Below are 72,089 nucleotides of genomic sequence, written 5' to 3'. Positions count from 1 at the left end.
GAAGTTGTGGTGCAAAGTCCCAAAGAAGGGGAATCATCAAAAGAAGAAAGCTCAAAGAAAAATGAAGACAAAGCCAAAGAAAAGGAGCCCATTGTGATTAGACTTCCTTTTCCAAGTCGTCAAGCCAAGCCTAAATTTGATGATCAACTTGGAAAGTTCATGGAAATTGTGAAGAACTTAGAAGTCTCAATTCCTTTCACGGAATTAATCAATCACGTTCCGGCCTATGCGAAGTACATGAAAGATATCGTCACAAAGAAGAAGTCGATCCGGAAACTTGAGACTATCGCCTTCACTAAGGTGAGTAGTGCAATACTTCAAGGGAGTTCACCTCCAAAGTTAAAGGATCCGGGAAGCTTCTCAATACCGTGTACCATTGGCGACACAACGATCAACAAAGCCTTATGTGATCTAGGGGCTAGTGTGAGTGTCATGCCGTACTCGGTAAGTAAAAGGTTGGGAATGGGAGAGCTTAAATGTACCAATATCACTCTTCAAATGGCCGATAGATCGACGAAGACACCATTAGGGATATGGGAAGATGTCCCCGTGCGAATTGGGAAGTTTTTCATCCCGGTGGACTTTGTCATTGTTGATATGGAGGAAGATGCCAACATTCCAATCATCTTAGGAAGACCTTTCCTACACACCGCGGGTGCGGTGATTGATGTGAAACATGGAGAGCTCACTCTAGAAGTGGGAGATGAAAGCATAACTTTTAATCTTGACAAGACCATGAGAGCTCCTCGTTTGCATGAGCCATGTTTCATGATTGATCATTATAGCCGAAAAGATGAAAAGAAGAAATCGGAACTCCAATGGAGGAAGAAAGTTGAAGATGCTCCATTCAAAGAGCAAGTAAATTTTGACAAGGAGAGCTTGCAAAGCTCATCAAAATCAACCAAGGAAGAAGAAGATGGCCTCATTGGCCAAGAGAAGAAATTGGGAGAGTTCTCTCCATCCAAGCAAAAGATTTTCAATGATCAACTCAATGAAGTTTGTGGTCTTTGGGACAACGAATTTGAAGGGATCTTTAATCCCTACATTGGGCATGCCATCGATCATGATCAACAACAAGGGCCAAGGTCTATTGAGGACCTCTACCACAACAATGAACAAGCTTTTAATTACTTCTTCGAGGTGTTGAGCAACATCAACAACACCTTGAACATGCCCCCTTGACATCTCATCAAGAATGAGAGTTTGGTGGAGTCCTCCCTAAACCACCACTTGTAAATATTTCTAACTCCCTAACTTACATTTAATTTTTGTATTGCATTTTTTGTCATTTTTGGATTTATTTACTTTGATCAAAATAATTGTCATGAAAAGAGAGAAGTGAGGGAGGGACTAATGATTTTAATTGATGTGTAGTGCTTTACCTTAGTGTGGGGATGGCAATTGCCTAGGCTATTCATGCCTTAGTAGTGCCCCCGCAATGAAGAACACAAGATTTGAAAGAAAGAAAGAATGATAAGGGAATGCGTTGGTACACGGATGGACCTGAATCCGTGTGCACAAGGACCAATCCGAGCGGATTCCTGAGAATCCGCCCGTCTGCAGAGGATCCGAGCGTCCTGCTGAGAAGACGCCCGTCTTGGGCTGAGCTGAAAACTGCAAATTCTTGACTGTCAAAGAATCCGAACGGATTCCTGGAAAGACGCCCGTCTCTCAGAATCCGTCCGTCTTGTGATCAATCCGCCCGTCTTGCAGCTGAAGAAAAACAAAGAAAAATCTCTGGACAAGAATCCGTCCGTCTTGCACGAAATCCGCCCGTCTCATCTCAGCAGAATCCGAACGGATTTCCCAGAATCCGCCCGTCTCTAGGCGGGATTTTTGAAAATTTGAAGCTGAAGAATCCGAGCGGATTGCGCCTAATCCGCACGGATTGTCCCTGCAATTCGAAAATGTCGAGTTCTTTAAATACCCACCCCACCTTCATTCATTCATTCATTCACTCATAAACACTACCCATAACATCAAAACCCTCATCCTCTCCATCTCAAAAACAAAAACCCTCAACAAAACTCACCAAAATCAAATCAAACCATCTTTCAAATAACAAATCAATCACTCCATCTTCATTAACAATCAAAACCAAGCACAAAATCTTCACCTTTGAATTGATTTTTGTTCTCATAAAGGCAAAGCCTTTTACCTTCAAAATCGATTTGGGCATTCCACAAATTGAAGATTTTTGATCTTTTTCTTGGTTAACTCATCAAATGGCAAGAACAAAGGGAGCAACAAAAGCAAAGGCAAAGGCAACAAAGGCACCAAAGACTACAACTCTCTCTCAAAGGCAAAAAGCTCTACAAATGAAGAAAGCTTTGGCAATGGTGGTATCAACACCAAGCTTGGAAGTGCAACAACCTCAACAAATTTCTATGGAAGCATCACCCTCTACTCCGGTAATTAATCAACTCTTGCATTATCCGGAGGTAACATTCATTTCCGATTCCCATAGAAATACATTTGTCAAGTTTGCTATGAAACAAATTCAATCCACCAAATTCATATGCCAAGATACTTTAGAGAAGTTGGGTGTTCTTGAACAAACAAGAGTCTTTTTCAATGCCATGGGTTTAAAGAAATTGTTTGAAATGAAGGAAGTAACATACCCCTCCCTTGTCTTAGAATTCTTAAGTTCTTTAAAGGTGACAAAAGTTGAGAATAGGGAAAATATTGAGTTTCGTCTAGCTAACACTAGTAGACGCATTTCCTTTCCGGAATTGGGTAAAATTTTGGGTCTTAGTGATGAACATAAATTTTATAAGCAATATGGGAAGTATGATCCCGAGCCTCTTTGGGAGGCAATCTCCGGGAAGAAATTTGAGGATTTTAAAGCTTGTCGTGCTCTTTTGGTCCATCATCCGGGCATAAGAATATGGCACAAAGTTGTGGGAAATACCATCATTGCTAGGAAAGACACCAATCATTTCACGGGACTCGATTTTATCCTCCTTGAATCAACTTTGAATATTGGAAGAATTCACACCAAGCCTTACAATTCTTTGAGGCTATTGGTTGATAGATGGCTCCATGTAGATAGTGGGAAGAAGGGTCAAACCGTAATTGTTAATGGCGGCCTTGTCACGGTCCTAGCCAAGCACTTTGATCCTAATTTCAATAAGGATAGCAAGTACAAAGCTAAGGATGGTGGCCATCTTATTGATATGTCCACCTTGATCAACAAGTTTAAGTGGGTTGCTCACAATCCCCTTGATACCAAGTATGGGTGGCTTACAAGTGAGGCTCGATCATTCACTCTACCCGCAAAGATTTGCCGTCTTAGTGTCCACCGGACCAACTATTTACTCCCCTTATCCACGGAAGCCGAGTACATCATTCAACAACAAAAGGGCGATCATGAAACTCCCTCCTCTTCCATTGTTATACCACCTTACCCCTATGTTTATGAAGAGTTCAAACCGCAAGGAGTTGAAATTGGGAAAGACTATGTAACTCTTCTTATGCAAGCCATGCACAAGCAAGCTTATGAAGATCGGAAGAATGCTTATTTGGCTCAATATCCTCCCCTCCTACATCTAGCTAGGCAAGGACTCCTTGATCCATCTTGTCCTTTGCCTAGTTGGGCGGATAGAGAAGCCTTATTTCCGGGTGCATCAAGGGACGTGGTGGAAGGCAATGAGGTTGTTGGAAATGATGAGGAATTTGATGATAACATTGAGGAAGAAGCAAGTGGAGATGAAGAAGGAGATAGTGAAGATGGTGAAGATAGTGATGAGGAAAGCAAAGAAGAAAGTGCCAAGGAAAGTGGCAATGTGACCACTTCTCATGAGGGAAGTGATGGTGATAGTAGCATGATGGAAGACTAGCCTTGGAGATTCCTACTCTCCCACGGTTTGTCTATATCTCTTTGTATTCTATTTTCATTTTGATCATTGTTGGTTTAGTCCTAGCAACATCAAAGGACTCACACCTCGGTTCCTTTGAGGTGTTCTCTTATTGTTCCCATTTTTGAAAATCCAAAATGACAATCTCGTTTCATGCATAGCATAGCATGTGCATGAACTCCCCCATGCTTTGACATTAGCAATAGTGTCTTACTTGGTTTGGGGAAGTTAATGCATACGCAACGGGAGGTAATTTAAATTATCCTCTCCGTCATAACAAAAACCATGCATCATGTAGTATAGCTTAGTGTAGAATTGCATTTAGTATAGAAATCATGCATCATCTTTGCATAATTTCCATCATTTTGGCCATTGAGGACAATGCCCATATTAGTGTGGGGATGGGAATTCTAACACTTAACTTTTATTCAAAAACCATAAAAATTGAAAAAAATTCAAAAATCATAAAAATTTGAAAAATTGAAAAAATCCAAAAACAAGTTCATTTCCTTTGTATATATTGTCTTGTATATATTGTGTTTGTTTATCCTTGTTCACTTTGATTGACTACGCCACATCCGAGACATGAGGATATTGAAGACCGCATGGTATGATCTTTCCAATCTCCTTTTTCCTCTTTATGTTAATGACTATGTGGCTTTATTTTGATTGATGCGGTAAAACAATGTGAACTTAGGATTGCATCTAGTTTATTTGGCATATTAGTTGGTAGAATCATATGCATTAGGATGTTTATATGTTAGTTGCATCATGGCATGTAGTTTGCATGTTAGAAAAATTTTGCGAAACCGTCTACTTGGGAAGCTTGACAAGTGTATATAGGCCCTAGCAGATGCTTTTTATTCTTAAGACTTTGCTTGTTAGAATACTTGTAAAACACCCTAGGATGTGTCATGCTAGTATCCTTTGACCCATGGTTTAAGGCCTAGTCAAGAGTACCTTGTGGTGTGATAACTCCTTGGCTACCGTTTATTCCAAGGTGACCCTTGAAACCATGCATACTTCTATCATTCATCCATGTTCTACCACATTTTTGTCATCAAAGGGAATGGGCACAAAACAAAAAGAAATCAATTTGAGTTCAATGAAATGAAAAGTGAAAGAAAGTTTGCAAAATGCATCAAATGAAAAGAGGAGCAAAAATAGAACTCCTAAAGCTTCAAATACAAGGCACCCTCGTTACTAATTGGGGTGACTTTGAAAATGTTCAAAAGAAATGCAAAAAGTTGTCAAGTATTGAAATGCCAAAAATCAAAAAGAATGGCAAAGAAAGTGTTCTCAAATGTCAAATGCCACGAGAAATTGGGGGGAAAAACAAAAACAAAAGCAAACTCCCAAAATGAAACTCAATTACTATCGATCCCTTTATCCATCTTATCCATTTTTGTGCATGGTAGAGAGGGGACGACCCTTCTTCTTGTCTAGGCAAGAGGGGGAATTCCGCGATCCTCCAGTGTTTCTAACACCATAGGGAGTCTACTCTTGACAAAAGCATTTAACGATTGAGGACGAAGGTACCCTAGCTTGACACAACTTGGAGGTGATTTATTGGTATCCTTCTAGGCTTAGTAGTTTGAACAAATTGCATCTATGAAGGATTGTGTACCCTTGAATTGCTTCCCTTGTAGATAATTTCCGCCACTTAGATGAGGAAAGTGGCTATTCTTTTGTAGATGCATCCATTATGTGTTTTTGTGTGCTTTAAAGTTTGGATGTGTCGCCATTTTGGCAAGACCCACCTTGCCTTGCAAGAAGGCATCCTACCTCATGGTTGTCTTGTTGTGAGTTGAAGGGGCGGAGTGAGACCCGCTAATTGTCTCATATCGGCTATTATTATTAGGTTAGTTTAGTATTGGTCCTAGTCTTTGTCACCTCTTTGCTCGGGACGAGCAAAGGTTCGGTTTGGGGATATTTGATGCGACCATAATTGGCGCATATTTAGCCCCCGAATTACCATTGTTTCCATGCTTTTTAGTGCCTATTTGGGTCATTTCTTATCTTTAGTTCTTTGTTTTGCATATTCTTTGAGATTTTGATCCCTTGGTAGGAAAGGAGTAAGAATCTTGCGTTTTCATGGCAAAACAAGGCTAAATTGATCATATTCAATGACCAAGCATCAAGGAGAGACAAGACTAGAAGGCCTTTGTACATAGCATAGTAGAAGAGCATTGTTGAGAAAAGGACCCTTGAGTCCCCAAGGAAATCCCCAAGGAATTCACGAAGAAAAGGGAAGAAAAAGAAGAAGGAAAGCTGCTGAACTACAATCCGAACGGATTGTAGAGAATCCGTCCGTCCGTTCTCGCCAGTCCGAGCGTCCTTACCAGGAATCCGCTCGGATTCCCCATGCCCAGTCCGAGCGTCTTGTTCCTTGGTCCGCTCGGATCGTCCATCCCAGATCCGGCCGTCCCGACTCCCAGCCGCACGGATCACAGCACAGCACAGTTTCGTTCTTCAAGCTACGAAATGGAGAAGCCCTTCTCTCGGATAATCCCGGAGGCTCCTTGCTCAACTTAAAAAGTGTAATTACTAGTTTAGCCCTTAGTTAACCCTAATGCATCCTCCCTAATTTTCACTATAAATACCCCATTAGTCTAATTAGAGGAGCATGTTCTTCTTATCAATAATTAGTGTAGTTAATATCAATCAAATCTCTCTTCAATATTGTAATCAAATATTAATCAAGTTTTAATCCAAGTTCTAGTTCTTTAATCTCTCTCTTGTTCTTACTTTATTTTGGGTAATTGAAGATTATTTGGGTTTATTGGGAGATTGACAACCTCTCAATCTAGGATTCAAGTACTTCTATTATTCTTGCTTTATTATTGGAATCATTAGTAGGTATAATCTCTTAATCCCTTTTTAATTATTGCTAATTACTTTCATTTATTCATCATGTTTCATTATGTTAGTATGATTGACAACCTTTCTAGCATGATCAATATGATAATGAGTGAGTAGTCTCTTAGCTAGGGTTTAATGGGTGATTAGGGGAAACCAACATGGGGAATGATTCATGCTTAAATTAATATGCTTTCATATCTTATTTGCTTGCTTGTTTTGATCTTAATACATGCACATGTTATATTTGATGAAATGCTAAGCCTATGAATCCTTGCATTTACTATCATCTTCTATCCATTCAACTTGACTTGTAAGACATAACCCAACTCGAGTCTTGTTAGACCATGCATGTGTTAAGTAGGGAAGATTAAGTCGACTTGTAGGTGTTGTACAATCCAAGAGATTCGGCTCCGGGACCCAAACTTTCCTAGGATTGTAAGATATAACCCAACTCAATCCATCACAACAATAATTGCTTGCTTATAATTTGAGAACATGTTTGTATGATCATATCCCATGATTCCCCTATGAACCCATGACACCCTAGTGCTTTTAATCAATTGTTTACACCCCTTATTTCATTTATTTTGTTAATTTATTTTCATTGCTATTTTAGTTTAGTAACCTTCTACATCAACCCAATTTGTGACACCCCTAGACACCACTAGTTGCAATAGAATCTTCATTTCAATACCCGTCCCTTGGGATCCGACCTTTACTTGCCTCTTTACTAATTGTAGAGTTGTTTGTGAAGTATAAATTGTGTTTTGTATCGACCATTGACCAACGACCACATATGCTTAATTGTGAACACCAAATGGCTCCGATCAGGGTTGTACCAAAGCCTTTACACATGCAGACTTGCCTGAGTTCACTGGGTATTGAGGCGGCTAACATCTTCTGTTTGAATATGGCAACGTGATTTTGTGAATCAGAGGTCCCATCATAAGTTCTCATGGATGGGACGGTAAATTTCTTGGGGAGATCAATTTTTGCAATTTCGTCTGCAAAGGGTGAATCAGCAAAGCTGTCAACTTCTATTTCAGCCACAGGGTCTGGCACTCCAGGTATATTTTCTATTTTGTTATGGAGTTTTTGAATTTCCTGAAGCATTGTCATCATTATTGCTGCTTCAGTTTTGTTTGTTTCATCATTGGGAATGATTTGGGTGTCGGATAAGGTATCCTTCTCCGAAGTTCCAAAATTGGAAAAGTCAATATTCTTGATAATGGATGAGAATGGGGTTCCTGGTTCGAATCTGGTCTTGGAGCCTGAAGCCTGATTTTCCAATTTCTTTTTCAGGTTGGACTCAGATTCCTTCAGTCTGCTAATTCCAGCTTCTGCTTGGACTGCCTTTTCTTGAATTGTCTCCAACTCTTTGATCTTAGCCAAGGCAGCCGCCAATTGTTGTTCTGGGGTGAGTTCTACCATTTTTGTATGTGAATATTAAATGAAGAATGGCAAAAGGAATTTTTTGATTAATGAACTAGATGCCCCACGGTGGGCGCCAATTGTTTTAGCAGGATTTTCCCTGAAAGGGTCCGGCTTTATTATAGAGTAATTAGGGTATCTAGTTCTGTAAATTAGGGATAAAATTATAAAGAGTTATAGATGGAGATTGAATATAGATAGTGTTATTGTATTTATTTGATAAACCGATTACAAATCTTGTATGCAAGTATGAGTGTTCAGTAGAGAATAATGAGAAAAACGTATCTCCATTACAAATGTTAATTAGTGCTATTTATACTCTTCAAAAATTAACGTTGGATGCCACCCAACGTTCTTCTTGACCGTTTTCAGTTGTTAGCTAGAAAATAGGGCACATTTCCTATTTATCCGCTTGACCCAGTCTTCTTCAACAAACTTTGGTTTATATTCCTTTGCACGATCTGGTACGTGGAAATATACTATTCTTAGGGTTGGACTTGGTCTTCCGTGATAATAGGGCATATACACAACTGTCTTGCTTGTTTGCTGATCAGCCGTCTTGCTGGAGAGATCCACCAAGCTATCTTAATAACATTATCAGGCTTTTCTTCCTGGACCTTAGCAGCTTATTTATCCTCTGGTGTTCTTCTCCTGTCAAATAATAACTGTACTTGCCCGGACTCTGGTTGCCCCAATCAGCCTAATAAGGCCAGGCTAGGTTACAATCAGACCAGGCTAATTTGGGCCTAACACATATCATATTATTATATTTGTTAGCTTTTTAAATAATTTAGTTTCAGGTGACCTTTCATTATCTAAACCGGATCTTCTTTCAATAATTACAGACAAGGAAGCATTAGATAAACAGTTGTGTATTAAAGGCCACAGACTCATTACGCTCACGCATCTTAAATAAATACCTTATGCTTCCAACCTAAAAGACTACCTCAAGTTAAATTAAACAAAATTTAAGATAAACAAATATTCAAATATAATAATTGTTGACTGTCGATTTCATTCAATTAATAGATTGGAAGAGGACAAACAATTGTTCAAAGAAGAATATATCGCCAACAAGAAGCGCTCCATGCAAATGGATTTCGATGTTGACTATAGTGTTGAAAGAAACCGGGGAACGGGTTCACCTATTACCGAAGTCCTCGGCAATGTGGATATTATGAGTACTCATATATTCAATAGGTTACACTACTACAAATTCAGGTAACTATAACGGCCCTTTAACAACGATTATTCACGAAAATCACCATAACACGTTGTAGAATGGATGACGCTGATTTTACTAAACTTAATTACAACGGTTATGTGCTGTTAACCGTTGTTATAGGTTTTAACAACGGGTCAAACTTGCACAACCGTTGTTAATATAAAAACTAATAACAATAGTTTACTCTGTAATACATTATAACCGTTGTTAATAATTTGGCGCAAAATTAGTGAAAAGTAATTACAACGGTTATATTAGAACCCGTAGTTAATACTTTTTAACAACGGTTTTCTAAGGACCCGTTGTTAATATGTTCTCTAATGACAACGAGTTTATGTGTACAAACCGAAGTCAATACTTTCCATGATATATACCACACAAACACAGATCAGCTACAGCCACAAATACAAACACAAACATAAACACAAACAGAAACACAAAGACAAACATAAACACAAACACAAACACAAACACAAACACAAACACAAACACAAACACAAACACAAACACAAACACAAACACAAACACAAACACAAACACAAACACAAACACAAACACAAACACAAACACAAACACAAACACAAACACAAACACAAACACAAACACAAACACAAACACAAACACAAACACAAACACAAACACAAACACAAACACAAACACAAACACAAACACAAACACAAACACAAACACAAACACACTCTTTCTCATCGTCTCTTTCTCTCTTTCTCATCGTCGCTTTATCATCGCCGTCACTGTTGTTGTCATCGTCTCTTTCTTTCTCTAATTATCAGGTAAATATCTATCGCTTTATGGTTTTAGGGTTTGTCATCTCCGTCATTATTTTCTTTCTCAAATGATTTTATTTGCATGTGTTTTTCTCGATCATTATTGTTCTTTCTCTAAGTATTATTCGCTTAATTAGTTTTGTCACTGTTGTTTTTCTGCGTTTATTAGCTAGTAAAACAAATTAAATAAAATAAAACAAAGAATAAGATGATGGAGAGGAATGCATAAACTTAATTAATTAATATATAAATACATAAAAAACTTATTACATTGCTAAAAATGCAATTCTTAGATATGCATAGAAAGTTGCATTCTCTTCTATGATATTCATCCTCTCCTCCTTTGCTATTTGGAGGTTTTGTTCTGCAGATGCTATATCGTCATATAGCTGCATTATATGCGGCTCTACCAAGCCATTTTTTTTGGCGTTCTTGAGTGCGATCCAAACTTCCTCAAGATAGCTTTTGTACCTCCTCTCGATGTCCAGCAACCGGCGAATGAACTCTTGTTGTACTCGGTCATAATGCATGTATTATGAATGGTACCATTCATTTTTGTTGAAGGAAGTTTGGAGTTTATTATTAGGTTTAAAAGATTTAGAGCTTGGAGTTTAGGGTGGAGATAGTGGGATAATGGAATGGTTATTGAGATAATGCATGAATTTATACTTAGTAATGTGTCGTTTGAGTTGTTTTTTAATTAATATATATTTAGGAAGTTGTGACATCATATCCTGTTTCAAATCTTATAACCCTTCTCATTCCATATATTGTCCTTTCATATGCAGGGATTTGGCAGTAATAATGCATGCATCGGAATTATAACGAGACGTAATAATGCATGCATCTAGTAATATATAATTAATTTTTTTTTAAATCAACAACAACGGTTATTTAAAAAAAACCGTTGTCTTTAGTTATAACAACGTTTTTTTTCTATTGTAACCGTTGTTATAACTTTCCCACCAAAAATTAGTCACACTTTCCACAACGATGTCTCGTAACGACAACGGTTTTTAACCGTTGTTAATAGTTTTCACAACGGGTTTATTAGAAAAATCAACCGTGGTTAAAACCTTTAACAACGGACGTTTTAACAACGTCCGCTTTTTTATATAACAACGGTTTTTAACCGTCGTTACATCCTGTATCTGTAGTAGTGGTTGGCCACTGCTGATAAGAAGAATGTAGCAGAGGTATGCAAAGCTTGGGCTAAATGGTTTCTTCTTGGACACCATGAACCCACATTTATACGAGATTACCGTCTGTTCTCTTATGCCGAGAGGTGAAGTTTGGTATCCTTACTATAAGAAGAGGGAATAATTTAGTCAAGGAATATTGTCTATGCCAGGGGATAAGAGACCGAGTAACAAAAGATTTGTTTCATCTTGACCAAAGGCTTGCCATAATAGAGGATAGGGTTGCAAGAATTTTATCAAGGGTGGATCATAGAGTTTACTAAATAACTTTCATGAATCCTTTGAATTTCAAGTAGATTCATAGTCTCGTTTGGAATTTAGATGGTCGAATTTGTTATGTTCCTATTTTCAATTCAGTATTAAGTCTTATCTAGCAGTTCGATTTTACTTTTCAAATCCTTGTACTCTTTAATTTACCTTCAAATGTGCTAAATTTAAATACATCAATGGCACACCAACAGTCACCAACTTATTTTTTTATTTAATTAAGTAATGGTGAACCAACAGTAATTAAAAAGTAATTTTTAATTAAATTTAGATTAATTTAATTTAATTAATGAGAAAACTTAATGACTTGTTAATTGAATCGTTGCTATTTTTAGAAGAACAAGTTTCCAATCTTCGTGAACTCGAGTTCAAAGCAATGAAGGTGGTTGTCGGGGCGATTGAAACTCGTAACGATTGTTATTTAAGGGGCCTTAAGGAAACAGAAAAGGACGCGGATGATTTTATCAAATACGTGTTGGGTACTTATGAAAAATTTAACAATCTTAGAAAATGATTTGAAGAGGATACTGACGCTTTAAAGTTCATTATTAATAAGGATTAGGAAACCTTATTTTATTCATGTTTTATATTTAGTTATTTAATTATGTTGTAATTTTCTTTTTAAGTTCATCCTGATATTATTTCTAAATTAGTTAACATTGTTGGGTTTTCTCTTCTTCTACCTCTCTTATACTCCCTCCGTCCCGATAAAATGTTATCTACTTCCGTTTTTAGGTGTATCATTCATTTGGTTTCTATGCAAGTGGCCATTGTTTGCAAGGTAAATGCAATTGGCAATCACCAACAGTCATAATTTATGAACCATTTTATCAAAAATAAAAATAAAAATGCAAGTGACAATTGTTTTTAACTATTCAAGGCACGGTTCTCCAAAGGTCATAAATTCAATTATAAATATTTGGTGGTTAACATCATTCTAAAAGAAAACCTTTTAAAATAACAATAGTTCTCTCTGTATTCTCACTAAAAATACAAACGATTTCAAATGGCAAACCTAAGTGGTATGTCAATGGGTTTGATCGCCAATTTGGAAAAACACATTCAAACGGTACTTGAACAAGAGTTGAGAACGATGAAGATGATTGTTAGTGCGATTGAAGCTCAGAACTATTGTTATGTAGAGGGCGTTAAGGAGATTGAAAAGGAAGCGGATGATCTCATACAATCCTTGTTTGTTTTTTATGGAAAATGCATCGACCTTAGGAAAGAATTTGAGGAGGATCTAAAGGCTTTAAAATCCTTAAATTAGTAAGGATTAAAAGAAGTCTTTAATTATATATTAATGTATTTAATTTTCAATTAATATCTATGCATGTTTTATTTTTATAATATTATTATGTTGTACTTTTCTTATTTAAGTTTATCTTAATATTACTTCAGTTTAGTACTATCACGGTTGGGTTTTCTCTTCTACCCCTTTTATATTTTGTTCGAATTTGAATGTTAACTATGTGATGTCATTTTAATTTCGTACTTGAACAAGAGTACAGAAATAAATATCGGTTTTAAATAGAGTACACAGTATGATAAATAATATAATCACCTTCAAACAATATTTTAAAAAAAAACTTTTTAAGCAAAAATACTCGAAATTATATTAATTGCGTAAGATTTATTAAAATACAATTCATTGTACCGGAAGATTAAAGGACAAGTTGTCATTTCCTATAAACATATTAATTTTAAATCAACTTTCACTTGCTAATTTTAATTTATAATTAAAAAAACCTCCTATGTGGCATATGAAACGACACGACTCACACTTGTTATTTATATATATACTACATATATTCAGTAAATCCTAACCACATCCATTACCCAACCCATTATCTAATTTGATTTGTCTTTCAGTATTTCCAAACCCTGAACCTTTAAAACCTAAACTTAAAACTTCCTTCAAAATAATGGATCGGAACATTACTTCAACATTGATAACAATCGAGTACAACAAATGTTTCATAAATCGCTTAGAGGAAATCGAGAGGAAGAACAACCTATTCCTTGTTAATGTTCAGATCCCACTCAAAGTGGCCAAAGATCATGGCTTTATGCCGGATTTGGAGAAGATGCAGGCAGATATTGCATCTGCTTTACGAGACCTCAAACTAGCAAGGGAGGAGAAGATCAAAATCATGGAAGAGAATGCCTCCCTAAGAGCCTCTCTTTCTCGTTTAAATTCTATTTAATTTAGTGGGCATGCATGATGTCACTTATATTAAGTATGTAAATATCAAATGTGGGTTTTTAATATTTTCCATTTGAATCAGTTTTATTATCAAAAAATTTCTTTGGTTTCGATATAACATATGAATATCTATTAATAGTTAAAAATGTGGATTGATTTTCCTATTAGGTTCTCCGTATAAATTATTTTGATTTGACTAAACACAACACAAAAAGAATTACAATTGATTTGATTTGATTGTGTGTGTCGTGTAAGCAAGCAACGAAACGGCAGAAATCTAGCATGCATGCATGTTGATTTGATTTCCAATTGACATGATTTAAACACATCGTCACTAATTAGAAAAATAAAAAAATTGTCTTTCTCCCCATTATAAAAGGAAAATGACACTATTTTACATTCATCTACAAAAATAAAACTCCCTTTACAACACAAAGTCTAGATCTCATATATACTTGTAAGGAGGACTCCAAACTTGTTCACAACTCTTGTTACTAATTCATTCATCAAGGTATTTAACTATTCTTTCCTTTTTACTACTCATTTATTTCACGAAGGTATTTAACCATTCTTTCCTTTAAATGAAATCGTTTGTATAAGTTTAAAACAGTAAACGATTTTTGCATGTATGTGACATTCAATTTAATAACTCTTCAATCATAATTATTTTTTAATTGAATATAAACGGTTTATGTCCATACTGGCGATGGGATATGAATGGTTGTTATCCAATTTTCTTTTTACATAACGCTTTATTTTTAATTTAATTAACTAGTATAAATTTCAGACGGTTTTAAACTTATACAAATGATTTAAACACATCATCACTAATTAGAAAAATTTTAGGGTCCTGATTTTGGCAATACATATTTTACTCATGCAGTACATTATTGACAATTATACTCCTCTCATTTCTCCTCTTACTTTCTCTCTCTAACTTCTCTCTAACCTACTCACTCTAATTACACATACTCATCTCCTTTAATTTCACCCACCTTTATGGTTAATGAAGTTAATCATGTACTACCATGATAAATTATTTTCATCACAAAAATTTGTAATGCTTTAATAAATTATGTACTTTATTAATAAATTATTTTTACAAAACACATCTGCATAAATGTATCAATTACTGGTATCATCGTATGTAGTATGTACTACATTTGAAAAAAAAAATACAATCAATTACTAATTTACTATGTACAGTACTACATAGTACATACACTGGAAAAACAAGCATAACCCATCCAAATACTCCGTATGTACTACGCTGCTAGTGTCGGCCACCGGTGACGGCCTACACAACACCACCACCGTCAGCCACCCGCCAACACTAGACGGTTTACCTCTCCCATCCTGCACATCTCCCTCCCGCAAGTCGCCCTTCTCGCCGGCATGTCGAATAAAATCCGACGACACCTGCGTCCTTCTCGCCTCCAACCTGCCCATGTCGCCGACGATCCGACTACACCCATATCCCCACCATCCATCACGGCACCACTACTACCAAACTTCACCCACCGCGACCACAAAACTCCTTCTGCCATCACCAACATCATTCAACCCGGTGAGCCGCCCTCCCTCATTCTACACCTCCGATGCTCTTGCTAACGCCAGTTGTCCTCTCCAGGCCCACCATGCCACCGTCGCTCCTCGTGTTACCCTTCGACCAACATCGAACAACTAATACATAAATCAAACTGATATCAAACCCTAATAGAACAACTAGATTCTAACAGAAGGAAACATTAAATAAGTAATTTGATTAATAGATTGTAATTTATGAATTATATACATATTCTTCCATTAATTTAGTTAAGTAAATTTGATAGATTTGAGAGATGGCGAGGTTGTAGTTGGAGAGAATTAGGTTTGTTTTCTGTTTTGGTGTAAGGGCAGTTAAATGGAAAGGATTGGGTAAAAAGTACTATATTGAGTAAAATGCGTACTGCGAAAATAAATTCCGAAATTTTATACATGTCTTTCTCCCCATTATAAAAGGAAAATGACACTATTTTACATTCATCTACAAAAATAAAACTCCTTTTACAACACAAAGCCTAGATCTCATATATACTTGTCAGGAGGACTCAAACTTGTTCACAACTCTTGTTACTAATTCATTCATCATTCATCATTCATCAAGGTATTTTAACCATTCTTTCTTTTTTACTACTCATTTCATGAAGGTATTTAATCATTCTTTCTTTTAATTGAAATCGCTTGTATAAGTTTAAAACCGTAAACGATTTTTGCATGTATGTGACAATCAATTTAATAACTCGTCAATCATAGTTATTTTTTAATTGAATATAAACGGTTTATGTCCATATTGGCGATGGGATATGAATGGTTGTTATCCAATTTTCTTTTTACATAACGTTTTATTTTTAATTTAATTAACTCGTATGAATTTCAGATGGTTAGACAGTTCATTCCTATATTAGTACAATACACTATCGATCGCAGAAACAAACTCGCTCGGTTGCGAGAAATTAACACTCAGTTGGCCGATCTAATAGATCGAGCGGAGGTGATAAGACAGCGGGCAATAAATAGAGGGATGAAGGACGTGCAGGAAAATATGGACTCTCTTATAAATAAAGTGAAAGCTAATCGTAAACAAGGAGTGATTGAAATCCGGAAAATTGAGTTGGAGCTTGATCAACTTTAATTTCTTGGTTTTTGGTTAGGTTAAATATGGTTTATATAGTACGTATTTTGTAAGGATTAAAAGGTTGGTTTATATTTTCCAATGGATCTATGATTATCAACTACCCATTTTCCTTTTCAACTCATCACGAGTCCTGTTATTTTTTTTTTTTAATTACTATCTTACGTTCTTCGTTAAAAAAATACCCGTAATTTACCAATGTGTGACGACCAAATTTAATCCAAAAAAAACCGGCACATGAGTAGAACACGGCCAAGCGAGTAACAAACGCCACAACAAGATCTTATGTTGCTACAATTTATGATGCAATTTAACTTGGTAGGACTGACCATTATTCACTTGGGCCATTATTATTCATTTACCATGTTTCTATATTAAAAATCAGACCATTAGGAATGTGGCCCCAATAGGGGAAAAGCCCAATCAAAATATAGGTCTTATATAACAATTTGGGGTCATTTTATTTATCAACTGACTGACTTGGGCCTTCGGTAACTAGACCCATTATTACTCAGCTGAAAAATTGTGTTACGTATGTGATTTTCGTCCATTTTCGTCGACCCATTTACTTCCTCAATTGGGTCATTTTCATCGATTCATTTACTTGGGCCGTCAGTCAGTAGATGTCATTTGCAATTTGCAAAGTTAAGTTAACACATTACAAATTAAATTTTTTCCTTTTTGCAATTGATTCATTTTAAGTTTTTAACACCAAAATAATCAAGCATAACAAAACGAGACCGAAATTTTTTTTGATCGACAACGAATATTGGACAACTATCGTCACAATACAAATTTAGATCAACAATGAATAAGAAATTAAAGTTTCTTCTCTTATTTATGTAGTATTATCACAATACAAATTGATAGTAATAGTACAAATACAACCCATGAATAATACAATAACCGACGAGCTAACTTTTCTGATTTAGTAGCACGTAACTTCTGAGATTTCAATTTAATATTTTCCGATGTCAATTGGCATAACCTATCCTCCAGAGAGTTGTTTAGATCAACCAACCTGTTCATGTTCCGATCAACCTCCACGCATTCATCCCATACGAAGTAACCACAATCTTCATTCTAATGATGCATTAAAAATTAATTAGAGCAATAAACATAGATATTATACTAATTAAATTATTTTGAGCTATAAACATAAATATACCTTCCATAAGGGACAACGATAAAAAAAAACCTTCCTTTGTTGTCCATTTTTCTTCACGAGTTGACGGATTTGGAACCAAGTTATGATAACAATGTGAATCGCAAGAACAAGATTGTCTAAAACTCATATTTGAAAGATGATGGTGGTGTCGATACAATTGAAATATAGTATGAGATCTTAATAATTAAATATGATTATTAGATTTGGAAAAAAAATATACTGATTTTTTTTATGGATTATTAGATTTGGAAAAAAAATATACTGATTTTTTTAAATTGAGAGACGATTTTTTTTATGGATTATTAGATTTGGAAAAAAAAATATACTGATTTTTTTAAGTGAGAGAAACGATTTTTTTTAGTTAGAGAAAGGAATAATGGATGGTTAAAATAAATAAGAACATAAAATAAATATAAGAAACAAAAAATAATTAATATAGAAATTAGTAGGGGTGTTCAGAATAAACCGAACCGCAATAACCGAACTGTAAAACCGAAAAACCGTCCATTTTTAAGGTTCGATTAACCGAACCGTTTCAACAAAGCGGTTCTTTGAACCGAACCGTTAACTTTATTATGGAAAAGGTTCGGTTAATATTCGCAATTTTAGATAACCGGTTAACCGCGAACCGAACCGTTTCACAAAAAAGTAAGCAGAAAATTAAAATATTATATAAAAAACTGTTCGTTCGTTTAATTTTCTTAGTGTATCCAAATTTAAAAGTTCTTAAATTGATTAATACTAAAGTTTAGCTTATTAACTTTATTGTTGGGTATAATATATAATGAAAATTTAATTAAATTATTAGAAAAAATTAACGAAAACTGAAAAAAAAAAGTAATATAGAACGATTATCAGTTAACCGGTAACCGAACCGCTAATAACCGTTTAAAGTGGTTAACCGAACCGTTTATAACGGTGCGATTTAGGTTCGGAGTTTTGCCGAACCGAACCGTGTGCGAACCGAATTAAATTAGAGGTTCGGTAAACCGAACCGCGAATGAACACCCCTAAAAATTAGTATAAAAAAAACTAGATTAATATTGCTAATGATCTTTGGAAAGTGTAGCAATTAAGAAGTCTCTTTTTGAATTTGAAATTCAAAATTTTCAAATTTATCCCTCTAAAAACTTATTTGAAAAAAAATTCATATGGTCCCTACCAAACTCCACTTGGCGCGCGCTCACTGGCCTGTGTACCAAGGCCCTTGTACACCCCGTGTGGCCGTGTACATGTAACATTTTCGGATTAAGTGAAGCATCGAAATAACTTGGTTTCTTCCAACTAGAGAAAGCACAGCTGAAAGTTGAACCAAATTTGTCTAAACTAGAAGCGCTCTTATTTGAAACTGGACCTAACAAAGGAGGGAACAATAAAGACTTGTCGCGACAATATACACTACACAACCTGGCTGACCTACTGAATTTGGATACACCAAATCTATCAATGAAGAATTAATGCCTCCCTCAGCTAGAGATTCTTATAACAATGATGATAAATATACACAGCAAATTCATCCAAATTAACCTAGTTGCGTTCCATTTTTGCAGGTGGCGGCTTCCCTTTCTTCTGGCTTCTGCTGTCCATCCTAATACGATCAGCATACATTGGCAGTGTAATTATCTCATTTATCTCATTCAACAAAACGTCTTCTGTTATGTTGTCTGTTATGCTTTTCATAACCTGCATGATTCAGTAACATAACCCTCAAACAATTAGAGTATATTTTTCTGACCAAAAAAAAAAAAATCTAATAGTATTTTATGCGCAACATTGGCCACAAGTAAAAAATATTATGTTATGCTGAACCTTTCTGTAGGTGTTAAATTCATTTGGGGTTGACTTATCAACTCTCACTCGCATGCAGACCCATACATTCTCCTCTGAATCCCACGAGCACTCAATAATTTTTCCTGCATACGATGATGGAGAATCGAAACCATCTGCAAATATTCAAGTATCAGCATAAGATACCTGAATCAGTAATGTAGATAGAAAATAGATGCTCGTCACAAAAAAAAAAAAAAAAAACTACTACCGACCAATTCATAAGGAGGCTCAGATGGTTCTTTTTTACAACAAAATAAACAGCTCCGAAACCATAAACATTATTTGCAAGGCTAGAATTTCTGTTTTTGGTTCATGTTTTACTAAGGCGAATGCGTGCTGGCTAGGGAGTCCCATATTCATGTTCGACCACACAAACTAAGCTTAAAAAGGGGCTCTCATGAGGGAAGGGGGGGACAAAGGGAGAGTTGATTAATAATATTTTTTTTGTCTGGGAGAGGGCAACTGGAGGAGGGAAAGGAAAGATAGGAGACGAGTGGGATAGATCCCTTCTTATTACCAATAACAGATCAGTTGTCCCATTCGTTCTCCATCTCATGTCCCATGACCTGCTATTTTTTGACACACCTTGATATGATGTGTCAAAAGGAGAATATTGTGAACCCGAGAGGGGACACGAGTGGGATAAATGATCCACTCCCATTATTACCTTCATTTCCCCTCTGCAAACCATAATCCAGAAGAACAACTACTCTTTCTGAAGTCTTCTTCGCCTTATTTATAAATGTAATTAACAGTCACAAGTTACATGTGCTGCTAAATCACTTTAATCCAAAAAAGGGAACAGGCCAACTCAAAGAAAGCTAAAAGAAGGAAGAACAAGAAACAGGAAAGATGAACTTTAACCTCCAAAGGCAACCCTATTGTTGTCCATCAACCGCTTCTTCCCTCGATCATACAAATAAAGATATTCAGCACCGTCTTCTCCTACCTGGAGAGAGAAACGGATAACAAATCAGTCGAGGACTGCTTCACTTAAAAATCAAAATTTAGAAATGTAACCAAGAGCATAAATAGAATAAAGGACAGTTTCTAAACAATACCTCAAATAGAAAATCAACTGAATTCATTTCAGGGTATTTCCACTTTAAGAGTCCCTCGTGAGTCCTGGGAACATAGGGATCATCCCAACCCTAATGATGAAGTATACAGAAAAGGAAAGTTAAATCTTAACAGGAGACTTTCCAATTGTGTTGTGAAATCGCAAGGGATAGCCTCAACAGTCCTGATCCTCTCAAAGAATTATCATTCTTTTCTCTATGTTAAAATCTCTAAGAATAAAACAGATTCGATACTTGAACACATGTTTACCATTGGAATTCAACCCGTATTTCGGACGAGATAAAAAACGAAGTACCATTAAAAGAGCACATTCTAATCTTAATACATATCCCTTTTATTTAAAATTTTGGCCGTAGCTTATAGCTCAGCACTCAATTCTTTAACTCTCTAGTGCAACTTTTGAGTTTGATTTCTGAGTGATTTTGGAAAATCCTGAAAATAGTAGCTGAGAGCCTGAGATAATTTAATACTAAGCCTATTTCTGTATTGTATGTGAGACTTTGTAAATGAAGACCATTCCAGAGTAATTCCACATAGCAACTGCTATAAAAATTTACCTGAAATATAAGACCATCGGCATCATGAGAAAGTTTAGGGATGAATTCTTTCAAAACCTTTCCCACAGTTGAGAGCAACCAAAAGTCCTTCCTCCTAACCTGAGAAACATCATATAAGCTACTATTAGCCACAAAAAATGACCAAAAAGGGAAGCAAGAGAATAAAAGAGGGCGAGAAAGGTTTTCTGACAATGGATTAACTATAGTATGAATCGAACAGCATACCCTAAATGGTTCTAGATCATATCTATAAGGAGGTTTAGGGTGTTTGTCCATTGCCCGCCGCTCATTCTTTCGAGGATCAACCACCTCTTTCTCAATCAACTTCCAACGCTCACAAAAGGGTAGCTGCAAGGAAAGAATTTATCAGAACAATGGAATGAACTCAAACATTAAGTGGTCCTTTGCAAAGTACATTCACATCAGTGGCAGATATTTGGATATCAGAAGGATGCAACTTTGGATCAAAGCACAGAAAATGTTCACAAACTGTGGTCTGTGGATTAGCTTGGAGAGTTGCCAAACACAAACTCACATGTAGATCAATTTTTTTGGCAAAGACAACACTGTTATCCGCATTTCAGTAGATAAGAAATTACAGACAAGGAACAGAGCAGGCTTCATTAGATACTGTTCTCAAGAAAGAGAATCATGGGTGAAAAGAAAATTGAAGATTAAGTAGTAACTCAAGATTATTTTCGCAATCAATCTCTACCTATAGTGAATTCAAATAGATTGGCTACCTGGAAACCACCCTAGCATCCCCGCTTTAGGACACTGCCTTGAACAAGATCACCTAAAACTCCTATTCTTTACATCAGAACATAATATTCCCTCTGTTCTTTGATGAATCACGGATCACTACACCAAACGTTGACATTAAAAAACTAGCCAGTTTACCACATCGGTCACTTGCAATCAAAAATCAACTACGGGTTGCAATAGTCCCCTCCCTCCTCTTTCTAGCTTCCCCAGCCATTCAAATACGAAAAGGGATTTCTAACGTTGTTCCTTACACTAGCAACAAACTTAATAAAAGAGAATGAACCTAACAAAGGAAAAATACAGAAAGGAACTGGGAGCATATCAAAGGGACAAAGGGAGTAAAATGAAGTCATCAGTGATCTTTAGCTGATAAAACTAAATCCTAGCATGATTTCTATATTTGATAACAGACTTAGCAGCAAAAATAAAAAGGACTTACAAGAAAAATAGAGAACACAGCACCGACAATTGACAGTAATAAAAAAAAACAAATTTGAAATTTAGTTCAAAGGTAGAAATTGACAGCTATGCACGGAGAAAGTAGCGGGGCACAAGACACTCAATGGATGACTGCTATACACTCATCTACTACCCTAAAATACACCTCATATATTAATTCTTGATCTCAACTTTTAAGGACTTCAGCATCAAATATCTGATCGAGGCTAGCAAACCCTAGATTTCAGAAATGACAATTGTTACTCTAGAATCACTTCTGTGCATTTTATCGTCAAGCCAACCTGTATACTATGTCCAACATGGTCATGCTAGTATAGATGTTAAGTCCAATCATCCACTGATTGTTCTGTGATGCATCAGGTGGGATGACAAGGATATCCACAGCTCTTAATCTTCTAATAGTCATCTAAGAAATTCCCATATTACTCAAGTCTTAATGGTTGGTAGAGACACTAGAGAGAAAAGAGGAACCTTTTCTTGCTACCAATCTCATGCATTATAAAATTCAGTTACATACTATCCTGTGTTATGGAGCCTGTGCACGTATGTGCATCACTTGCACAGATAAAAACAAGCCAACATACAAAGATATTGTTATTTTGCTATTCCCCTCTTCGTCGCCAAACAAAACGGTCAATCAGAAGTTTATCTAAATTTAGATTCTACAAATGACATCAACACCCCAAGCTGAATCACTAAATGAAGGTTTGGATGGTGCTAAGCCACATTACAATCTTATGTACTCCGTATTTCTTTTAGTAGAGAAAGAGGAAAAATGTAGGGGAGAGAAAAGGATCACAAGTAGGGGTGTAATTGATCATGATTCTTTTTTTTTTTATCACTCTTAATAGTCATTAACCCTTTGTTTGGATGGATTAACTTTGAGGAAAACGGAGGAGACAATTTCAATAGTTTTGATAGAATTAGAGGCAAACGAAGATGGGAAAATGACGCCGCCATTTCCCTCCTACAAGATAACTTAGAATTTTTCGAACACAAAATATTTGGATAGAAAATGACATTACTCCTCCCCGCTCCCTCCCTTCCATTACCTACACTTCCTGCCTCCTTTTGTGTATCCAAACAAGGGAAAATGACACCAAGGGTAAAGAGATTAGAATCCACCCCACAAAGTAATGTAGTAATGATTCCTCTCCATTACTCATCACCAATCTTGTCATAGTTCTTGTTTTAAGAACTATTACTCCGGTAATAGTTTTACCTCCATCTAAAGAGGCTCGGCGAGCCATAAAGTTTTTCTCTTTAGCTTGCCCAAGCTAAAAAAAACGATTTTAGAAGAGCATTGTACTACAAAAGCTCACTAGGTGGGATGTAATAAGTTGCAGGTTCTTAAGATTGCGTAAGTTCTTAAGAGAGGAAGACCGGAATCTATCATCTTGTCATTCCCATGATACAACATTTTGAAGGAAAAAGTAACTTCAAAAACCTAATAAATTCGTGAAAATGTATTTTCAAAGAGAGACCCCGCATCTCATGTCATGACAAAATAACACTCTTGGTTCATTTTTTACCAAACCTTGAACCGGGAAAACTTTTCAACCTCCTTGCTCAGCGATCGTAGTTTATACATTCCATAAGACAAGGTGATGACGTGTGAAAATGGCTCATGTTCAGTGGCCCCTACACCATCAACTTACCTTCGACGCGACATTGACATTGCGGAGGAAAACAAACTTCATACCAATAGATCCAATGGAATACTTTAAGCAATTTTTCGCCACCCAAATATAAACCATCTGAATTGGAGGAGCTTTGAAGCTACACATTGTTTCGACGATAGTGAAAAGTGATGTAATACACACAAGTATTGAGCAATGTAATCTTTAAAAGAGCTAACGACCCCCTCTAAAGAGACGCTCGGCTTCCACAACCTCATGAAGATGGGATCCAAATTGATCTGCACTTAAAGAAAGAACAAAAAGAGAGACCCACGAACCCCAAACCACAACCAAAGATAGGACCAAAAGTCTTTTGAAGATCAATCGTAAATAAATTGGCTGTGCGTCAACAATTGTAACACCGAAGAGTTAATTCCTACATACAGAAAGACAATGGGTGACAACTATTTACAAAAGGCCAAAAAGACAATAAATGGGTAACACCCATTTACAAAAAGACACCAAGGGGTGAATGGTGATGCCCATATACAAAAGAAGACCGAAAAGATTAAGCTCACAAACTATCATGAATAATCTAATCTATAAAGAGCACTTGTGTCCAACTAGACAATAATCTCAAAAAGCAGAAATGGAATCGTTGGCACGTGGACGCAACCCCATAGAAAGATAGATGGTTCCATTCGAATCAAGATCACCACTAAATAGCCCAAAAAACCATCTTCAAGACTACGCTAACTCAAACCTTTATCATTCTTCTCTTCAAAGCCAAAAGAATATCATTCACCGCATGGGGGTGAACCCAAATGACGTTGAAAACAAACTAGGTCCCACAAAGACAATACTCAAGGGTAAAATACCCAAAAGATGATCAATGCATTTTTCATCATCACTGGCATACATATACCAGCCAAAATGAAGCTTTTACTCTTAACCATGTCTAATGTTAGAATTTTTTCCTTCTGCTATTGCCTACTATCAATGCAAAATAGAAAAACAAAGAAAAGAAAAAAACAAACTTTTGGTGCCAATTCGAAATCGAATTGGCTGGTACATTACGAAAGATAGGTCTTTCTTGAGCCCTCCTTTCCCTATATACACCTTCCTTACCTCTACTAAAAAGGATCTATTAAATCCAACAATAAACGCAACCCAAATGCACAAGCCATTCCATTTTCATTATTTTGTTTGTCATATCATCGTCTCTCAAGTCTCAACACACACAAAAAAGTCAAAGTGAAAATAACGATAATAACAATCCTACATCATATTGTACAAGTAATTAATCATGGTTATTACAAACCTCGGCTATGGACACTCGATTGATAGCAATCAGGTCATATATCAAGTATCTCCTCTCCTGTTTCTCAGGGCTTATGGTATCAATAATCATTTCTCCATCGAGCAATGTAAAATGGTGAAACTGTGAGAAAGATGAAATCAGCTAAAGAAGGTTGCTTCTCAGTTAACGATAATTCACAAAGGAAAGTCAACTTTCACGTACTTCGGACATATTTTTGCAAGGAAATCTCAACTGGACCCTCCGAAATTTAAAATTTCGATCGACTAAGAAACAGCCATCAGACGACAGCAGTAACATGTATCTTGTTCCATCAGCTTTCCAGGTAGCATAGTAATAACGCTGCCTAAGCAGTTGCAAGTTCTCTCTGTTTCAAGTCAAGACAACATGCTGTCAATTATCAAATTCAGACTAGCAGTACATAAATCATCTTATCATACTATTACAGAGCAATAATGTACAGCAAACTTCTCTGGACACAAGTCAGTATCACAGTAAATCCATCAAAAATCTGCCCGGATATGTATTACACTTTCACCACAATGTAGTTGGCGATCATTCACCATCAAAGCGAAAAAGAAAAATAATTATAAAAAGGGGGTTGGCAAGAAAATTTAAGGAAGGAACAAACTGAGAGACTAAACAAAGTAAAGTGAACGGGTGAGAATGTGAGACAAAGAAAGAACGAAGAAAAGGGAAAGAAGAGCAAGGAAAAGAGAGAATGATAGAAAAAGGAAAGGAGCAGAGAACAAGGGGAAGTGAATAGGTTAGAATGTTTTGAAATGCTCTACACTTCTAGAATACCACTAAAAATCGAACCAGAGTGACGACAGTGTCCCTACAATATCACAACTTTGGCAGGACAAGAAGCACCCATGACAACAAGCACCAGTTGAGCCACTAATAACAAACTAATCCTAAGACTTCACTCAGGCAGAACTCAGAAGTACAAAAACAAAATTCAAGACCACAGAACAACATATAACCTAGATCCCATAAAGGAAACATATCAATCTGCTACATACAAGAAGCCATAACAATAGTGGTGCATGCCCCAACCTGTCAAGTGACACTGGATGAGACCCTGGAAAATATGAATGCGCCCTTGTCTGCAACCAAAAATGTAGTAGTAAATACTAGAATTAAACAAATTGAACAAGCACAGCTATGGTGACCAAAATTTATAGAACAGGGACACCTCAAAAAGAAAGAAGGTATAAAGCCATAAGAGACAGCTGTACAAGTAATATTTGTACCAACAAATTGTATACACTCATCCTCATATGAGACAGTCTCATGAAATGGTTATTGTCAAACCTCTCACATAATAGGTAGTTGTTTTTTCAATTTCCCATCTTTCACTTTCTCTTTCCTTTACTGTTTGATTCTATTGTGTTATATATTACGTTACACATTATCTTAATGACTTAATGTGAAACGGTCTTGTACAAGACTTGCTTAAAGGTAGATTGTAATATAAGATACAATCCGGATCTTAAAAAAAATTCAAACATGAATATGACTGATAAAGTAAATAACCACCTAGTTAATTTAAATTATTTTATAGTGCAATATACTAATATGCATATCCCAGGCTCTTATCAACGAACCTTTTTTGTGAGTATTTACATAAGATTATGAAGTGGTCATATCCAACAACATGCCCTTGCTCTAACATTTACAGTTACAGTTGGTTCGGACATACGATTCTTCCTATTTAGCGGAGTTTTGTCTCCTTAGTCCCTTCCCTGTCTCCAACAGAAACAAAATCCTTCTTTTTGCGTTTTTTCATGATGTTCCACTTTAAGAAATAATGGAAAAAACTAGTCTCACTTACATAATTTAAACAAATATTTGCTGAAAGGGTTCGAGTTCAAATGTATTTGCGAGGAATTTGAGATGAGTGTGTGAAGGGGAGGTCATTTATGAGAAAGAAAAGCAGATATGCAAAGAGGGAACGCGGATTAAAATTTACAAGAGTATAAGTGAAACATATTCAGTATTTGGCAGTTCACAAGGGCACATCCAGAATCAAACAAGAGAATGAAACAGTTTATCGGAGTATATGGAAAGAGAAACTATTGGGTATGCCCGACCCTACAAAAGGGCATGCTAGAAATGAAACAAATATGATTGGGGAAAAGAATGCAAAAGAAGAAATATCACTCTCTTGACGGATACTCACTTTCAGTAGTACAGGGAGTGAAGATAAGGAAACAATTTGCATCAAACATCAGTAAGAAATTCTCAAAACAAAAAAACAGAAAAAAATGTCCGCTGGAAAAAATTGCAGCTTGAAAAGAAAGTACATACCGGAGGAGTCAGCTTGAGCATCTCCAAGCAGAATCTACGCAATTGAAATTCTTGTTCATCGGGTATTTTATCTCCTAGAACGTCGTCATTGGTTATCATTACGGTATCTTCCTGTTTCTCCTGTTGAAACAAGGAAAAAACAATATATTGAAATAATTACAGGGTTACCAAAGGAGAAATCGGAAACGTCCGAATAACATCTTTTTTTGTAAGTATTATAGTGTGCTGATTAAAAGGAAGCAAAGGGGATGATGCCGATGCAAAAAGAGACGCCAAGGAGGGGTCACCCATGCACAAAGAGACACCAAGCATTTTGTGAAGCTTTGCACTTCCAAATTGAAGAGTAAGGGACGTTAAACGGACAAGACTTGTCTAAAAGACAGCAGAAAATCTAAACAGCAAACGAGGAAAGCCCTCTTTATACAAAAACAAAATTATCTTGCCATTTCACTCAAAAGTAACTTTGATCTAGAAAATCATACATCCCAATTATGAGAATTGTTATTCCATATAACAATTTCCTTCATGGCGGTGTCTTTCAGAGAACCATGTCTGAAATAGGGTTTTAAGGAAATCCCCACATAAATGTCATGCCTGAGCAAAACTCCCACTCCATTTTCAACAAGTAAACATCTAGAGATAAATTCACCTCCTCTCCACTAACCTAATCTCTGGGCTCCGTATTTAAAAATATGGCATTCTTCCAAAGCACATCTTCTTCAATGACAATTATCCATAACGACTCGGCCTTGTGAAGGTAATACCACAAACCGTTTGTCTTTGGACAACATGCATCATGTCACTTAACCCAACGAAAACTCATAGAGCATGTTCAATGTTGAAGATATCTTTTGTTGAAAATTAATTCTCCAATACTCTCCCTCCTTGAATAGTAAAGACCTCACTCTACCCTCACAATGAAACTATTCCCATCAATTCTCCACTCACTATTTATGAACCCACTTCACTTTTTCAGCCATCCAATTAGTTTTTACTCTATTTTTCCAAAAGATATTTCAAAATATTTTTTTTACAGAATATTATTTTCAGCCAACAATAAAAAAATTCAGAAACAAACATCGATATGTTAAAAAATGGAAATACCATACTTTAAATTTTTATAATAATAGTAAATATATTGTTTTTACATTAGCTTTTATTTTCCTTTATTTAGGTAACAAGTAGATGAAACACCACAGAGGAAGTAAAAGAAAAAATGGATAGTTATCTTCTCTTTTACTTAAAATGGAGGATGTAAATGGAGAATCAATTCTCAATTGAGGAACACTTTCATCTTCTCTCTTCTCTGAAATAACTCTCCACTTCTGTAAAATAGATCATAGTACATACTTTTATGCAAATCTCTACCACCCCAGACAATATCACATTAAACTTTTTCCAACTTTAAGGCACCGGCAACCGGGATAGTGAAGAGAGATATAGACTATAAACTATAAAGTACGCTGGTAAACTAGGTAATGTGCTTTTTAGAAAAGTGAAATAGCCACTTCCACCGAGAAGGTTTTGATTTCCATACTGCAACTCTCTAACGAAACCTTGTAAGAACGGGATCCCACACAGATTTACACTTGAAAGAAGCACCAAGAGAAAGACTCGGGTACAAAGAAGGAAGAGAATCCACACCACAACCAAGTCAGCCAAACATCGAAATTCAGCACTTCACAATAGGGAAACATAACTTTCTGAGATTAATTTTAAGAGCTGCCATTGCTTCAAATAAGACCAAAACACATCTCACAAACCCAAAGTGTTTCTCACGTAATTTGCAAAAATTTAAAATGTCATCCGCAAAGAGGAAGTGCAAGATCGTAAGGTGTTCGATGCTGAGAATAACAATAACTTATTGATATATCAGAACAGGAAACCCTACTCCATAGGTCATAAGTATTATTATAAATACTTAAACCAATGAACAAAGTAACTAGTTGGGTCATGAAGTCATCAGTAAACCCACAGACAATGACAGACACACTAAGCCTTATATTTGAATCAGGAGAAAATTATCAGACCATGTAGTAACATAGCCAAATCAAAATCTCTACATCTTGCACCTAAAGTTATATAGCCTCCAGCAAAGAATGTCAAAACCAGGTAAGTTATTCATACATTGATAGGCGCATAAGGAACACCATCATCATCTTCAGGTAGTGCTTCACCATTTAGATCAAAGTCAGAAGATCTCTTCCACTCTGGGGTAGATGGGCAGGTAATCAAGTCTGGTTTACTTTCATGGTAAAAAGCATATAACGAATCAATGTAGTCCTGTTTGTAGATTCCGGGAGGGCGCACTTTGGCAAATTTTTGTATAGCCTGTCCACAAGAAGGAGGTCAATCAATAGACCTCCCAGTTTGGTTTGTACAAAAATTAAGGAACATAATAAGATGTGGATGGAATTATTAGTTGATGAAAATGTGGGGTTAGAAATCATAAAGACCACGAATAACATAGAAAAAAGAAGACTTTAAGTACGAAGTTTATTCATGGACACCAAATACATGGACATCAGGAGTACAAAGCTAAGCTAATCATTAACGAGGACCAATTATCCGAGACAAAATGAGAACAAACACTACTGACCTCAGTTACTGTACTAGCTTGCTGTGTTCGCATCAGATAATGAACTATCATGTAACCAGTACGATTGTGTCCATGAGTACAATGGAGGAACACACGCTTCTTGGGCTGTCTATCACTTTGATTGAATATATATTGTGCAACCTACAATTTGTTCCAAGTTACAGCTGTACAATTTTGCAAATACATAAACTATGTAACAGACATGAAAGAAAATGAGAAGGGTTCTATTGAGATCATAGGATACTCCCCATGATGAAAAGAGAAACTACCAACTGCCTGCTTTTATTAAAAAATACTAGAAATGAAACTTTTTGGTAATTAAAAACTAAAACGAAATAACGAGGTAATTTGTGGGTTATATCATTGTATAGAGTTACATCACGTAACATTGCCAAATATGCATTCAAACTAACTGAAACTGATCTTATTGAATAGACATGTGGCGAATATAAAGGAGAGAGAAAGAAGAGTGAAACAGAGTGTAAATCAGTACAACGCAAACATGCCTGCGTAGCTTGAACTTGAACTTGAGCAATTGTAGATAAAAAAAAAATACCACACTTCAGTTCCCTTCTTATGTCTACAATATTTAATCAGGGTATACTGTATCATGATTAAATACATGTTTGCAAACACAACCTAAGTAGTAAGAGCGAAAGAACCACCACCCCTATATCCTAATTAGTTCACATAGCCACTTTTTAGTTATTACTAATTACTAGTAATATTAATCCATTTTTTATGTCAAAATTCATTGTTTGGCTTAGGTTATAGCTAGGCTACCGGATTCACCTAAGTGCCTACAAATCAAATAACGATTCGTGCACATTGATTCGTGATTTGTTTGCTAAACTATTCACCCAAATTCACGGATTAGCGGGTTAGTTTTGAAGATATGTAGTGAATTTAAATGAAAGGAGTGCAAAATAATATAAAAATAGATTTTTTTTTATAAGATAAACAAAACTAAAATAGATTTGAAAAGGTAAAAAACACATAACACTGTAACAGAGTAAGGGAAAGCTTTAAAATGAGTGTGGATGAAAGCATCTATCTGCTCTAACTATTAGATCTTCACCCAAAAAAACCTACTAGACAAAATATCAGATAACAAGGCCATGTGATAGGAAAATAATTTCATGATTTTCCTTTTATTTAAGATATTTTTCTAAAAAGTATTCCCTTCAATTCTTTTTTTTTCTTCCCATTTCCCTTTTAGGGTCAAAGTTGAAAAACTTTGACCGCAAATAAATCGAAAAATAATCAATATTAATACATAATATTAAAATATTTATATTTATTATAAAAATCTGACTCACAAAATATAATTTTCGACAAAAACAAACAACATATACACTGCGAAAGATCCGGTCAAAATGGAACCTCAGAGACCGCTCAAAAGCAAATGGGAAGAAAATAATGAATGAGAGCGAGTATTTTATAAATAAATTTTAAAAATCAAGCCTATTAACATTCATATATTACATCTTCACCAAATAAGACATGAGCAACGGAGTAAGGGAAATCCTCAGGACAGAAAAAAAAAATTGAGTGAGTATGACATCTATCTGCTCTAACTATTAGATCTTCACCAAAAGAAAACCTACTACTCTACTAGACAAAATATCAGATTACACGGCTATGTGATAGGAATACAAGTTTATGATTTTTTTTATTTAAGATATTTTTCTAAATAATACTTTGTAAACTTCAAAATCAAGCCTCTTAACATCCATATATTATGTTCATTGTAATATTACATGTATTAAAAGCATTTCCCTTGTTCAAAACAAATAGAATAGAGACACCCTATCAAGAATTCAAGAGTGAAGCGCTTATTTGCAATACGTTCAATAAATTTGGCAACATGGGCTATAGCATTAAATCAGCGCTCTATGCCAGTTGTCCAGAAAAGCATTGCCAACTCTTTTATCTGTCTGCATTGATTAGAACGTCTTGTATACCACAAAACAAAAAAACACGACTTTCAAACCGACATAAAGAATACCTAAAATTGAGCAATGACGTCAATATGACAACTATATAACAGCTGATAAACTAGTAGCCCACATTGCTACGTCTGCATAGGAGCTGGACAGCACCAATATCGGTACAAATAACGTTCGTTCAGCCAAAAAGATCATAGCAACACCAAGAGAAGCTGGCACATGAGGGCTCAACCCCATAGAGTTGGGAACTAAATGATCTGAGGCAGAGTTCAATGTTTAATTGATCATAGCAACACCAAGAGAAGCAGGCTCATGAGGGCTCAACCCCATAGAATTGGGAATTAACTATCTAAGCCAATTAAAGATTGAACTCAAAGGCAGGTTTCTGAAGCTAAGACTTAACAAAGTAAGATCCGTTTTCCCACTTTCTATCCCATCCCATTGTCCTAATAGTAACATCACCTCTGGTCCCCTAATAAAATAAATAGTTGCATTGATTTATACTCTCTTGGCTATATGACAAAAGGAGACGGGGGTGAGACAAACAAATGGGACATGCAATCTCCTTGGGTTGTCACTGACAACAAGCTTAGTATTAAAAGAACATTTTTATAGAACTTGTGAAAATAAAACTAGAGGGGGTACCAACACCTAGATTTACATGTTCAACACTTGTTCACTATTGGAGACCTAGGATTTAGGAATATAGCATATCATCAAAAACACTACTCAAAATAGATGTTGAAGAATTATGATTTGAGAATAAAGCATATCATCAAAAAGGTCTTCAGAATAAACGAAGCCAATAGCCATGCATGAAATCACTCAGCGTACCTCGAAAACAAAAGTATTTACAGCTTCATTATCAGGTACAGAGTCACGCCCTTGGCATCGAATCTGTGGAAATCCACAAATTAGGTTTTATGCAGCTACAACAATACTGCAGATTACAATAAATAGAAGTTATAGTCTCCAAATATATACCTTCATATACTTAATACCTTCTTTCTTAAAGTCACTTGTTGAGTAATAACGGTCTGTATTCGTCAAGTCCACCACCATACCAATCTAGCAAAATAAGTTTAGTTACTATTAATTCATTATAAACTGATTAAATATTAACAATTAACATCACATGCGGATGTCAAAACAAACACACATAAATATGACTTATATGACCAAAACAAGATTACCATATGGCCGAGAAAGGGCATCAAAAATTGCATCAATTGATTGCTATCTCACAAAATACGACACCCACAGAATAAGAATTACTAAACCAATTTAATTGAATTGAATGTTACAAAAATATCCTTAAGATTTCCCTGTAACCATACGCCACAAAGAAGCTAAAAGAACAATGCTTCCCTAGATAATAATAATATAGAGTATGTCTGTTCCTGAAAAGGAGAAATCCACTATAACCATCGATATCAAAGGGATTTTTTTCATAAATAATCTCCAAAATAAAGAAAATATCAATTATCAATTTTGGTTGATTTTGAAAATATTTGACGATTTGAGGTCCACGTAGGCTCGTATCTGGAATCTGGATCGATGAAGAGTCGCCACACCGTAAAGTCGCAAAGTCACCAGTGTTACTATCAGACTATCAGTGTTTTTAGTTGGCACAGTTGGTAAATTTTGTTCTCTCATTGAGATGAGGCCAATGGCAAAAAGTCTTGATCTTGTGACCTTTAAGTAAGAAGAGGCCCATACATATCCCGAAAATGCCTCACCAATCTTGGGTCTTTTGCTCAATTTAAAACAACAATACACATACAAGCACAACACAGGAAATGATGACCAAAAAATTGGTTCAATTTGATTCTGGATAATTAACAAGCACAAAAATACATATATTACTTCAGCTCTACATTTTGCATAAAGTACCTATTAGGATACTCAAACATAGGTAAGATCATCTTCAAACTAAATGAGATTAAAATTAAGAGCAAAAACACGAATTATGTGTCAGGTGAAGGTGGAGCGTAATCACCCACTTAAACCGATTGCCTTCCCATTGACTGCAAGCAGACACAAGGGTCAACAACCATCACAAAAAGGAAAGGGGAACAGCAGTCAGCCAGATAAAGGTCACTGTAATGTACATTGCCACCTTTCATATCATCTTTCTAAGAGACAATCTCCTCCACACCTATGTTACTCGGACTCGGGTACGGGTGTCGGACACAGGTACGGATCCGAGTGTCGGGTACTCCGAGGTTAGAAATAACTGACACGGGGACACTGTCCAAAAATCAGACACGGGTACGGGGACACGTCGTTTTTTTTTTTTTTTTTTTGTTACTGATGGAAATAAAAGTGTTTGTAAGTGGTAATTATATTAAAATTTTGGTGAGAAGCAAGTCAAAAGTCTAAACAAAATTAGATAAAATGTCAAAACCCACAATCATTATTGCCCTACTTGCCATTCTCTCTCCAATCCTACTTAAAAAGGAAAGCATGCCACGTAAACATAAGGCCCACGTTATGTTTAGTTTAGATAAAAACCAGAAATCAAAGGCCCACTTGTAAAACAATTAAACCAAAGCCCAATGTAAATGTAAACCCTAACGATGAGACACCACCTGCCGCCTTACTGCACATTCCACCAACCACCACACCATCGCAGCATTCTAAAGGTAAGATATTTTCGTTCCGTCAACTACTTGACTAAAGTCGCCGTGTCGGCCTGTCAGTTGCCGGATCCGGTACGGATTCCGTGCCGGGATCAGTGTCGGGTCGGGTCAACACCGGTACTGCTCGGAATCTGCCGTGTCGAAGCTACATAGCTCCACACAGATAGAAACACCACTTATCCTCCACAGAAATGATCATGGATCAATAATACAGGCAAACTAATTAACCAAGTCATTTAATTATAAGCTACAGTATCTGCTTACCTCAAAAAAAAACACTAAAACCTATCTGTTCAGGTAACTACATTAACCACCAAAAGATGAAAAGGGAGCACATTTAAAATCACTTCTTCAAATAAGGCAGTAAGTCACTGAACAAAATCATCACAAAAAATATTAAATAATTGCTTACTTTGAAATTCTTCACTCTTGACATATGAAAAACTTGACGGAACGAATATCTTTTACCAGGAGCAATGCAATCATTAAAAGTTTCATCTAGTGGGACTTTAGATGGAACAATAGAAGCTATTTCCAGACCAAAGTTAGGACAATCCAGCCAGCCTGAAATAGACAATAAGTAGTTTCAACAAGAATCTGATTAAAAATGGGTGGGCATAAAGAAAAGTAGAACCAAACAGCAGCTACAAATCTACAATACAGTAAGTACAGAGCCACAGGAATGTTTCCATAAACTAGATAAAGCATGTGGGGGGCAAAATTTGTGCCAACAAAGGCAAAGGTGATACAAATACCATACTAAATATACAACACAGTATACCTCAGGCATAAATGCACGCAGCAAGGTGAATTCGAAACTGTTCATTTGAGCTCCAGGGTCTTAAAACGCAAAGGACATGGAAATAAGATAGATAAGACTTATAGCTACGAGTGAACAACCATAAAAACTCCTCACTTAAGCTCCAGGGTCTTAAAACGCAAAGGACATGGAAATAAGATAGATAAGACTTATAGCTACGTGTGAACAACCATAAAAACTCCTCACTTAACCTCAAGTAATTTAAAATCTTGATTTTAACTTTTAAAAGAACTCTTTAGCCTCTTTATGGGCAAAAGCACCATGGGTCTTGAAGTTGCCACTTACAAGGCATTGAGAGCTAAATGCAACAAGGTGAAGGTGAATGTACGCTCGTTAATCGTTATGCACATAAGAAGCACTGTTTGTGAAAACAGAATTTTCAAGTACATAAAAGAAATTTTGTGTAAAAGATCAACAAGACCTCTCTCTTTTTCTTGAAAAAAAATAAATAAATAAATAAAAAAAGACAAACATAAAAAGAGGTAAAAACTATGGAAACGAACAAAGGACAAGAAGTCACAAGATACAACAAAAGAAGTACTAAAAAAAATGGAGAATAAAAACTAGAGCTTCTTGCTACTTGTGACTTGGGCGGGATGAGCGTTGTATGAGCCTCGTGAACACAATGCCCACTTTTTATAAACGGGGATTTTCACCCAATGTTGCTTCAATTTCTAACATGTAAACATTTTATAAAAATCATCTAATATAAGCTAAACCCGAGGAATAGTTTAAGAATTACTCTAAGTACCATAATTTGTCTTTTTGAATAATTAAAGATTCGTAATGATATGATGTTTATTGAGTAAACAATGATTAAATTGATGGTTAACGAAATCAAGTATAAATAATCATAATCAATCTATTATATACATGCCATTTAAAAAAATGAAATTGAGAATTTATTTTATTTGCATAACATTCCAGCGAGTTTATGGGTGTATTACATGTTTTAAAATAACTCAGGATATATCTTAGATCTTGAAAAACATGGGAGGTATGCCTTAGATAATCCCTTATTTAAACTATGTTTAGACTGATGCATTTCAAGGATCATTTTTATCCTGAAAAGTAATATTTAATATTACCTAAGAGACAGCAAGGGGGCGACGTCAATGTACAAAAAGACATCATATATGTAACGCTTAACTACAAAAAAACACACCAAGACGGTAATGCTCATATAGAAAAAGAGGCGTTCTGGATTATAATTACGCTCTCAAATTACCGACGGTAATCTTATCTACCAAAAAGAAGAAAAGACAAATTCCAATGAAGGTGAAGCGTAACGCTCCAAATATATAATAGATTCAAATAATGGAACTTGAACTCTTCATTGGAAGAGTCAACATCATTAGAAATAAAAGGTTCCATTCAATCCGAGCAACATAGATTGACGCTAGGCCCGTTCAAAAAAAACCTCTTTCTTTATTTTTTGGCTCTCTCCAGCCAGTTATAAGAGGCTAGGATCGAAAACCATTATAGTTTTGGGTTAAATCTTCCAGTTCTATCATTTCTTTGCTTGGGTCAAGTTGCAAATATATAAATAATTCAAATAATAGAACTTGAACTCTTCATGGGAAGAGTCAAGTCAGTCAACATCATTAAAAATAAAAGGTTCCATTCAATCCGAGCAACATAGATTGACGCTGGGCCCGTCCAAAAAAAACCTCTTTCTTAATTATTTGGCTCTCTCCAGCCAGTTATAAGAAGCTAGGATCGAAAACCAGTATAGTTTTGGGTTAAATCTTCCAGTTCTATCATTTCTTTGCTTGGGTCAAGTAGCCATGTGCCCATGTCCAGTGGCCGACTGCTGGATATGGTACGAACTCCATAACAAGATCCAAGTCGCGTTGACTCAACACCAGCATGACCCGAAAGTACCATGTCTAGCTTTCCTCTGAAGAATTAAGAAAAGAAAATGCCTAGGGAAGACGTGTTCAGAGACCTCCAGTTGGTGCATTAAGCAACAGAAATTGCATACAGCATCAACATGGGGAAGAAATCTGTACCACAGCTAACTTGTACAAGTAACCATCTGAAACTCAGCAGTTACAAGTACTGGTGGTGGAGTTTGTAATTATGTCTCTCGTCCCTTACATTAGACTTGAGAGGTTCCCTTTAACCCCAACCCCCACCCCCACCCCCACCCCATCCAACGCACTCTCTCCCTAAAAGACCGCTTCAGATACCAATTTTACGCTTAACACTGCTATAGTCAAATAAAGGGATTTAGGCCTTAGGGTGTCCAATTGCAACAACTTGAATCCACGTGTTAATAGAACTAAGACCTTCACTAATACCACCTTCTGATTCATGTGGGAAAATTTCTAAATAACATCACATCATTGATGCAGTTTATCAGCCAACAATCAGAGGAGCATACCAGGAGGAAGCTTGTTCCTGTCATATTTAAGCTTCTTCATATGGGGCCCTTCGTCCCGCTGTGGCGGCCTACTTACTCTCATTGGTCTATCATCTACATGATCCCTTATGCGCTCTCGTCTTTCTTCACGCTCCTAAAAGTTACAAGATAACACTTGAGAACAGCATATGACAGAGACGTAATGGACGTGTATCATCATGTCAAGCAACTCAGCATAAAACATAAATATTGCTTCAATCATTGCTTTTGCAAATCGGCAAAACTGTCTGAAAGAAAGTCTTCAGACAACAATTATCACATATTTAATTACCCTAAACAAGAATAGAGAGAATAACTGTAATGTTTCACTTATTTAGATAATAAGACCTTAGTCCCTTCTGACATTGTAAGCCAATCCCAAAAGTATGTACACATCAACCCCAAAATAACTCAGAATGCCCGGGCAATGCAAACTACCACTATCAGTCCACCACCCAGCGAACACTTCACTTAAAACCATGTTACAACTAAATTACTGTATCAATTCATATGCAAAATTCATGTGAATTGATGTTTGTTTTGACTGCTACAAGACTCAAAACTAGGGAATAAGCACATATGCGCGAGTTCTAGGTCTATAATATACTACACAACCAAACAAGGTTCATAAGTCCTGGATTAGAGAACCAAAGCTCCACTTCCAAAGCAATCAAGATCCTCTCTAATTCGTTCATTCAGAGTCAGTAAGGGAAGCTTAAAGGGAAAATTGGAAAAATTACAGGATGGGTTTTTACCTTTAGGGCTTGCTTGGATTGAGGGTAAAAGGAGGGAATGAATAGGGGAGTGATATGTAAGGTGCGTTTTCCATGTTTGGGATGAGAGTAATTATTCAACTCCCGAATCTATTACCTTCATAGAGGTAATACATTGCCCACCCTCCCCCGGGTAATGATTAAGGCAGATAATGTTATTCTAGCGGGCTTCCTTAAATAGCTAATGCTTGAAGTGGGAATTGATGTCATCAAACTCAGACAACAGCGGCCACACAAACTTTTAGGTTTAACTCTTTTTTTTTTTCTTCTAATTTTGAAGCAATTACTCCCTAACTAATGGAATTAGCAGCATAAAATTAAAATAAAAAACGAAAAATAGCAAAGCATACCCGACGTAGAGTTTGAACAGAAGACTCATGATGATCAAGTGGGGTGAGATGTTCCCCTCCTCCTCCTCCTAAGTGTTGCTCCAAGTAATCCTCATCGTCTTCAGGCAACGGTGACGCATTCAAGTCCATCAAACTAACTCACTCAATCAGCATACAACATCAACAACACACCTCAATACCTTTAAACCTATCAGGATCCGCCCGACACGGATCCGGACACGACCCGACAGTGACAAATCGGACCCTTCTGAAGAATCAAACGAAGCGGTTGAGCTAGAAGATGAAGATTAGATATTTAAAGCGTTTAAGGGAAGGTGATGCAGAGAATCAATTGAAGGGAGCCAGTGAATAATAAAAGAAATACAGTAATTAATAATTTTGTTGAAAAGGAAGGAGATCGCAAGGTTAAAGAAAGATGAAGAAGATAGGTGTTGTCAGTTGTGGGTCAAACAAATTAATTGAGGGTTTATAGTCGGTCTAGCGGTGTTACTGGGCCGTGCCGTGCCAGCCCATGAACCGGCCCATCGTGCCTAAGCCCAAAAATACCACGGCCCAGGTACGGGCAATGACCTAGCCGTGTTGTGCCGTGCCCATCCTCCGTGTTCCACCCGCCTAGAGTTGGTAATTCGGGTCATGGGCTGGCGGGCGGCACGGCACGGCGAGTTCTTCGAGGGGGGCGGCACAGACCTGTCACGATCGTGCTTGAGGCGGGCTCCAACGCGATTTTCTTCAAATCCCCGTGCCTGGACACGGTATGGCCTAGGCACGAGTGGGTCCGACACGAATCCGGCGGGCCGGCCTAGCACGGCCCGGCCTGAAAATTAGCATGAAAGTACTAAAAATATAGCGATTATAATACAAAAGGTACTAAAAATATAGCAATTCATCATTTATTAAATAAAAAGTACTAAAAATATACTCTAATTATAAAACAATTTTTTAAAAAAAAAAAAAAAAAAAAAAAAAAAAAAAAAACTTAAGGCACATGGCCCGGCCCACGTGCCAAGCACGAACAACCGATGGACCAGGCACGACCCAATCACGAAACTGGGCGTGCAAGGAGCGGGCCGCTGCGGAGGTTGAGATGAGTGTGCCAGGCACGACACGGCACTGTCAGCCCAATATTCGTAATTGGCCCTGACCAATTTTGGAGGATAGCACGATGGGCCGACACGCGAGCTGGCCCAACACGGGCGATTGCCAACTCTACACCCGCTGCAGACCGCTCCCTGGCACGCCCAAAATCGGGCTCGTGTCGTGCCTGGCCCATGAGCCGACCCATAGCTTTATTAATTTTTTTTTTTTCTAAATACTTTTTGATTTATAATATAACTAGTTGGAAAGCCCGTGCGATGCACGGGCTCCTATTAGGATTATCTGTAAAAATATATATTCTTAAGTTAACAAAAAAAAGTCTAACTATGTTGAATCATGGATAAAAAAAACTTCATGGTTGGTATAGTTGATTGAAGAATTATTAGTGCTTTTACCGTAAAAATTTGACATTCAATAGTACTTATAAGTTATAACATCAAGTGATTTGTTTATAATATGTACTTTGCTTTTTCATTATTGTTGCAAACACAAATTGGTTTTTAATTCAATAAAAAACGCTTTCTTTGTTAATAGGTGCAGCTCACCAAAATAATCCTTAATAACGGAGACAGACTTTTATGAGTCTTGTAAATAAATTATTTTAACCTACAACAACTACGTAAAACTGAATGATATTACGTAAAACAACAATTATCATAATTATATATAGTGTGTTCAAAGAAAATGTTAGATCTCTTAAACATAATTTTACCTTGATTATATATCTACAATTAAGAGTATTTGCTCCTATAAACTTCTCGCAACATCAAATCCAAACTGAATTCTAACAGAATTATTGGTCTCTAAACAACAATCAAAAATACCTGTGATTCTATTGCATAGAATGCACGGGGCAACATCATTTTATTAGTTTTATGACATCATTTAAAATCGTTGAGTTACCAAGTTAATATTTTATAGCAACGCTGAAACGTTGGTTTACCTTACCATGGTCTGGTAATAGAAAACTATTAAATTTTTAACAAAAAGTTAAACCATACTGAAAATGAGAGCAAACAAAATTTCGGGAGTTGATTTAGATGAGAAGTGATTAATCATCAGTTCCCCTCACAAAACGCAACAAAAATGTTGGCATTTGGTATTGACTATATCAGTTGTATAACATTCACAGATATAATTGGGTTGTAGAGTTATTATTCTTATAATCTCACGTTTCATCGGTTTTTAACAGAAATAGCTATTTACAATTAAAACTACTTGTCCTTATCATATAGATTAGTGAAATGTTTTATGTATTGATAACTTGAATGTATATGGAGGCATTTATGTTTATGATTTCTATACGCACACTCCAATGATTATCTAGTGATTACATTTTTGATAAAATCGTAACTTATATTTCGTGTAACTACGTAAGATTACACTACATCATCTTAACATAACACTTTAATAAAACAAATTCATCTTTTATCCGCCAGCTTCTTGAATTTTGATGCTAGAATACAAAATAAAAATGTATGAGACTGTAAGTGGGGGAAAATAAATACGATAACTTGAACTAATATTATGAATTTCTATTATCTGTTTGATAATTTTATATTTATATTAGGATAATTTTATTAAAATATATTTGATCTACTTATATTAGGATAATTTTATTAAAATTTGTTTTAAATACTAAGAAATCTACTTTTATTAGGATAACTTTATTTATTTAATTTTTTTTCGAAATCTACTCTTGTTAGGAATTCTAAAAAAGTTGGACTCTCTAATATCGCTCGAAAAGTTTCTGCTTTATATATATGTACTAGTTGAAAAGCCCGTACGATGCACGGGACTCCCATTAGGATCATCTGTACAAATATATCCTATAGTTGATAAAAGAAGTTCAATTATGTTTAAATCATTGATAAACAAAAGTTCGTGGTTGATGTAGTTAATCATTAATGAACTAATGCTTTTAGCATAAAAGTTTTGTCATTTAGTAGTTATCATTTCAGTTGTGAAACATCAAGTAACATAGTAAGAGTATGTAATTAGTTTTTCCATTATTGTTATAGGTAGCACTGGTTTTAATTAAATACAATAGTTATCTCCATAAATATAGTGTAGCTCACCAAATGAACCGCTCTTAATAACTGAGACAAACCTTTATGAGTTTTGCAAATTATTTTAACCTATTACGTAAAGCCATAGGTATCATAATTATCTATATTTTGTGTTTTTACAAAAATGTTAGATCTCCTATAGCATAAATTTACCTTGACTATCTACAAATAAGAGAGTGTTTTGCTCTTTATATACTTCTTGTAAAAGCAAATCAATACTGAATTCCAATAAAAGTAATAGTCTCTAAACAACAGTATAAAAATACATGTGATTCTATTACATATAATGCATGAGGCTCCCATTAGGATCATCTTTGACAATATGCATGTTGAATGTTCTAAGAATTCAAACATTGATTTACGTTGTCATGGTTTGGTAGTAGAAGTCAACTAAGTTGATAAAAAAAAGTCCAACTATGTTGAAAATCGGAACACGGAAAACTTTTGGGTTGATTTAGTTGATTGTTGATGGATCATCAGTCCCTTTAACGTAAAAACTACTTTTTTTTGTATTAACTATATCAGTTGTATAGCATCCGAAGTTACAGTGGTATTATAAAATAACCTATTTTACTATCGCTTTTAGTTAATTTAAAACGTCATTCCCAAAAATTTGGTTTAATTCCATAAAATGAACACGTGATAAGTGAGACTGGTTTGATAAGATTTACAAATTAGATTAACTTACACATCTACTACTATTCCATTTTATAAGCATACGACAGTGTAAATATTGAATGGTGATACGCAAAACATGTATATCAATCATATATGTAGTCTGTTAGAGGATTTTTGTTAGATATCTAAACAATAAAAATTTGTTATTGACTATCTACCATTAAGACTGGTTGTTCCCTATGAATTTCATGTGAAATATATAATACGAAATCTATTTTTTAGATATGAGATATATTTTTGAGTGTATTAACGGTGAAACTTTTCAAAGTTGGACCTCCAAAAAACTAATCAGAAGTTTTGTGTGGATTGGAGGAGTAGGATATTAGGATACTATTCTTAAACTCGATTAGTTTTAGATTAATTCTATTAAAATTATAACTCATTTTTATTTATTTGAAATGTTATCTATTAATAAAATCAAGCATCATTATCTTACATTTTTATTTTACTCTTTATTTATAATAACAAAATGAACAAATTTTCAGAAAAGAGTTTCAATTTTAAGAAAATGGCTTCAAATTACTAAATATATATGTACAATCATTTCACTTCTTAACCAATATATATGAGTTTGACCTAATTTATTACACTAAGGAGTACTTTATATTCAACTAAACCCATATGGGATACCTCATAGATAACCATTAACAAAAAAAAAAGGACTATTTCCACTTTCTTTCGCCTTAGAGGTTTAGCCTAATTTCACTTTAGTGCCCTATGGTTTAAATAATTCCAATTTGGTGCTTTGAGGTTTTGACTACTTCCCACTTTAGTGACCTATACATAATATTCTTAGTATTTTATACTCCCTCCATTCATCTTTTATCTTCTCGTAGTTTAATATCTAATTTTGCACTTTATTTTACTGAAAATTTAATTGAGATAAAAGTTGACTATTAAATGTTTTAGGTCACCAAAATAAAATTTTATTCAAAACTCAGGTTACCAAAGTGGGAAGTAGTCGAAACCTCAGGACACCAAAGTGGAATTATGCAGACCTGAGGGCACTAAAGTGGAATTAACCCAAATCTCAGGGACCAAAAAAAAAACTATGAAAAGCTAGTGTAAAAACTATTGCACTTTTAAATATAGAATTAGTACCTGACAAAGTAATAACTCTAATAACCAGCCATACGCAAACCGCGGTAAATAATTAAGTGAATAAAAACACATAGTTGAATTGGAGTTTAGAAAGTAATAATGGATGTAACCGCGTAATTTTGTGTATTTGCCAGTTCAATACATTTTTAACGTCTATTATGGATTTGATATGAATTTGAAACCAGTTTGAAGAAAAAATTCAGTGATATAATAGTAGATTATATATAGTTCTCACAATTTTTCTATATAATCATCGTACACTGATTTATTCATAGTTAGCTGGTTCTTGGACTATTAGTCCCACATAAAATCGTAATTCTTGACTTTGTTCATTTGTATTTAATTCTTCGGCTCATTTGACAAAATCGATATGAGACTTATTTAATATTTTTAAATGGTAGCTCAATTTCGTTATAGAAGATCAGAGTTTTTGCCATCGTCGAAGTTGTTTATTTTTAATATTGTCATTGTAGAAATTTTTCTATGTCAAATGCTAAGTAATTTTTTCTCTTTACTTCTTTTTTCCTATTATGACATGTTACTTTTTCCTGAAATATTTTTTTAAAAATAAAAATCAGTTTTTTCCTAAGGTTTTTGTAAGACAATTACGGGTTTGGTTATAATTAACAACTCGAATCTTTTGTAAATCTTTTAAATATTCAAAAAAAAAAAATTATCTTTGTTACTACACGAGTTTTACTAAGTAGTTAAAATCAAACAACTTAGATTTTTGACAATATTTTATATTTGTAAGAAATTAGGATCTCTTTTTTTTTTCTTTTTCTCACAAAAATTAATTGTATGTTTATAAAATATACAGTTGTAACAATTTATACGTGCGTTTATTAAATAATTTTTTTTTTGCGTTATTAATATTTCTAAAATAAACATATTCTTTATAAAGTTATTTTTCTATTATTATTTTCTTAAAGAATAATCGATAAATTATTAGATCCACCTCTATTAGTATTATTTTTCTCATAAATTATTAGATTTACTTCTAGTAGGATTACTTTCTCATAAATTATTAGATCTACTTTGATTAGCATAATTTTCTCATAAATTATTAGAAGGAAAAAGCTAGATCTACACTTATTAGGATTTCTTTAATTTTTTTTCGAAATCTACTCTTGTTAGGAATTCTAAAAAAGTTGGACTCTCTAATATCGCTCGAAAAGTTTCTGCTTTATATATATGTATTGATGTATATATTTTACTCCCTCCTATTCACTCATTTCCTCCCTCTTTCCGTTTTCATGATAGTCGGATTTTCTTCCCTCTTTTCTTTTTTGGAAGGTTTTGTGTGGTCCAAATTCAATTGTAGGTGGGGCAGAGTGTTTTGTGTGGTCCAAAATCATTTTCTTATTTCTTGTGCAAAATAAAAGGGGAAGAAATGAGTGAATAAAAGGGAGTATTAAATATTAAAGGGTTTACGTGTCTAACCGTTCTCTATGGGGGCATCAAAGAGATTCGTGGGTGACACAAAGATAACGGCAGTCCCTATTGCATCCTCGCTAAAGTTTTAGCATTAAGCAATATTAAGGGGATAAAGATTCTACAATCCATAAAACTTTCATCCTAACAAAAGGACCAAGACATTCAGTTTAATACCAAATAAAATGTTACAAATTTCAAACGCGATCTGTATACTGGCAATTTGTTCATTTGAAACTTGTTTCTTTCCTTCGACACATTCCTCTAAGTAAACAGTGGATCCCCCCCTTCCCCCCCACCCCCAAAAAAAAAAAAAAAAAAAAAAAAAATGAGATATTCTGAAACTTGCCATTGGCTTCATGCAAATTACAAATTACAGCACTTCCTCACATACAAACAAACAAGACACTAGGGCCTAGGCTTCATTCACTGCATTTCCCTCGAAAGTCGAACCAACAATAAATAACAAGCTATATGTCATACATACACAACCCACCCTTCAAAATTTTAGGAACAGCTTCCATAAAATTTCTCTCTTCCTGCCTTTTTGTTATCCCCTCAGATTTGTGCAGAACTTTGTCAAAAATGAGAATGAATGACCAGAAGAAATCTTATATTAGTGTCCCGGGACAAAGCAAAGATACAAATGTAGTCCTCATGATGGTTGCTGAGCCTGCAGTAAGGCCGACAAAAAGTGTATCAACATATTGATTATCGATATAGAAATGAGCTTGTTTGCAAAAAAATATGGAACTTGCCTTTTTGAGAAACTTCTTGTGGATCTCCAGCGCCTCTTTACATGCTTTTCTAGCATCTAGATTTCCCGTCACATCACCAAGAATCTGTAGGAATGTGAGACGTTCTTAGCAAGTTCAAAATACACAGAAATTTCACCAAGTCAACAACAGTACACCAACATCAACCCAGAACTTTACAAGCTCCTGCCAATATAAGGGTAAGAGGGTTGGGTGTAAACAACTTTACCCCTTAATTGACAACTATGGGATTGATTTGATATGGCTCATGATGAAAATTGCGTCAAGAATTACATCGACCGATAGCTATTTCATTTTAAAGAAAGGAGTAACGAAGTTGGTTATCATTTAGCTTCTCTCTCATAAACCAAAACTTAATAATAAGAGGTCTTTGCTCCGCTGAAAAAGAGATGAAAATATAAAAGAAATGAAGTGCAAAACTGAAATGGGAAGGGAACCGCAAAAAGCAGTAACAAACACATTGAGGAAAGGAAAGAGAGACCTCGACAATGTCATCAAGACCTTTGGCTTCCTTGAGTATTCGCTTGTGCTTGTTTTCAAGGATGCTCGCAGCCAGAAAAACTGCTAATGCACTTTGGTAATCCTTGCACCCAATTCTAACATTGTTCCTCTCAAATTTCCCATAGCGTTTCAGCATCTTTTCAGTCACGTTAGCACTAGTTACATCGGCCGCACTAGTCTCATATAACAAGAATGTGTTTGGATTGTACTCCATCGCCCACATTAACTGAAACCAACAATAACAATTCAGTTAAGATTCAAGTCATATTATCAATAATACAATTACGAAGTTCTATTCCACCTGGACAAAACATTGATGTGTCTCCCAAAATTGCCTAGTCATGGGTCACGCCGTCATGGCCTATGTTACTTCAAGTCTTCATATTATCTCACGTATGACATGGTTATGACCTATGTTAATTCAACTCTTCAAATTATCTCATGGAGCCGTGTCAGATACTCGACATTTGGACATGGTAATGACCGCAAACATTAGTATTTTTCCATATAACAGAGTCCAACAATAGACAGACACCTACATCAAATCCAAATCCTTCCAACAAAGTCTGAGTAACATGGTTACGTGGGTCATGGAATAAATATCCGCCACTACATAAATAAAAAGTTCAGCCTGCTGTGTCGATATTTCGCGACATGTAACGGGCCATGAAAAATAGACGAGGTTTGGTCGATATTCGATGATGCTGACACTTGACTGACACATGGTCGACAGTCGCTACAGTCTATGTCAGACGAATGGAGGTGATAAAACTAACGCAAAAAAGAACTGTAAGATCAACTGATCAAGATTTTTAACGCACAACCGTGAATTACACTTCTGTGTTCACTGGGAGTTACAACACTTACCAGAATGTCATGGGTGGTGAGCTTTTTACAACCCCAGCCTTAAGCAGCCATGTTATAGCACAGACATAAGGTGGCCTAATAATCAAATAAATTGGCGCATGCAGTGGACATTTTAATCCAAATCTAAATAGTTATTTGAGTGAACAAATTTCTTACCTCCCAAAGATACAGAGCATCAATAAATGAAAACTCTCTCCGAAATAGTACCATCAGCATGCGAAAGGCAAATAAATACTCTCCTCCATCTAAATCCTCTACCAACAAAAAAAAAGGAGGAAAATCAAGTCAAAGAATACCACCACCACCCGCACATTAAAGCACATTTTACATTCCAATTTTTTTTTGTATTGCTCATTCTTTTGGCCACAAAAAGTCGTTATGTTTAGTATTTCATATAGAATAAACAGTAGTCGCCGTTTTAATCACAAGAATGCATATCGAACATGGGTAGACATATCTCCCACCCCTTTTTTTATGGAAAAAGGACAACCTACCAAGGTGCTGATGTAATTTAGGGTCGATAACTTTGATTATCGATGAAAGTGTACTTAGCCGAGCTTGCACTCCTATTGAAGTTGCAGTTGTCTTGAAATTATCCCTCTTGTATCATTTACATGGATAAACAGAAAACATAGAACAGTGTCAGCTGCAACTTAAGTGGAGGCTAAACTAATCATAAGCCCAAAAGGAAATTTAAACCCAAATTTGAGCGTATTTATTTCTGTGCAATTTGGACATTGTTTTTAACTGAACCCTCCAATAGATGACCTGACTGCATTAAACAGGAAATTCCATTGCTAGTAAAAAGTAATTTTGAATACTTAACTCGTATATGATGGAAAAAAAAGTGAAAACATTTTAATTAGATATCTCCTCCATTCATTCCATTTTCATGTGTTTGTTTAAACTGCTTCTTAGATGTTTTGAACTAGCGCGGAAATGGAATAAATGAAGGGAGTATGTGCATACTCTTCTAACATGATAACAAAATGATGAATCAAGCAGTAAATAAGACTATTACCTTAAACACATAACTAGGAAAAGAACATTGAGTTAGACTAATGAAAGTACAAAAACATAAAAACCTAATGTAATAACCGCCGTTTCACATACAAAGGGAAATCTTCATGAGTTGATAATAAATCAGCCATCATTACCTTTTGACAGTTTGAAAAACAAAATCATATTCTGCTTCCAACCCATTTATATTATTTCCATTTGACTACAAAACATATTTTAGATTTATGAAAATATCATTATTACCCCTAGACTTATAGAGTACACATGTACTCATGTAGAGATATCACATTACTCTTGCCATTATGATATCACAGAAAATGTGGATGATATAAATGGGATGAAGCGAGTACAAAATATGTCTAGATCCCAATTAATGGACTTGCATGAGTTTGTATATTCAGCGGTGGATCTTAAGAAATTTTCGAAGGGGCCCAGGAAAATAAATCATAAACGTAGAATTAATAGGAGTATTAATGAAAATCGAAATCGCACATATGAAAAAATACTTAAATCTCATCTTGAGATATTAACATATTTTTAATAAATTTTGCATATAGATTATAATAAAGGAGTTCGTAATCTTTACCATGAGCTTTTAAAGTAGCTTAAATAAAAAATTCTAAAACTTCAATACCTAAAGAAAAAACCATGACCCAATACAATAGCAAAACTATCAATCTTAAACCGGACGTTATTTAGACATTGGAGTAAAGCTCATAGCAGGTGCAATAACATCTTTAGTTCCTTACCAATCTGCGCATTGCACGCTCAAAACACCAGTAGGCATCTGCTTCATTTTCAAGAAGTATTACAATCGGGGAGCAAATATCATTCATCCCTGCCAACAAGTTGAAGTAACCACTAAACCAGTATTAGAGTACAGAGTGAAGTATCCAATACCAGATATAGCCGATATATTATAGTCGTATTGTTTTAAACTTTTAAAGCCTGCACTAAACAACGAATAACCTTGTTGGATTTATTAACTAATATTACTATTATCAAACACCGAGGGGGGTGATCTAAATTAGTTAAACAGTGCCTTGAGAAGAGATCTGCACAACCAGTATGAAACATGTAAAGTAGATCAGTAACCCTGCAACAAAGGGCATATTTTTGTAAGCTAAAATCCTGCAATCTGCTTATTGCACCTCTGTGTTTCGTTTGATTCTTACAGTAATGAGCTACTCATTCTTCATCAGCTAACTGGGGAATAAATGATTCTCAGGAATAATTGATATCCGGAAGAACAATTACAAAGGAAGAATCAATCATAGGTTATCCAGATTGAAGAAAGATCTCAGATGAAAGATCAAGATTTTATTAGCTTTAGGGAAATCTTACAACGTGCAAAGCCTTAGATAAATGCATAGAATCAATTTTAGAGAATTTGAGGAGAAGACTGTAATGATATATTTCTGAATGAACGAAGAATTATGCATATTAGCTGTATGCCTGTATCATACAAAAGAACCAGAGTAACGAGCTAGCTAGCCTTAGCAAACTTTTGAGCTGTTGTAACAAAATTACTCTATTCTGTTACAGGGAACTTGTGCAAGTGTGCAACAGTACGCAAAATAATATTATGTTGTTTTAGCACTTATATAAAACTGCATCCAAAATGTTATTGTCGGACTGTTTTACACTACAATATTGGAAAACCATACATTAAACTATTAAAGGAACTTGTATACATATCAGATTTTATGGTAATTACTAAAACATAGTACATTTATAGGAGTATTTAGGTCAAATAACATACTACTCCGTATTTTAGAATAATGCTCACATATGAGTGCTTTTAAAAAGTACTCCCTCCTATTCACTAATTTCTTCCCTTTTTTCTTATTTAGTTAGTCGTATTTTCTTCCCTCTTTCCTTTTTTGCATGTGAGGTTGTGTGTTTTGTGTGGTCCAAATTCATTTCCTTATTTCTTGTGCAAAAAAGATAAGGGAAGAAATGAGTGAATAGGAGGGAGTATTTGTAAACTACATTGTGGATTTGCGGGTAACCGATAAAGTCAACAAGTAATATTTGTTAAACAGTGTTTACCTTGAACATAACTAACATCGCTGTCCAACCAAGCGTATATGGCAAGAACATTCCAGAGTTTTGCCTGGTTACTTTCAGTTTGGTAAAAGACAAGTGACTGATCTGTTCGTACAACATCCAAACCTGCAATGCGAAGTATCAATCAACAAAGCAGAATAACAGAAACAGCACTTATGACTTTGGAAACTGCCAAGAAACTAACAATGTTATTACAAGTGAAGCTGTATCTATCTTCACACAATTGCACTGGTTCAAGACAATGGTAACTTAAAAAAACTATGTCAGGCCCATTTCGCAACCAAGAGATTGCTTTTCCTTAATATCGGAGCTATCTATATGCTTCCCAAAGTCTGATTTTTTTTACACAAATGAACTACTAATCTGCTGCAGAAGAACTTTGGTGAGTAATGAGCATATACCTGTCAATATTTGTCATCACTAAGGCATTGTTTGGATAAAAATTAAGTTGTAAGGAGAGGGGAGGGTAGGGGGATGGAGAGAAGGGAAGGGGAAAGGAAGGATTGGGAGAATGAAGAGTGTTTTTCAAATCTTTCTTATGTTGAAAAGGATCTTGATTTGGCTTGTATGAGTGAAATGAACCCCTCCAATTCAATCTGCGATCCAAACAAGGGAACCAAGCATCCCTCCTCTCCAGCTTCCCTCAGCTGTAAGAGTTAAAATATAATCTTAACAGTTCTTATCCATTGTCTATCATACCCTCTAGGCCGTGGCTAACTATTCATAAGAAGTTTAAAGTGTTCTAGTTTCTCTTCATAATTTCATGAGCAGTGACGAATTAGAGTTTAGAGCTTAAATGCCCTTTCAGAAGTCATATAAGATTATTATCACCATAAAAGAACAAATTTGACCATGAAAAAGCCATCTCAACTCACAATTCGAACAGAGGTTAAAAACAAATTTCTACCCTCCCATGGCTGAGTGCAAGCATATTTGGAGGAACTAGCGTAATGGTGATGGTGATGACGGCGATGACAACGACTTCATTTTCACATATTTCTATTATGCTAAAATGCTTTCAGCTTGTGAAAACATGAGACTGATGTTGATCTCATAACTCATTATTCTTTTCTAAAATCTCTCTAATGATGGCAAAAGAAGCGTCCACATGAAGGTACGATGGCGACAGAAATATCCATATGGTGGTTTTCCTTTTTTTTTTTGGACAGGGTTTTCCCTAATTAATATGCAAAGCAATTGTTCAGAACATCATCAAACGCCAATAAGAGCAACACATCTAAAAAGACGTACTTCTTAATAGCATGATTACATACATACCAATTTGAGGCAAGACCTGCTTCCACCGTATCACTTTCTTCTCTAAAGCAGCATCATTAGATCTTCCTTGTTGATTGGGAGATTCATCATCATTAGCACCCTCGCCATTTTCTATTGGCTGGCCATCATCAGTTACAATGGGCGTTGTAAGAAAATTTCCACTACCTATAGTAGGTACCATCTTTTGACACTCTGCTTTCCAGTCATCATACCGCTCTCTAAGTCCAATATGATATAGTAGATCTGGTCAAAACAGAGCACATGTTTGCACAAACACATGCTCACTCTAATTCAACATTGACAGTTGCAGTATATAAAAAGTTTTCGCACTAATTCTACCATTTTTCTGTCACATTACAGAAGGATCATATCCGGAAACAGAAATTATACAAAAAATCCTCTTGACCTCAGAAGAATCATGGCAAATATTTAGCAAATCTTACAAGGAAAATCTCACTGGCCAAATCAAATGCTCGCTTTGACCTCCTAGCAACCATAAAAATATATAACATGCTACTGACTGGAAAAACAGTGAATTTGATGATAATGAGATGTCCCAGAGACCCAGACGATCAACATCATTTTGTTAAAACAAAGCCTTGTAAGGTTTGCGCCATGACACGGATAAGTTAAAAATTTGTTTGAATCATCATATATCATTAATTTGCGCAGTCAGTGGACTAAATGACCAAGAGCTGGTATTTCAGAAGACAATGTTATTTGGGCCATTTGAAGTTATCGGTATGAATGCTAGTTCACTGCACATTTTTAGTACCTGCGGCGTTGCCTGATTAGACAGCGGTCATCAAACGTGCTATTTGGATCATAGCAGCCCAGCAAAAACTCCCATACAGCACCTCGAATTGCGGGGTGGACACCCTAACACAAGTACAGAAGAGCAGAATATCAAAAACCAATGACTATTTTGCAATTATCTACAACACGAAATGATGATGCAAACTACTGATTTGTAGCTGCACAGAGATAGCATCATGAGAAATCAGGTCGCTAACACAATCTAAATTGCATGCATATACCAGTATGCAACAAGTAAAATATGGAACTCAACCACATAAGTTTCTGAATAATTGTCAAATACTATGAGCAAAAACAGTGTACTTAAATGACTGAAAGACCCAAAGTCCACAAATACCAGCTCCCTAACTGGTAGACAGATATATTTTAGAGAATGATCTCTGATTTATAGTTAGCCACACAAAAAATCAAATAATAACTGTCACTTATTTACACATAATGTGACAAACTGGGCCTTTGTACTTTGACTAAATAAATACCAGCAAATTCTTGTGTACTAATCATGATTTTAAATATCAATGGTGACATCCATATGCCACCGAGTTATCAAGGTTTTTGAGGTTACCGGGTGGCCCCATTCAGTGAAACTAGGCTATGACAAACAATACCGCGGCTAGGACAAAAACTGAGAATTAATACTATGGTACTAATACTTGCTACTTTACTAGTTAAATCTCTTTAGTCTGATAAGGCTCTTCAAATGGCTCATTTAAACTGATTGGCTTCCTTTTATCATGAACTAGCAATTATTCAATACAATTCTCTGCACAAATCATTATGGGTCGTCCTTAAACTCAATGAATAGTTCCTAAACTAACCCAAGTATCATAATTGCGATTTTAACAATTGACATGAAGTGATGAAACGAGGCTTATTGATGAGTAGACAATGAAGACTATGTCGACGACTCCATAAATTATGGATGAGTAATTGATTAAAAGTGCCAAACATTTGAAAGAGGCAAAGTGGCAAACTTGAATTTAAGTTACAACTTTCATTGATTTTAAGGGTACATGAGATAAGCACAAGATTGGACAGTTGTAATTGCGCTTTCACCCATGATAGGAGTCTTAGGGCTAGGATGCTAAAGAGATGTCTATGAGACTCATTCGGCTCACAATAAGTTTTCCATGATTTTGAAATGGCGGAGTACATGTTAAAACTCGGAAGAAAATCGTGTGTGGGTTGGGTTGGGGCCGGGGTGGGGTGGGGGTAGAAAATCCCAACAACTTACGACACCTACGCATTAGATTTCCCACACTTTAAACGTTGTACACCCATATGTAACATTGATCCACCAAGACCAAAAAATTAACTGGAGTTTCATATACAAACATTATTTTAGTTTTGGCTATAGATAGCTACGACATGGGCAGTTAGTGCATACCCCTCGTTGGATCCGTCTTAGCACTCTTGCAATGTCTAAGTGACCCTCCTTGGAGAATGAAGCATGCCACCTTCTTTCACTTAGAGTTTTTCCTGTCTGCATAAAAATAGAAAGAAAACATAACTACAAGGAACAAACCATAGGAAATGCCTTGCATTAGGCCTACCCTAAGTATAGAACAAAAAAGCACAACAAATACTAAGAGGAAGAACAGTAAAAGATCTCACCCTAAGCTTGAACCGCGCTTTTGGGACACTGTCCTGGCACTCGGGTCTAATAGGATAATAAGCTTCCAAATCTACCTGGTGAGATCTTCTTAAAAACATCTGTGTCATTGTCCACCATAACAACAGCCCAAGAATCAAAATCCTTACTCGAAACATTAAGCAAAATACAACAATGAAGCTACAATATCACTACATTCACCACCTCATGATTTCAACACTACTATCCTCATAGTCAAAAGTTATTCCCCAAAGCTACAATTATACTCCCTCCGTCTCATTTGTTTACCTCTCTTTTACGAATATTTTAATCAAAGGTCGATAAATGATTGAGACTAACATGATTGAAAAAGTGATCATATTATGAAAAATGAAAAACCCAATTCAAATCATAGCACCTTGAACAGAATGCAATAAGTAAACAAACAAATCATATCTGATAAGAAATCAATAGGTAAATTAAGTCAACCACAGAAAAGGAATAAGTCAAAGTTGATATTGAATTGAATATATACATTAAAATAAAAAATCATGGGGTTTCACCTTTGATTCTGGAGATATGATGGGAATGAGGAGCACAATAACTCCAAATGTATGGTTTAAAATAATAAACAAAATTAAAATTGACGATATATATCAAAACAAATACGACATTGATAATCATATAAAAAGGGTTTCATTTCATGAATTGGGCAAAATGGATGAGATAAGAGATGGACAAAATACTGGAAATTGCTAAAAATGGAAGTTTTATGAATCAATCTGATGGTTCCCCTCTGTGTTTTGTTACAATAATGAAGAGGAGTTGAGCGCAAATTCTGTTTGTTTTTTGGATTTTTCTTATCTGTATCCTTGTATTTTTTGGGATATATTCTTCAGGGTATTTCTATGTTTTTTTGTGTTCATATCCCTATACTTTTTCACTTGTCATTGAAGCACGAATAAGTTTGTAATCGGCTCGAAAACTTTAGCTTGAGCTCAAAACTCGGCTCGGATTAGGCTTGAGCTTGGTTACTTCATTATTTTCTCAATAAGTAGACTATACAACCAGTTGTATTGGTTGTATAGTAAAGAATCTGAGCTTTATAATGAATTATTTGAGTTTAGACCTATACATTACGAGCTTTATTCGAAAGAATCTGAGCTAGAGATGGCAAATTGGCAATCCGGGCCGGGCTAAGGCGGGCGGCACGAGTCCGACACGGGCACGACACGACACGGATGAACAGTACTGACAGCACGGGCACGGCACGAACGGGTTGGAGGCGGGCCGCGGCTGCGTTTTTTGGAAATTCCCGTGCCCAGGCACGGCACAGCTAGGGATGTTAATGGAGCGGATGGGTGCGGAGGAGGGATAACCCGCACCCGTATCCGTGAACTATAATGCGTACCCACACCCGCCCCGCGACCCGCAGCGGTTTGAACTTTTCAAACCCGTCCCCGCCCCGCGGGGACCCGTTGACTCGCTAAATTACATATCTCCTCACAAAACAATTTTTAAAAATATAAATCTTAAATCTAAAACATACTAGTCTCGTAGTACGTCTTATACAAATAAGTTTCCGCAAAATGGTATAACATTTAATTAACTAGTACACAAATTTTTCAAACCACGAAATAGTTTGAGGATTAGCGTTTCTTTTTTTGGGAGGGTTTAGGTTGTTGGGTATTTGAGTGGCTAAGAACTAAGAAGTAAATGTAATTTGTCTAGGTTTATGAAAAAATGGTTTAAGTTTTTTATCTAAGTTATAAATTTTATTTTTATATAGTACAAATTTGTCTAGGTTTATGAGTAAGGCGGGTATAAGCGGAGTGGGGACATGCGAGGCGGGCGGGCGGAGTGGTGCGGGGCGGGTCTCACGTGATACTCACACCCGCCCCACGACCCGCGACGAATGACACTTTCGAAACTCATCCCCGCCCCCACGACTCATCAAATCATTACCCGCACCCGTCCCAAGTGGGGCGGGTGTGGGGGCGAGACCCGTCAAAACCCGCCCCACTGACATCCCTAGGCACAGCCCAAGCACGGAGGGTCCGGCACGAACTAGGCACGGCGGCCCTGGCACGACACAGCCCGAGATTTGGCCCGTTTTTTAATTATTTAATTAAATCTATTACATTAAAAATACAAGTAATTAACTAATCAAGACATCAAGTACATTAATATTTAATAAAATATTATTTAAATCATTAATATTCATTATTTATATAAATAAAAAAGTATTTAGAAAAAATTATTAAGGCTATTGGGTCGGCCCACGTGCCAGACACGATTAGCCCATGGGTCAAGCACGACCCGAGCACGAAACTGTGCGTGCCATGAGCGGACCGTGGTGGGGGTTTGGATGAGTGGGTTAGGCACGGCACGGCCAACCCAATATCCGTGCCTGGGCCGGGCCATTTTTGGGGGAAGGCACGATGGGCCGGCACGCGGGCCGGCCCGACACAGCCCAATGCCAACTCTAATCTGAGCTCCATTATAAAAATATTGGTTTTAAAAAATTGTAATGAAATTCAAGAATACAGTATATATAAGCTCAATTAGATTTTAATTTTGACATCAAAAAATTTAAATATAAATCAAAAGTTATAAAAGCTCGAAAAAAATACACATAAGCTCGGTTAGATTTGTGATGGTTGTACAAAGCTCTTGTACAACAGGTTGTATAGTAGTATTTGTGTTATTTTCTTTACTTTTTTTACTTTCAAATCAATTAAAATTAAATATATTTTAATAAAAATGCAAATATAAATATTTATGTTTCAGGTCAAAACAATAAAGCCGGCGTTGCTCGCATCAAGATCGAGTCAACTTGCTCCTTTCGGATGAAGTGTCGGGTTGATGCTCACTGTTCTCGAAAGATGCCTGCACACGCAACAAACAAAGCCTCGTGGGGGATCCTAAGGGATCCGTGTCCAATGGTTGAGTTAGTACGGTATCATGACGTTGGCCGAGACCTCACTTTGAAGCTGAGGTCTCGGTGCTCTCTTAGTTGATTTTGTAGTCTTACTTCTGGAGAGAGAAAGTTGTTGTGAGAAGTCTCTTACCCTGAGATGGTGCGTAGAGTTGTATTTATAGAGGTTCATTTTGTACCTTTTTATAAGAGGTGACAATTGCTTTGGGTTCGTGTGACTCGTGCTTGGCACGCGGGTGGCCTGGGGTCACCGCGTGCCCCATCAATTTGCCTAAGACGGTAAAGGGTCTGGTATAGGCGCTCGAGCGTCTGCCGTTTCAATCCTGATGGGTCAACATGATCTCGGTGCTTAGGCAAAGTTCTGGGAGTCGTTCGCTTTGAATGAGATGCGGAATGGTTTCTACAGGCTACTAATGCTTGATGTATGCCATGTTAGTCTTGTTTATAGGATTAGTCACCCCCTTTGTCGTAATTGGACTTACTTAGTCCTTTAATTTTAATGGACTCTTGAGTTATAGCTATAAAGGCTTAGACCAATAATAATAATAATAATAATAATAATAATAATAATGTCTAGTCAAACTAAATAAAAAAGAATTGAAGTTTTAATATAGTTAAAGTGAGCTAAAATGAGCTTAGGTGAACTGAATTAAAGTAAAAGTAAACTGAAGTAAGCAGTCAAAGTTGAAATTAAGTAAAAAAAACATTAACGTAAGTAGAAGACTAAAACGGATTGAAGGTCGGTTTTGCACTCGTGCGCTTTCCTTAAGAGTATGGTATAATACAGAGGAGGATAAGTTCCTCTTATTTTTTCTTTATCCCTATTTGATTTTTTTTTGTACAAATTCTCATTATAGACGGGAGATATCCGTCTATAACTAATATCCACCTACTTTAAGCATAAGATAGTGGGGCCCAAAAATGTCACCTACTTCCTCTATCCTCCTCTAATTTTAGAGGAAAACTTACATTGGCCCCAATGCCCATTAACCAATCACTATTTGTCTTTTACATAACAATTCTTTTATTTTTATCTTTTATAAAATTTTGAGATTATTTAAAGTAAAAGAGGTAAGATGTCTATTGTGGGCAAAATTAATGGAAGAGGATGGTAATGATGAGAAATGATATAAATGAAAGAGAAAATTAGGTGCCAAAAAAATATCGGAATTACTTTTTCACATACGGATTTTACTCTTTCACATACACTTTTCCATTAACTTTCCATATCATACCCTTCTTCCTAAAATTATACTAATTAACTTATATATGTACTTTTTGCTCCCTAAAATCAAATTTAGTTGCTTTAAGGATCTTAGTCATGGATCATAATTCTCCAATTATAAATTAATTTAGTTGTTTATGAGAGATTAATATGACTAGTATTGGTGCCCGGCTTCGCCCGGGCTACCTCTACTTACCATTAATTTTTTTTTCATTAAATAAAATTACTTAAAGTTGCATAACCCATAAATTTATCATCATTAATATTTTTTTTATAACATGTCCTAAAGTTACGATGAAATAAATTTTGAGACAAATTTACTACTTCCGCTATTAATATTTTCACGACTTGCCCGTAATCATTGTTATTTTCACTACTTTCGCCGTAATTATTGTTACTGTCACTACTGTCGCATTGATCATTTCACTACTTCCGCCGTAATTATGGTTACTTTCACTATTGCCGCATTAATATTGATTATTTCACTACTCCTGCTGTTGTTTCTACCACTTTCACTAATCTCGCTGATAATATTGTTACTTTTACTATTCAAATGAGTGATTACTATCAGTCTATCATATAACTATATCCAATGTTACTACAACTCTTTTCTTTACTGACGAAATTACTTTTACCATTTAGGCATGCAATTTTAAGAAGATTATGTATTTATATAAATATATTACATATATGCATTAAATCAAATCGAAAGAATTATGCAATATTATATATTATGGAATCTAACTTGAATTATTTATAACCTACTTATATTATATTTTTGTATGTTAAATAATTATCGTCTCCATACATCTAATAAACTATAAAGTTTAATAAAATTGCATAGATTTTAAATTTAACATATAATTTTATGATGATAATAATTAATACCGTAAGTGTGCATGTTTATACTAATTAATTATTTTATTTTAAAGAAATTGACCATCTTCTAGTCTTCTATAAATATTTAGGAAAATTACCAAGCATCTTTTTTCTTTTAGTCTCCATGAAATTGACCATCTTAATTAATTATTTTTGAACATCTTAATTAATTATTTTATTTTAATGAAATTGACCATGTTTTAGTCCCTTACAATTGTTTAGGAAAATTACCAAACTTCTATATAATTTAATTTTAACCCAAAAGTATATAATATTTGCATTGAGATCCCTTAATCGAGTCCATCACACGGTGCTAGTGATTTAAAACTATATAGTATAATTAATTTGTATAACTTTCTTTAATTACATTGAAGTCCCCTGGTTTCTAGATTTAATATATAGTATTGATTGGTGGTGGTGGATGAAATGTTTAGGAGTATCGATTATCAACGCCGCTCTTTTTCGAAACACTATGGAAGATGTAATTATTGGAAGGCAGGATAGTCCTAACATATGCATAGATTTTTCAAGAACAACTCTTCTGTAATCCTGAGCAGACATTGAAACAATTTTTTTTTATCTATCGATTACGTTAAACCAAACGTGGGAATGGATGTTTTGATTAGTGCATTATTTTTTTATTATTTCATGGCTATGTAATTATGTTTACGGCTAATTCCAATGTAAAATTGTTTACCTCTTTAAGATGTTGCTGGGAGAACGTTTTCATCGATGTCGGCCGGAACACGAATTGAATGGAGTCAGATCGAACGGAGTGTGTTGCAGGAGGGAGTGGAAGGGAAGGTAGACGAAAAAAATCAATTGAATGAGCGAGAAAAAAATGACCAGGGTAAAATTGGAAAAGATGTATGTGAAAGAGAAAATCTGTATGTGAAAAAGCACATCCCAAAAATATAGGAAGAGTGAAAAAATAGGAGGAAGATAACATCCTCTTTGTTGGACCATATAGATATATGATTAAGTTTTGAGAATGACAAGTGTGTGCTTTATATTATATATACTCTTGCTCGTAATCGTTTGTTTAGTCTTTGTTAAGATTGACTTAGGTTTACAAGATTAAGCAAGTAATGTTATAGTGTGGACAACGGGGGTGCCCACGGGGGCGCTTGGGAGGAAGAGAACAAGCGTTTGCATTTTTGTTGGAGTCGCCACCAATTTTTATGGGAAATTGGAACCGTTCGAATACCTCGTGTCATGTCAAGATACAAAGTAGAGACATGAACACCAAGAACTCGTTACCCTTAGCATTCTATGTCTAGAATGACTCTCGTGGATGCCAATGAACACGGGTGTTCACGAAGATCTGGAGTAAGGGGTGAGGGTACGTATTAGGAAGCTCTTTTGATCGAACACCTAATCCCGCCCGCCTCGATAGCGGCCTCTACTAATGATTAGGGACATCATTTATACTCGATATATCGTCGATTATATGCATGCAATGCAACATCCAAGTTTTAATCCTAACATGTGAGAATTAGACTAAGTCGGTTAACACGCAATTTAGCATACAATTGGGTCAAAGTAGGATTTAGTGCTCAATTACATGTGAAAACATACAAATGATACAAGAAATACGATAAATACAATGAAATAAAATTACAATAATGAAAATTACAATAATTACATCGGATTAGGCGATTTATGTCGAAAATACCATTAAAACGGATAATTTGAGAAAAACGAACAAAAGAATGAATTAACGAACACAACAGAAGGTGATAATATGAATAATAGTCAATTATACGTAAGCTAATTAAACTAGGTCAAGCAACAACGGAGTTCAGGGACAGAACTCATCCTGGAACAGGCGCAGCAGGACTGCGCCCTCTGGAAGAGGCGCAGCAGTTGCTGCGTCTATTCCAAGGGTGAGTTCTGGCTGTGAAGCCGGAACTGCAAATCGTTAATGTAAATTGATGATTTTAAGGATTGATTAATACATTTACTCGGATGGAAGTGATTAATAGATTATTTGCATGTGATTAAAGGTCATAAAAAGCAATAAAACATGGATAAGACGGATGCAAATGAATTATTTACATGAATGAACGATTGATTAGTGACATGAGTGAATGAAATAGATTAAACATGACGAATTAATGACAAATTAATGACGAACATGCGACGAATATGACAATAAGCAGATGGAAATATATCAAAGGAGTGAATTATAGAAACCCGATATGAACAAATCGAATCTCTACAACCCGGATTGAGTTTAATGACAAAAACCCGCAAATATAAGATTATAAGGGATTTAAGTCGAATTTAATGATGAATTAGACATGTGAAATTAGTGATGATTATATCGAAGAATTAACAAGAACAAATGAAAAAAGAATAAAAGCAAACAAATTAACAGAGGACGAAGGAAGAAGAAAGGAAGTAGGAATTGCGGCAGCCTCACGAAGAGGCGCAGCAGGAACTGCGCTCCTTCGAAGAGGCGCAGCAGTTGCCGCGTCCTTTCTCGACGGTCTGTCTTCTGGAAATCCGTAAAAAGAGGTTTTAAAGCACGGTTTTATAAATTGGTTTTAATAGATGTTTTCGACATAAACCTTACATTAATGATACAAAAAGTAAATAACAATAAATAAAAGAGAGATTATACACCCTTAGACTTACATGTTTGACGAAACGAGAAGGACTAAGTTATCGATTAGCGATGCTCGACTCGAACTATAATGCAAATACGAAAGTGCCCTCGTAAGAGGAAAACGATTAAGTTAATTAAGTTGATTGATGTGGAGTTGGTCAAATTAGTCGGTCATGCAAACGAGGCTGGTACTCAGAAGGATCCGAGCTTACGTGGTCGAAAGTTCAAGCACGTAGACGCCAAAAAGTAAGAACAAAGGTCTAGAATGCAAAGGGAGAAGAGAAGGGCGGACACTCGCGTGAGAAATATGAGGAGCGAAGGCTCCTATTTATACTAATCACGTGAAGGAATTAGGGTTTCAGAGACTCTTTGGAAGTGAATCTCGGAAAGATATGAAAAAGATACGAGAAATACGCGAGAAAGGACTGGGAAGAGGCGCAGCAGCCACTGCGTCTCTTGGAAGAGGCGCGGCACCTGCTGCGTCTGTTCCCAAGTGGTTTCCTCCTGCGAAAGAAAGATTTCCGTGTTTAAGTTATGGTAGGACGGAATAACTTGGTTTTCCTTAATATTTTATGTGAATATTTCGGGAAATTGTTTACCAAAGGATAAAGATTATGAAATATTATAAGATATGGAATAGAAATATCCGGAACATTCCAGAACATTCTGACTCGGGATTTAACGGTTATCAGAAAATGAAGACGGTTTTAGGCCCAGACTCCAAATGTACTCTAATTACTGTCAAAACGACCGTATCGGCACGTAGATGACAACTAAGAGGTAGACATTAATTTTTGAGCAATCACTTGACGATAAACTTACGAATTGTCACAAATCGTTCCGCGTAGCAAACATGCGGCCCAATCATCACCGGGTGGTTAGTTTGCGAGAGGTGCAGAAACGAGGTATCTACAGAGCCCCCACTTTGACTGAGGCTTGGACAAGGCGAAAGTCAAAGTATAGCCATCAGGTCAATCAAAGATTACAACCTGACGACTATGGCGACGCGAGGCGGCTCAAGGGGTCTGAGCCAAGGACCTGTCGTCGGGAACATTTTAGAGTCTGTCGACTATCGGGGAGGGTCGTTTAAAGTCCATTAGACTACGTAAGGAGGCTCGCCAGCCATAAGAAGAGACCATACCTGAGACTTCTTCTCGAGACGCTTCCGGAGGTACATGGGAGCTATCGAGCGAAGGTCAAGCGTAAGGTGAGCAGCAGGACACAGGCGGGAACTGCTGAGAGAAGACTGCTTGGGTAGTCTTCGAGAAATAATTGCGAGACGGCAGGACACAGGCGGGAACTGCTGAGAGAAGGCTGCTTGGATAGTCTTCGAGAAATATTGGCGAGTAGCAGGACACAGGCGGGAACTGCTGAGAGGAAACAATGTTGATCTCCATGTCTTGAGAGGGAAAGTATATCCGCTTACTCTCGTTATAACGAAGGCGTGTCGACACCTGTGAAGGAATAAATGCTTGTTGCGACGAGCAAAGGTCTCGGAATAATATGCAACAGTCTACTGCTGGCTTGGAAAATGCGGGCCGGAACGAAAGAAAATCGTCAAACGGACCAAAAGGATAAAATAGCATCGAGAAAGAGGCGCACCAAAGATAGGCCCACAAATAACGAACTCATAACGAATTTTTGAAAATTCGTATGGAGGGAACACAAGGAAGAGGCGCAGCAAGAGCCGCGTCTCTTGGAAGAGGCGCAGCGCCTGCTGCGTCTATTCCCCAAAGTGTCTTTTCTGCGTAAAAACGCGATAATCAGAAGGTTTGCAAATCATTTGTTCGAAACATAATTTACATATTTCTCTCTCAAATCTTCACCATTTCCGCCAAGGTTTGATCCAAAAGCTTGCATTAATCATGACTAATCGAGGTATGTGTCTCATTCTCGCATTAATCTTCCGTATTGGCTTAATTTTGGATCGAAAAATTAGGGTTTATGACTCAATTTGATCGAAAATTTGGGGCTTTTCCCCCAAATGCATTTGCCTTGTCAAATTGACATTGGAAACGGATAATTGGTAATATAAGGAACATAACCATGTATTTATCTTGAATTTTCGTTGAGTTTTGAGCATTTGAGTGAAATTTGAGACGGTTTCACAGCTAAACCGTAAATTGCTTCGAAAATAGCCTTAGGATCGTCCATTTGCAATGAAACTTGATATTTGGGATCCTTGAATGATGGGTAAACTTCCTACCATCTCGGAATTTTGGTTTGTGACAGCTTTTTCAGGACACTTTTCTAGGGCATAATTGCCGTTATAGCGACATGCTGCCGAAATTTCGACTTGAACACGAAACTAGGCTTCAAATTAGGCTTGACTTGACCCAAATTACCACATGAGTGATCGGGTTGGTAAAAATATGGCCAAAGATGACGAGAAAAGAGCGGTTTCAGGGCTTCCAAAGGCTTGAAAATCCCTTAACCAAGGCTTGTCGTCACGTGACGCGACCTAAATTTGCTTTAATGTTGCAGGTGACGTGGCATCTACTTCTGGGAGGACTCCCATGGAGATAGACGTTGCTACTGTTGAGGAGGCTTTAGAGTAGGCCTTCACCGCTGTGGTGATGGCTGCTGGGGACGAGGTCCATGAGGAGGAGGCTGTTGAGGAGGAGGAAGCCCCGAGACGGGCCAACGTTGGGCGAGGAGGTCGTCAGCTGAGAGGAGCTTCTGCGTGGGCCGAGACCTGGGAGAGTAGGCACTTGCTGTGGGCTGCAAAGGGTCACCTGTCCTACAGGACGGTGAAGAGCTTGGTAAATAGGAATGCACTACTCATTATTCATGTCCTTTCGTTCATTTGCTCATATCTCTTCCAATTTTCATTCAAAACTAAAGATAGCTCTTGTTTTAAATCAGAATAGGAGGTCGGGAACATCAGGTCGTTCTCGGGCTACACGACAGCGATGGAGTGCTACGAGCGGCTGTCGGCGGAGGAGCGCGCCATGATCGAGCGTGGAGCGTTCGGTTCTTTGGTGCAGGCCTGGAGGGATATCGCGAAGAGGAAGCTGCTGGCTAACCTTAGCCTGGTCCGTGCTTTCTTGGACCGATTCTGGGATACGACTTCCACGTTTCACATGCCTTTTGGTGAGGTGGGAGTCACTCTGGAGGACTACGGCATGATTTCTGGTCTGCCGTGTGGGTCTGAGGCTGTGGAGTGGTCGGAGACTGCCATGAGGGCGGACTCGGCCGAGGCTAGGAGGTTGATCAGCTGGAACTTATCGCCGAGGGCTGTCACAGTGCCGGGTTTGGTGCCCAGCTCCTACGTTCGAGACTACTTTACGGGAAAGATCCCGGCACTGGTGACGATTGACGGGAGGGAGACAACTCCTCCTCCCTGTACAGCTGAGCAGAGGGTCCGTTTGTGGCTCTGGTGGTTTCTGTCTTCGATTTACCTCGGAGACAAGGGCGAGAGGCTGTCGACAAAGCTTCTTCCCTTCCTTTCTGACCTGAGTTCCCTAGGGCGTTGGGACTGGGTCACTGCTGGTTTTGCGGTCCTCATCCGCTTCATGAGGGTCATGGTTCGTCCGGAGTTGATAGAGAAGGGGACCTCTCCTGGCGCTGTCGGACCTGGACTACTGCTGGAGGTATGAACCTTCATTCAGATCAAAATCAATTCCTTTCCTTATCAAATTATGAAAGATCATTATTAACTATCTTGCTTCGCAGGCGTGGGTGTACTCCTACTTCCCGGGCTTCGCGCCCAAGAGAACGGAGCCGCTGGAGAAGGCCTATCCCGTAGTGAGGGATTGGGTGATGTGCAAGACGAAGAGCAAGCGTTCTTCTCATAGTGTCTACCGTCGGGATGTGAACGCTCTTCAGCTGGACAGCGTAAGTATCTCACTTATATCCCTTTGCTTCTATATTGCTTTTAAGTTGATCATAAGAATGATTCCTTTGTTTATCTTGTCCCAGTGGGTGCCCAGGCCTTGGGCGGAGTACGCTGACGTGCCTCCTTTCGTGGCCGAGGTCCTTCGACCTAGAAGCTCGAGCCGGCTGCTGTTGAGGACGTCGATGGGTCCTGTGTGGTACTTGGGCGAGCGCTTGGCTCATCAGTGGTTTCGGGACGTGTTGACGGTTCCCGTCGATCCTCCCAGGACGATGTTCAGGGAGCCTTCTGAGGCTGAGAGGGAGGCGGACTTGGCTGGCGCCAGTGGTGACGCCCTCCTTCTTCCTGGCGAGGACTACTCGGCGTTCCTCTACGGGAGGTTGGCGTACTGGCCGGTAGTGGTGAGCATCTTTACTCTTCTTTTTTACTTGATTTCCTTTTGAGAACTATGATGAAAGATAATCTATTATTGAGAGACTTTTGACTTTGCAGGAGGTTGAGGCGGCGGGCATCGAGCCCCCAGAGTACCCCGAGACCCTCGAGTACACTGACGCGGCCGGGAGGACGACGATCTCCGAGCTGCGTGACTTTGACGTGGCTGTGACGGATGCTGGCCTAGACGACTGGCAGCATCTGATTCGGAGGGTAAACCTCTAACTTTGCATAACTTTTTGTGTAAGAACACATTGGACTGAGTTTGTTCGATTATTGAGAACTTCTTTTTGAAAATGCAGGTTGCGCCGTCTCGGTTCGTGGCGTTATGAAGAGTGGCCAACCGGCTGCGAGCTACTGCCGTCGAGGCACTTATCGGCGGTCGAGGCCGTCAGGTATGAACCTTGTGCCTGTTCCATTTTTGAATTTTGATTTTCCGACTTTGCTTGAAACGATTGACATGAGCCAATTTTGTTGTTTACAGGGTAACCATGAGCTGGAGCGAGAGTTGACCCAGTCTCGGGAGGAGACAGCTCGCTTGTTGAGGAAGCTTGAGGTTCGAGATGCCGAGATTGTCGCTCTTGCGGCGAGAGTTGCGGAGCTGGAGGGCGACCAGCAGTAGTTTTGTATAGTTTTTGTTTGTTTGTTGGCTGTATTTTGCACAGTTGTACATTTGGACCTTCATTTTGAACATTCTGGATTTTGTTTGGGGCTCGAGCCCCCAGTTTGTTGTACATTTCCCTTTTTGAGTTGTATATACGATGGCCTGAGTGCCTTTGCTGCTGGGTTGCGTTGCTTGTACCTGCAGGTTAGTTTTGAACAGGTTTGGTGGATAACGGTTTACGCCGTCATGCCGCCGAAATTGACATAGAAATCACGCAAATCATACATTTACATATGGCCTTAAAAGACTCAAAAAAATGCAAAAATTTTGCAAAAATTTTGCCGGAAATGACCAGATGGTAGGGAGGGTTACCCCCTAAAAAAAGAAAAAAAACAGAAATCTATAAGTTAGAAGTGAGATGATTTAAAAAAGAAATGAAATAAATGTAAATCGAAATGATAGTTATGTCCTAAAATGGAGTAATAAAAAATGAAAATTATTTCCTAAAATGAAAATGAAAATTATTTCCTAAAATGAAAATGAAAATTATTTCCTAAAATGAAAATGTGCAAGTGTGGTAAAATGGCGAAAATGTCGACGTCGCCTCGAAATGCGTGCCCGCGGAATTAGGAAACCTGAAACATGGTAATTTTCACGTATTTACCAAAATAATAACCCGTAGGAATAGGAAATTATTCGTCATGGAATTAGGAAAGATCCAACGCGGAAAATCACAGAAGTGAAGCTGAGGAAGAGGCGCAGCATGAGCTGCGTCCCTTTGAAGAGGCGCAGCAGGTGCTGCGCCTGTTCCCAAGTTGTTCTATTCTGACGGGTTTTTGGAAACAGAAATTAGTATAAATAGAAACGTCGATGGAGCTTTTATTCACACAATTATTCCATCTCTTGTTCGTCTTATTACATAAAACTCTCTCAAAAAAGGGCTCTTCATCATGAATACTTTGGAGATCCGTTTGAAGGAATGGACCAATGAATTTTCGAACATGGAGAAATATGATATGGGCGCTTATAACCTTCGGTCTTTGTTGAGTTTAAAACTCATCAAGGTTGTTAAACCGTTCTTGGATGCTTGTCTTGACTATTGGGACCCGAATTACCATGTTTTTGCGTTCCCTAGAGGTGATATTTGCCCATTTCCTGAAGAAATTGCCGCTATTGGTGGGTGGGACCCTGAACACTTGCCTGCCATTCCTTCTACTTCGCAAGGGTACAAGAGCAAATTTAGAGACTTGCTTGGGTTGACTAGACTTGAGGTGGACCGTCAAGTGACTTCGAAGGGAGTGCGAATGTTGGACTTCATAGACCGATTCATCAATAGGGCCGACCCCACCGTTTCTCATGTTGCTAGGCGGAGGGCATTTGGTTTTTGCTTGTTACATGTGTATGTCTTCCAAGGGCATGTTGATGAAGACTTGAGAGGTGATCCCCGTCTTCTGGGCCTTGTTCAGCAAATGGAGCTGCGCAGGAGCCCAGCTTGTTTATGCTTAGGAGAGATCCTTTTGGGCTTGGATAATAGGAAGGCCAATTGTGACCTACCATATTTGGGAAGTCCCGTTATTCTGCAGGTAAAAGGCATTTCTTTCTTTTCTTTTTTGTTTTCTTTTTTTTTTTTTTTTTTTTTTTTTTTTTTTTTTTTTTTGTTTTTTTGTTTTTTTTTTTCTTTTTTTTTTTTTTTTTTTTTTTTTTTATGTCTAATACCGCTTTTGGTAGGTTTGGCTTATGGAACGACTCCGATTGATCGAGCCCCCAGTTCATGTTCCTTCCTATCATGTTCGTTCTATTGCAATGAGGACTAGGCTTTATATGGTGGATTTCACCCGAGTCTGCAATTATTGGGAGAACAAACTGAAGAGCGATGATGGTCCCTTGATTAGGTGGATTGTGCCATGGTGGCACCTCAAATCTGTCACTGGAGTGTCTTCTTTGGATCCTACTCGGTCCGTGCGCATTCCTGGTTTGGAGTTTATGGTGTGCATCTTCCCGGAGAGGCTTATGAGACAGGTGGGACTAAAACAGACAATCCCGAAGCTTGACACTGTCCCGCAGACTGCTGTGGCGCTTACTACAGAGAGCCGAAGGGAGTGGGCCATTAAATGGGCTCAAAGAAATGTGTGGTTCTTGAACTCTTCTGCAAATGCCTTGTGGGTAGGGATGGCAACGGGCCGGATCTGGATAGGGTCCAATAGGATCCAGATCCAGATCCGCGATGCGAAAGCGGGATCCAGATCCGACCCAGATCCGTAGGGTCCAAAATTGTCAGATCCAGATCCGGACCCTACGGATCCGGGTAGGGTCCGGGTTACCCGCGGGTCCCATGTATAAAATATTAAAAAATAAAAAATAAAATTGAATTGACGAGAGCATGAATCAGTGGTCTATCCTCAATTCATCCATCTTCATTGTCAATTCTCAACCAACATAAAATAAGCTTCATTTTTACAAATCCAATTTTATAAGCTTCCTCAATTCATCCTGTCTTATGATAATAACAATAACAATCACGAAATTAACAAGAAATTAACAAACACGAAACACGAAACTAACATCCCACTACCAAATTACAACAACAAAACTGACAATAATAGAGTTATAAAATCGGGTAAAGTGGAAAATCATTATGAAATGGAGGTAATATCAGCGAGATTATCTTGGTAAGACCCTATTTACTTCAGATTCGACTAATAATAGAGTTCTAAAATCTTCAGATACCTTCTCTTCATCGATCGCCGGCCTACGCCGGGGATAGTTATTGGCTGGGATGACCGTCGAGTAGAAGCATTCAGGCGCTGGATCTGCTGGTGTTAGGCGGCGGGATAAGGGAGGGTTGAATTGAGAAGGGATTTAGGTTGAACAAGGGAGGGAATGTTACTGTGTACTTGTGTTATTGTGTACTAGTCAATAAACGGGTTTGAGAAGGGATTTACGCATAACATAAAAGTCAGGCCATCATTTTCTTGATTTTTTTTTATATATTAATATTAAAACGGGTCCTAGGATCGGATCCGGGTCTAGCCTACCAGATCCAGATCCAGATCCATTTTTAAACTCATGGATCCAGATCCGATCCAGATCCGTAGGGTCTGAAATAGTAGGATCCATATCCTATCCATCAGGGTAGGGTCTAACGGATCTGGACCGGATCCAGGATCCGTTGCCATCCCTACTTGTGGGTATCGGATTCTTATCTGCGATGGAGGAAAGCTACTACTCCGGAAGAGCGCGAGAGATTGAGGAAGCGCGAGCCCGTTGATTATAAGGTGCGCGAGGTAGAGAAAGAAAAAGAGAAGCATCTGACTGAGGGAGAGGAAGAAGCCGGGTTTCGAGTCGTTCATCCTTCGAAGAAACCGAAGACCTCTCCTGTCGTAGAGATGGTGATTGGCAAGAATGGAAAGTCTAGGCCTCGAGAAAGACCTTTGATGATTAGGTCTGAAGTGGCGCAAGAGCGTCCGGCTCGAGGTCGTGACAAGAAATATGACAAGAATGACAAGGGCAAAGGGAAGATGGAGGAATAGCCCGAGTTTTTATTTATTAGTAGTTGTTATTATTATTTATTGTTGTAATAAAAAGGTGGGGTTTTTAGAATCCTAGCCTATTCTATTTTTATTATGTAGCTTACTATTATTATTAGAATGAAATAAATAAAAAGATTAAATGGTTATGAAACCGTTGTGATTTTCTATTTATTATTCTTGTCGAATTCCAAATGCAAAGCAAATGTCCTTCTATTTACATTTTAAATATAATGGGTTGTATCCTGTGAAGGATTGCCTACGTATTCACTTAAAAAATGAAATCAAACCCTTGCGCGTAGTTCGAGTAAATGTAAAAGAATAATTGTTCTAAGCGAGAGCTTGTAATGAACTTAGAAAATAAGCATGAGCTTTTGCTTACTCTGAAGGTGCAAATTTAGTTTATTTGATGACATGAGGATGACAAATTTGTCAAAATGCAAGAGCATAGTGACATTAGCTTATCTTAGCTTGGCCAGGGGCCGTTTATTTAGTGCCAGAAGAGCGACACGTGGGGTTACGCGAGGCGCGTTTTGTTCCTATTCTAGGCATAGTACCGCTTTAGTTGGTCAAGATTTGTTGGGTGTGAAAACTCATTCCCGTCTAGGTCTGTGATTCTAACCGCACCCCCTGGAAGTATGGATTTGACTAGAAATGGTCCGGCCCAATTAGGTTTGAATTTTCCCCGTGGGTCGACAGGTAGAAGAGCTCTGACCGATTTAAGTACTAAGTCCCCTTCCTTGATGTTTCTTGGCCTAACTCTTTTGTTGAAAGCCCGTTTGATACGTGCTTGATATGTTTGGACATTATGCAAGGCGCGTAGCCTACGTTCATCCAGGAGGATGAGTTCTTCATATCTATCCCTTTTCCAATCAGCTTCCGGAATTTGACTTTCGAGTAGGATACGCAAGGATGGTATCTCTAGCTCGACTGGTTGTACGGCTTCCATGCCGTAGGTCAAATAGAAAGGAGTAGCCCCAGTGGGCGTCCTAACAGATGTACGATACCCCCACAAAGCAAAGGGTATTTTGCTTGGCCAATCTCGATAGTTGTCAATCATTTTCTTGAGAATCGTGACAACATTCTTGTTTGCCGCCTCTACCGTGCCGTTAGTCTGTGGTCTATAGGGCGAAGAGTGGTGGTGCCTAATTTTATACTTGGCTAACAATTGCTCAGTCTCAGCTTGGAAATGTGATCCATTATCACTAATGATCTCATGTGGGCAACCGTATCGACAGATGATGTTGTTTTGTATGAACTTTGCCACATTTTTAGCCGTGAGACTAGTGTAGGAAGCTGCTTCTACCCATTTGGTGAAATAGTCGATTGCCACTAGGATGAAACAGTGACCTCCTGTTCCGGCTGGGGTTATCTTTCCGATTATGTCAATTCCCCAAGCAGAAAATGGCCAAGGAGATGTTATTGTGTAGAGCAATGAAGGAGGGACATGTTGTACATTCCCGAAGATTTGGCAATTATGGCAATGTCTTACATATTTGATGCAATCGGATTCCATTGTGGTCCAATAATACCCCAAACGCGTGATTTTCTTTGCCATCATCGGGCCACTCATGTGAGGACCGCATTCTC

At 36.9% G+C, this 72,089-nt stretch overlaps 2 protein-coding genes across 3 annotated transcripts; both read right to left on the bottom strand.

Annotated features, from left to right (window-relative positions):
- Window positions 1-18,990: 18,990 nt before the first annotated feature.
- Window positions 18,991-39,594, bottom strand: LOC141603827 (uncharacterized). The gene is made up of 17 exons (XM_074422927.1): window positions 39,153-39,594; window positions 38,012-38,144; window positions 35,218-35,369; window positions 33,148-33,231; window positions 32,998-33,060; window positions 30,215-30,355; window positions 29,743-29,946; window positions 27,616-27,735; window positions 26,362-26,411; window positions 25,507-25,669; window positions 25,306-25,425; window positions 21,367-21,489; window positions 21,142-21,240; window positions 20,566-20,655; window positions 20,369-20,453; window positions 19,484-19,617; window positions 18,991-19,357 (listed from the first exon to the last, which is right to left on the bottom strand). The coding sequence occupies exons 1-17, from the start codon at window positions 39,279-39,281 to the stop codon at window positions 19,202-19,204; spliced, it is 2,046 nt and encodes a 681-aa protein (XP_074279028.1). The 5' UTR covers window positions 39,282-39,594; the 3' UTR covers window positions 18,991-19,201.
- Window positions 39,595-45,863: 6,269 nt separating this feature from the next.
- On the bottom strand, window positions 45,864-55,382 carry LOC141603801 (uncharacterized). Of its 2 annotated transcripts, none has more exons than XM_074422925.1 (12): window positions 55,012-55,382; window positions 54,472-54,570; window positions 54,245-54,340; window positions 52,817-52,920; window positions 52,042-52,259; window positions 50,746-50,868; window positions 49,443-49,531; window positions 48,168-48,273; window positions 47,830-47,927; window positions 46,787-47,032; window positions 46,288-46,371; window positions 45,864-46,202 (listed from the first exon to the last, which is right to left on the bottom strand). In XM_074422925.1, exons 2-12 carry the CDS (start codon window positions 54,568-54,570, stop codon window positions 46,185-46,187), a joined length of 1,281 nt encoding a protein of 426 aa, XP_074279026.1. In that variant the 5' UTR covers window positions 55,012-55,382; the 3' UTR covers window positions 45,864-46,184. The 2 variants fall into 2 exon arrangements, with proteins under 2 accessions (XP_074279026.1, XP_074279027.1); XM_074422926.1 differs by having other exon boundaries at window positions 52,042-52,284; window positions 55,012-55,358.
- Between the last annotated feature and the right edge of the window lie 16,707 nt (window positions 55,383-72,089).

The sequence above is a fragment of the Silene latifolia genome, chromosome 1 (assembly GCF_048544455.1).
Source record: "Silene latifolia isolate original U9 population chromosome 1, ASM4854445v1, whole genome shotgun sequence".
Taxonomy (NCBI): domain Eukaryota; kingdom Viridiplantae; phylum Streptophyta; class Magnoliopsida; order Caryophyllales; family Caryophyllaceae; genus Silene; species Silene latifolia.
Note: the sequence above shows the minus strand (reverse complement) of the source record. Positions and strands in the feature narration are given on the sequence as shown.

What these genes read in the sequence shown, in the direction of transcription:
- LOC141603801 (XM_074422925.1), bottom strand. Translation starts at nt 54,570, where the DNA reads ATGTTTTTAAGAAGATCTCACCAGGTAGATTTGGAAGCTTATTATCCT. An exon ending in CTAATCAGGCAACGCCGCAG is followed by an intron (nt 52,260 to 52,816) that starts GTACTAAAAATG and finishes TATTGGACTTAG; the next exon opens with AGAGCGGTATGATGACTGGA. An exon ending in CGATGTTAGTTATGTTCAAG is followed by an intron (nt 49,532 to 50,745) that starts GTAAACACTGTT and finishes ACTTGTTGGCAG; the next exon opens with GGATGAATGATATTTGCTCC.
- LOC141603827 (XM_074422927.1), bottom strand. Translation starts at nt 39,281, where the DNA reads ATGGACTTGAATGCGTCACCGTTGCCTGAAGACGATGAGGATTACTTG. An exon ending in TTCCTTATGCGCCTATCAAT is followed by an intron (nt 27,736 to 29,742) that starts GTATGAATAACT and finishes TTGTTTCAACAG; the next exon opens with GAGAAACAGGAAGATACCGT. An exon ending in ATCGAGTGTCCATAGCCGAG is followed by an intron (nt 21,490 to 25,305) that starts GTTTGTAATAAC and finishes CTTTCCTTGCAG; the next exon opens with CTACCCTTTTGTGAGCGTTG.